Here is a 72,089-nt window from a genome sequence, read left to right as displayed (position 1 = left end):
TCCATTGCATGTCGTGGGCTCTAAGTGAGAAATGAAGGTTTCGTCCGGCTGCAAGACGTAAAAGAAAGCGCTACTTGGGAGGCAACCCAATACACTGAATAAAATAAAGTTGTCCATTGATCTCCGATTTGATTACAAAAAAAAAAAAAAAAAAAAAAAAAAAAAAAAAAAAAAAGAGAAAGATACTAAACATGGAGAAAGATGCAGCCTTCACAGAGGATGTTTACGTGAAGCCCCACTACGAGGTGCAGAAGCGGAAGGCATAGAAGCAGAAGGCATAGAAGCGGGAGGCATCGGAGCGGAAGGCATCGGAGCGGAAGGCATCGGAGCTAAAGCATTCCAGGCCTCAATACTTGGCCAAACGCTGGATGACCCAGGAAAAAGGTGCCTCTGGAGACAAGCCGCAAGCCTTTGACGGTCACTTTGGATTCGACCCTCAGATTCGTGCAGCTCATCAAGCTTCCTCTTCATGCCCGACGAATAGTTATTTGCAAGCACATGCAAACTTCTATTCTCGTACTTAAGCTGCTGGATCTCCTGCTTGAGACTTTCCACCTCTGCCATCAATGATTCCACCTGACGGGAGCGGGCAAGCAGGCGTTGGCCCATGTTGGACACAGAACTCGCACACTGAACACTAAGTGCGAGGGACTCTTGAACGGCCAACTCATCGGACCGTCCTGACAGCAACCTACTATCTTTTGGAGTGAGGAGGTTTCTAGGTACTATTGTAGCTGTTGTGGCGTCCTGCATCACGGAGTCTTCACCTGTAAGAAGACCATTAGAAGATAAGAAAGAAGGGCGCCATACGTTACCTTGACGCGGCGCGCCCGTATCACTGCTAAGGCTCAATTCCAAGCTAAGGTTCGATGAGTTTGCCATTTTTCAAAAGTGTTCAAAGAGAAGGGATGGAGTTAAATTTCAAAGGGCCGGAGTCGATTTTCAAGAATGGGAAATCTTCAGAGTGTGTTTGTTGTGGTGATCGATAGCTCAATAAAAAAGCCAAGGCGACGCGTCCACCAATTCAAAAAGCCGGAATTTCCGGCGTAATTTAGGCAACGCTTTCTCGGCTTTTCAGAAGACGCGTTCAACTTTGTCAAAAGATTTCTTCTTTTCAGACAACACGTGGAGGCCATCACCGCAACTACACATCTTTAGCCGACAAGCGCAAAGTTCGGCGATGCTTTCTCTGCTTTTCAGAAAACGCGTGCAGCTTTGTCAAAAGGAGCCGCATCCGCACTACTACGTGTCGTTCAGAAAGCAAAGGGGCGTCGTTCAGAAATCGAAGGGGCGCCTGCTCAGAAATCGAAGAGGCGTCGTTCAGATATCGAAGAGACATTTGTCGACAAGGGTAAAAGAACAATACCATCACTTGATATTATCTCTATATATGTCGACCTTCGTCTTTTATGGCAAGGCAAACCTGAAGAAAAATGCCCAACTCTCCCTCACCTCTGAGGGCGCACTCCCAGCAAAGCCTCTTGAAATACTCAATTTTTTCTCCCCCAAAGAAGATACCAGAAACCTGGAGTACAAATGAGGCAGAAGGAAACGGTCGATCGAAACATGTGGAGACAACCACAACAAATACATGTGCTGCTTCATTCGCCGTTTCTTCAAAAGCAAAGGTATCTCATATCATCAAGGTCTAAAGCAAAAGTATCTCATATCATGCTCTTTCCCTGTCTTTTTCTTTGTCCTTGTTCTTACTCGCATGGCAAAGTGAAAGAAGCAATCAGCCGGCACTTGGAGTCAGTCTTCCGAGTTGGAGCCAACTGCCTGGAATCTATTCCTGATTGCTTACCTAGCGTTGCTCTCGAGTAGTCATCTTCAACGGTTGATACACTTCCAGAGAAGGGACCACTTCTGCAAAGGGGAGCGAGTAAGGCAAGTGAAAATGATACATTGAAGCATGTGGAGACAAACATAGGCTGAGTTATCCTCCAACCCTTTTCAATATGAATTGGAAAGATTGAACAAAGAAACAGACCAAAGGAGTAAGCTCAGACCTTCGGGGGAGACCAAAAGAATCCTGCTGCCCAGTTCAAGAGTAGCACAAAGGAAAATCAATGATGGGCGGAAACCAGTTCAAGAGTAAGCCTGTGGAGTCACTATGATCAAAGCCTCAATGCAATTACCAAGGAGAAGAGGGAATTTACACTCCATAACCAGATTTGCGTCCCTAAACTCTTCTCTTTGTTAATTACATTATGCCATGTTTAGTATGTTTAAGTGTTTTTTGTGTATTTACTTATGCTTTGTGTGAATCTATGCTTAAAACATTGAGGACAATGTTTGATTTAAGTGTGGGGGGGGGGGGGGTAACTAGGTACATTTAATGCAAATTCGTGGGATTTTATCACCCATTACTTCAAATGTTGTTCCTTGCTGTTTTAAGGTGCTTTTAAGTTGTTTTAGAGTGTTTTAGTGTGTTTTGTTTTATAACTCCGAAAATCACATAAAAATTTGAAAAAACATGTTTTGAAAAGCCTAAAAAGAGTGTTTTGAGTTGTTTTTGTGTCTTAGGGTACCTTCCAACATAATAATGAGGATTTGGTTTGTAATCGCATGGCTGTTAAAGAGAGTTATAAACATAGAGAGAAGTTTGATTTACTCTTGGTATATGCTTGGTTATGGTTATAATGTATGACTTCACATGCAATCATAAAAGAAAAATTCGTTTTTGTAACATGCTTGAAGGAAGGAACTCAACCAAACGCTACAACCCTGTGAGACTCGAGCCATTACTTTCTTTGGAGAGTTATTTTTCTGTGATTCTTTGTTTTCTAAAGTTGTTGCATGATCTCATTATTCCTTGCTTGGTTACTACTTAGAATGCAATTGTATCATGATAGAACTAAATGCTAGAACTTATATCCGTTTCATTCAAAGCATGACATTGAATTGCATAACATATATCAAGATGAAGTTGTGTAGTTGCCACCATAGCCAAATAGCTTTACTTCCCATATTTCGTATATATTAGTTTTAACCCCGTTGAGCCTCGTTTAGCCTATTTTCTTTGCTAACCACATCACCCCTTACCTAGCCTAGTGTAGGACAGTCCACACCCTTGTTCTTAAATGATAGTGAGCATGACTTAAATGAATTCCTTTTGAGTACATTATGAAAGAAAATGAGTGTGGGGGAGAATGTTTTGTTCTTAAGCGTTTATGTATGTTTTGAGAGTCAAAAGAAAAGAAAAAAATTGTGAAAAACATATGAAAAAGAAAAACAGAAAAGAAAAGAAAGAAAGAAAGAAAAAAGAGCTTGTTCTCCCTTTTTGTTCAAAAGTTGAGTTTTCATTCAAAAGTGAATTCTAAGTTAATTCAAATTCTTTGCTCGCTATTTCTTTAAGAACCTTTGTTTTCCATATCCCTTCTTTGTTAGCCAAACACTTTTTAGCCCCGTTACACCCCTTTGACTTCTATCTTGATCGTTATGTGTTTAATAATGTGGAGTTTGGAATTGATATGAGCATATGGTGTCACTGGTTCTTGCATCTAAGTAGTAGCATTCCATTCATGAGATCATACCTAAACATGCTTATTAACTCCAGAAATTGCTTCCTTTGAAATACATATATGTGAGTGTTCATTTTTATGTTTACATCAATCTTCTCACATATACCTAGTGTAGGGTGTGTAGTCAGAAAATCTGTGTGAAAAACGAGAGTATATCTTGTAAGGATTTGAGCAAATTCTCTAAGGCATGTTACTACATTCGAAATGTGTTTTAAATGCTTAATTGAGAACTAGTATGTGGTGACTATGATTAAAAATGTACTTAAGTGTAGAGATGGCTAAAATCTGTGGGAATAATGATTTTTAACTTGTTATGTGCATTGGAAATCCGTGAGACGATTGTTGGAAGGTGTAGGTGGTGTTTTGTTCGTTTTGTCTAGTTTCGTGTTCTTTTGTTGTTTTGTTTTGCTCGAGGACTAGCAAAAGATAAGTGTGGGGGTATTTGATAGGAGCATATTTAGGCGACTTACTTTGCTTGTTCTCGTGCATTTACGTTGGGTTTCTTTAGTTATTTTAGTCCTTTATGCTTCTTTTGTGTGTTTTCAGGATAATAAGACGTGTTTGACGAAATGATGCATTGTGGAGTGTTTTGGAGCACTATTGGGCTAAGGATGGATAGCTTATACTTGGAGCCCAAGTGTTGGATGAAATTGAAGGCCTTGTATGCACTTGAAGACACAAAACAATGGCCCTAACCCAATCACATAACACCTTGCCATGGGCTTAACACAAACACCATTCCTTGCCATGCAAGGATGAGCAATTTGGGTCCATTTCATGTACTTAAACTCTAGCCCAATCCACAATCACTTCAAAGCCATGCAAAACCTTTCAACACCCTTTAATCATCCCCCTTTAAGTTATGATTTTATTTCCTAAACCTACATGCATTATTTATTAGCATCTTCACATGCATTCACACACACTTTACACATTCAAACACTAGCCAAAACCGTGAGCTCCCATTCCCTTATGCCATTTTCAGATTTCCACCCACTAACCTAGTCATCAACACATGCATTCCCTTCACATTCACCCACATGCACTCCCACTCTTTAATCATATGCACTCCCATCATAAATCCATCCCATTTTCAGCCATTACACTTCATCATTGCACCCACATTTCCAACCCACATGCACATTCAATCATTCACACTTGCACCCTTTATTCTTCATCATTTCAGCCATGTATAAGTAGTCTTGCATTTGCAGAAAATCCACTTCCTTTACACATGCATTCATCATCATCACTCTAGTTTTAATTCACATGCAAAACCATCAACACATGCACCCATCACCAAAACACTTATCTTTGCCGTGAGTTCCCTTGAAATTCCAGCTTTCCCATTCATCATTTCACCAACAATTCAGCCACATTCCACATGCATAACCAACCTAGTGTCACTCCCATTCATTCCCTTTAATTATTCAGCCACCATCATACATTTATTCTCTTCCCAAACACATACACAACCTGCCATCATTCCAGAAAACACACTCAATGCCGTGGGCTTTCAATGCAATTCCAGCTTTCACATGCTTTCCTAGCTGTTTGTTCATCATTAATTAGCCACTTGCATGCTTAAACAAACAGCCATTTACACCTTCATTCTCCTATAAAAGCCCTTGCATTCACTCCCCATTCCATCTCTCTATTCCATTCACAACACAAACACAATCCTTGTGCCGCAAATCCCCTTCCATTTCTGTGCAGTTTTTCTCCTCCATTGCAGCCACTATCCAACCACTTCCCATCCCTCCAAAACACTTCACATAATCCCCAAAGCTCACCATAGACCTTGTGCTACAACAACGAGGAAGAAAAGAGTGCCTAAACGTTCATACAATTCAAGTTTGAGTTGTTGGAATGTTTAGGTGTTTCTTTGATTTCAAAGTTTAAATTTAATTCTCTTTGTTTTGTACGTATGAGAATGGAAGAGAAGAGTGCCTAAACGTTCATACAATTCAAGTTTGAGTTGTTGGAATGTTTAGGGGTTTCTTTGATTTCAAAGTTATGAGGAACTAAACCCCCTTTAGCTAGGGGGTGATTCGAAACTATGTTTATATTTGCAATATGAATTGATTAACTTTCGTTGGAATTTCATAAGTTGTGGATTCAATTTGTTTAACCGTTTGATTGATAACTTATTTATGAATGTTTATTAAGAATGCGCGCTTAATTTTCATGCATGAATATGACGCTAGACTATAAGTGAATTTCACCTAATCATTATGAACTTATATTCACAAGTAGTGGAGGTTGCTTATAAACAATCGCGTTAAATGAATTCTTGGCACGAGTTTCATGCTCATCATAGTAACGAATGCCTCGTCAACACTTATAGTTTTCATAATGCTTAATGATCTTTGATTGTATCTTTATTGTGCTTTTCACGTAAAGGACTTTTGGAGAATGTGGTGAATTGCGTTGCGCTAACCCATCCAATTCATTAACTTAAGGAGAACTTGACGGTTAATTTAAGCGGACCTAATTAACCCGGAGTGTTGAGTTTCACAACTTATCGAAAGACCAACTGAGAATCAATATTGTATGCAAGTGTAACATGTGTGGAGAAGAACCCCTTGGCTATTCCATCATCCATATTTTCATCACATTCATATTTACGTTTTGCCTTTAATTACAATTTTTCCATTTAATTTAATCTCGTCCAAACACAATCCCCCCCATCTTTTGTTAAGTCTTAATCATTCGTATTTGTTTTATTTTTGTGTTTTCAAGAATTTGAAGTCTTGTGTACTTGTTTTGAGTTCTTGTTAAGTAAGTTAAGTGTTTTAAAAATTAGTTTTATTTATTTGAATCAAGTGTTTAGCACCCCTAGTTAATCCCTGGTTAGAACGATCCCTACTTACATCATTACTACAATTGTCACAAATAGGGTTTAGTTTGTGTGCGTATAATTCTCGCATCAATGATCTCATGAATGGAATGCCACTACTTAGACGCGAGAACCATGGATACCATATGCTCAAACCCACTTTAAACTCCACATATTGAAACACATAACAATCAAGATAGAAGTCAAAGGGTTGTAACGGGGCTAGGGTATTGGCTAACAACGAAAGGTAAAGGATAAACAAACATTCTTAAAGCAATAGTGAGCAAAGTATTGAATTAGGCACTTAGAATTCCCTTTAGAATGCAGAAGTCAACTTTGAATACCCAAGGGGAAGTCACACAAAACTTAGGGCCATATTCAACTTTTTGGACCCTTTCTTCAACAGTCTCACTTGTGAGTTCATTCTCACTTATTTTCATTCCTTTTCTTCTTTTTCACGATTTTTTTCTTTCTTTTTCTTTCGTTCTTTTTTTTTTCTTTTTTCTTTCTTTTTCTCTTGCCCCTTTTAAGACTTTGGCACACACACACTCACAAAATCCCTTCCCCCACACTTGTTTTCTGCACAAATGTCACTCAAAAGGAATTCCTCCTAAGTTATGCTCCACTATACTTCAAGAACAAGGGTATGGAAGGTCCTATTCTAGGCTAGGTAAGGATGATGTGGTTAACAAGAAAATAGGCTAAATAAGGCTCAAGGGGTTGAAACCTACAATACAAATGACAAGGGTGGATTCGGCTATTTGGTGGTGACTACTACACAACTTCATCTTGTTATTTGTTATGCTAATCAATTTCATGCTTTGAATGAAACGGGTATGAGTTCTAGTATTTGGAACTATAATGATGAAACGCATTCTAAGTAGCAACCAAGCAAAGAATAATGAGATCATGCAACGACTTTATTGAACAAGAATGCGCAGATTAATAACTCTCCTAATAAACGTTTAGGCTCAAGTCTCTCAGGGATGTAGCGTTTGTTTGAGTTCCTTCCTTCAAGCATGTTACAAAACTGATTTTATCCTTTATGATTACATGTGAATTCGTAAACTATAACTACAACCAAGCATAAACCAAAGAGCAATTCACACGTCCATCATTGTTTGTAACTTTCTTTAACAGTCATGCATTAAAAACCAAATCCTCATCATTGTGTTGGAAGGTACCCTAAGACACAAACAAACACACAAAAACAACTCTTTTTGGCTTTTTCAAAACACTTTTTTTCAATTTTTTTTTCAAATTTTCGGATTTTTACTTCAACACACACCAAAACAGCTTAAAATGCACTAAAACACTTAAAAACAGTGAGAAACAACATTAGAAGTGGTAGGTGATAGAATCCCACGAATTTTGCATAAAAACACTTGTTTACCCCCCCACACTTAAATCAAACATTGTCCTCAATGTTTCACACAAAGACTCACATAAAAGCAAACAAATAATAAACAACTAAGCATGATAAAATAAACAGCAAGGAGAAGGGTTTAGAAACGCAAATCTGGGTTTGGAATGGAAGTTCCATCTTCTCCTTGTTGAATACATGGGTTGCCTCCCAAGAAGCGCTTGCTTTAACGTTTTCCAGCCGGACGAATACGCCGAGTTAAGCTTCACTAGTAGTACCCACGGCATGGAGGGATCTGTCCTCCACGGCATGCTTCCCAAAGTGTTCATAGCATGGCTCAATGAATGGGAGGGGATAGTGATCCTCCCGGATTGTGGTGTTTTGGTTCCTAAAGTCGATGTAAATGCTCCCACCACCTTGAAATCGATTGGGTACCTGCACCAAAGAAGGTAACACCGTATTAGTTGAAATGGGAATTGGAATTGGGGTTGGAGACTTACAAACATATTGTGATGGAGGCTCAAAAGTGGCAGCCATATCAACAAAGTCACTATGGCTACTCTCGGCCAGATTGGATGGTTTTAGGGCAACCACTCCAATTCCCTCTTCAATGGTGGTTCTTGATGCATCCTTCTTGATAGGTGTGGATTGTTCCTGCCCTATATCCTTATGCACATCAATGGCAAAACAAGAACGAACATCATTAGGCTTCTTAATAGAGTCATAAACATTGAATTTAATTATATCACCACCAAACTCCATTGTTAATACTCCCTTGGCCACATCAATCTTTGTTTGAGCTGTTTTCATGAATGGTCTTCCAAGTAGGAGTGGCAAGGGTGGAGAATGAACCGAGTCTTCCATTTCAAGTACATAAAAATTAGCCGGAAAGATTAAATCATTAACCTGCACTAAAACATCTTCCAAAACACCCTTTGGATAGGCATTAGATCTATCAGCCAATTGAATAACCACACCATCATTTTTTAACTCACCTAGGTTCATAGATGCATAAATTGAGTAAGGCATAACATTAATAGATGCACCTAAGTCTAGCATGGCATGTTCAAAACGATTATTGCCAATAACACAAGGAATTGTAAAACTACCCGGATCTTTGCATTTAGGGGGCAATTTACGTTGCAAGATGGCTGAGACATTTTCACTTACCTTTACAACCTCTTTGTTCGAAATTTTCTTCCTAGTAGTGCAAAGTTCTTTTAAAAACTTAGCATACCTTGGAACTTGCTTAATTGCATCCAAAAGTGGTATATTGACTTGTACTTTCCTAAATGTCTCCAAGATGTCCTTTTCAGCTTCCTCCTTCTTTGTTTGCATGAATCTACGAGGAAAGGGTGCATTTGGAGGAATAACATTAGAAATAATCGAATTTGGAACCTCCTTACCCTTGGAAGCCAAATGGTGCAGGTTGGGTGGCTGCGGCATGGGTGGTGTTACCCTTGCCGTGGCTTGCTCTTGCTCCCCCTCCTCAAATTGCAACTTTTCGTCCTCCTTTGGGGCTGATTTAGAGGGTTGTGAGGCCGTTCCAACTTGTTTGCCACTTCTCAAGGTGATCGCCTTAGCGGTTTCAAAACCTCCTTTTGGATTGACGATGGTTGAGCTAGGCAACTTGCCTTGCTCTCTAAATTGGTCCATGAACTCAGCCATTTGTCCCACTTGTCTCTTCAATTCAGTCACCTCTCGAGCTTGATTTTGCACTTCATTGGCGTAATTGTGCATGTCCTGTGCTTGTTGTTCTTGCCCCTGCGCCAATGTAGTTAGCAATTGAATAACTTGAGAATTATCAAAAGACGAACCTGAGTTGTTTTGGGACAATGGTGGTTGGTTGGATTGGTATGGCCGTGGGAACCCAAGGGGGTTTTGTTGAAATCCCCTTTGTGGTGCAGATTGTTGGGACTCTCTCCACTTGAAATTAGGGTGATCTCTCCATCCGGGGTTGTAGTTGTTGGAGTACGGATCATATTTGGGTTGGTTTTGGCCTTGGAAACCAATGGCGTTGGCAGATTCCCATCCTCCATTCTCTATCAATTGAGGGCATGTCTCGGATGGATGCCCTTGCATTGAGCATACGCCACACACTTGGTTTTCTTGTGGTTTTGACCCCATGACAACCTGAGACACAAGAGAGGTAAGATTAGGCAATTGTGATTAAATGTCAGAAATTGCACTTACCTCATTGAAACTTTGTTGCTGCCGTGGCATGTCTCTTTGGCCAACTCCTTCGTATTGTTGAGCATTCAAAGCTCGGTTGGCAATGAGAGTCTTGGCGGCCATGGGTGTTTTGTCCACTAAAGCTCCACCCGCTGAGGCATCTAGCATTTGACGTTCAATTGGTAGAAGCCCTTCGTAGAAATATTGGAGAAGAAGCTCCTCCTTCATCTGGTGATGTGGACATGAAGCAACAAGGGTTTTAAAACGTTCATAATAAGTTGGAAATGATTCACCTTGATCTTGCTGAATGCCACTAATTCTTTTACGTAAAAGAATGACCCGCGAAGTTGGGAAAAACTTCTCCAAAAACGCCCTTTTCATACTCTCCCATGATGTGACAGTTCCGGGAGCTAGTTCATACAACCAATCTTTAGCCTTTTCCAAGAGAGAAAAGGGGAAAGCCTTCATCTTCAAAATGCTCCCATCAACATTCACCGGGGTCATACTTAAGCAAACAACCTCGAACTCCTTCAAGTGTTTATTAGGATCTTCCATAGACAAGCCATGGAACTTAGGAATATGATGCAATAAACTGGACTTGAGTTCGAACTCGTCAGTCTTGTCGGGGGCTGCCCTTGGATATTGAATGCATAGAGGCATGGCATTAACCAATCCCGAAGCGGAAAGCTCCTTGATTGTTCGGTTGTCGGCTGCCATAACTTGTTCTTCCTCAACAACCCTTGCCGTGGCCTCCTCCTCCACTTGTATTTCATCCTCTTCAAGGTCTGGTGCAGGTGGAGGTGGTTGAGGCTCTTGTTGATTCTTCTTTCTTCTCAAGGCTCGCTCAAAATCGTCGTCAAAGTCTAAGATATGCGCATGAACCGGTTGAGAACTCCGAGTCATAAACTAGTGCCTAAAACAAGGAAACAAATAGGTCAGAAACTAAAATAAATAACAAACTAATAACACACGAAAATAACTAAAAAGAAATAACAAGGGATTAGCGAAGTTGCTAATCCCCGGCAACGGCGCCAAAATTTGATGTGCAAATTTTGCTTAACACACAAATTAACCCTCTTTTGACAATTGTAGCATATAAATAAGTAGGGATCGTTCTAAACCGGGGATTAGGAGGGATTGCTAAATCACTTGGAAACTGACTCAAAAACGTAAAACAAAGGTTAAAACACTAAACTAGACTCAAAGAATGCAAAACTAAACAATAAAAACACTAAAACAAACCAAAAGACTCAAAACAGCCCCAAAACACTCAAAACTGCCTTAAAAACACTTTCTGGGCAGTTTTGAGCACTTTCACTAATTTGGACGAATTTGGGTAACAACTTGAATCAAAACACTCAAAAACACAATCTAAAACATATTCTAACTAATTAGACACTCTAAGACACTTGGGGATTTGGTTTTTGACGAAAATCAAACAAAAAAACAAATATGTAAAATAGGCAGATTCAGGCGAAATTGATAGAATTAAGTGGATGGTGAGATGGCTAGGAGGTTTTTCTCCACACATGGCATACTTGCACATAATACAATTTCCAGTTGCTTAATCAATGAATTCATGAACCTCAACACCCCAAATTAATTAGGTACGCTTAAATTAACTATCAGATTTCCCTTAGGTCATTGAATTGAATGGAATTAGCGCATTGCAATCAAATTATTCCTTAAAAGTTTTCTATATGAAAGCGCATAATAGAAAGACAATCAAAGATCATTAGGTTCTATGGAAATCATAGGTGTTGACGAGGCATTCGTAACTATGAAAGCGCATGATACTTATGCCAAGAATTTACTTAACATAATTGCGACCAACAATCTTAACTACTCATGGATATGAGTTCCCAACGATTAGGTGAAGTTCCCTCATATCCTAGCATCATGTTTATGCATGCAAATCAAGCGTGCACTCTCAATTCATATACATAAACTAGTTTTAATTAAAATAGATAAGTAAATTGAATTCATCATTCATGAAATCACAACTTAAAGTAATCAAATCATCATGCAAATATAACCATGGTTTCGAATTTCCCCCCTAGCCAAAGGGGGGATTAGTTCCTCATGCTTGCACAACAAAAAGTATTGAATTTAAACATTGAAATCATAAGAAAGAATACACCTATACGTTCAGCAATTCCAAGATGGATTTGATGCACAGATTGGCTCCTCTTCCTCCTCCTTGTTGCGGCACAAAGTGTGGGTGATGGAATTGGTGGTTTTGGATGGTGTTTTCTTGTTTGGAGGGATGGAGGATGGTTGATTATGGTGGGGAAGGGTGCGGCAGAGATGTATGGATGTGTAGGAAGGTCTATGGAGGTCAAGAATGGAGAATGGAGGTGCGGCACAAGGGTTTTCTGTCTAGCATCAGGGGTCTACGAATTTTTGGCTGAAATTATGTTTATATAGTCCTAGGGTTAAGTAGATTAGGGTTAGACTTAACAGGTTTGGTGAATTAGGGCCCTAGAATTCGGCCATGGTGATTCAAATCCACTTAGGAGAAGGTTTTGGCCCACATAGTTTTATAAACTGATTTGTATACCCAAATCCACATGGATTAGGCCTTGGAATTCAGAATCCCAAAGGGATTGGGCCTAGGAAGGTGCGACTAATTTAGGGGAGAGGGTTGCTTGGCTTGCAAGGCAAGCCAAAGCCTTCTAGAATGGATTTGGGCGCCACTTTTCTAGGGCTTATAGAAAGAATAGGTTTTGTGGCAGATTTGGGCCTTCTAGAATAGGATGCTTCTAGAAATAGGTTCTAGAATTATCCATTTAGGTCCCCATGCAATTAGGATTAAGACATGATAAGGTTTGGATAAGATAAGATGAGATAAGGTTTGGATAATGTTTTGGATAATTGGATAATGTTGGATAAGGTTGGATAATGTTTAGATAATGTTTTGGATAAGGTTTCCTCTTTTGAGCTCCTTCCTTATCCACTTTGTCCTTAGCTTAGTTCCTTCCTCTTCTTATCACATATCTAGCCTCTTGAAGTTCAAATTCGTCCATCCATGTTAGCCCATATGCAAGCTATCCCCATAGTGTCCAAAATAGCTCCAAAATGCACCAAAATGCACTTTCTTGATACTTTGACCCATAGGACCTACAAACACACGAAATTGAGTTGTAATACGACATTAACTAAGAAATAATAGCACAAATGCACAAGAATAAGGTAGTTAAGTCGCCTAAATATGCTCCTATCAGCAGAGATGGTGTGGGTGGTTTTTGGATGATTTTCTGGTTTAGGGATAGGTTTATGGTGATATGGTGGTGCGGCAAGGTGGTGGAGTGATGGAGGAAGGTTTGTATGGTGGCTGGAATAGTGGAGATGGCTGCGGCAAGGTTGGATAGTGGCTGCAATGGAGGGGAAAAAGTGCGGCTGATGGAGAATAAAGTGAATGATGGCTGCGGCTTGATAGGTTTTGTGGCTGATAGGTTAGGGTGACGGCTTAGGGAGAGAATTTATTCAATGGTTTTGTGGTGGCTGAATGATATAGAGTGAATGAGAGAAGAGAGTGCTAGGGTGAATATTAGGTGCGGCTGAGATGGATTGTTTGGGTAATTAGGGTGAAAATCAATGGGAACTTGCGGCTGAGATGGATTTTGGATCAATGAAAGGCTACGGATTCAAAGGAGTGTATAGAAGGGTGCGGCTAGGTTGTAAAATGTGTAGGGTTTCAGAAAATAAACCCTAGCTTATTAAAATTAAATTAAAGTTAATTCAAAGGCTGCTAGAATTAGGGAATTAAATCATAAATTAAAGGGGATGGCTTAATAGGTGCGGCTAGGGTTTAGGGTTAGGGTTTTTGTGCATAAAATGGGACCAAAGTGCCCCCCCTTGCACGGCAAGGGAAGGAAAGAAGGGGAAAGGCACGGCAAGGGCTGGAATTTGGGCTAGGGCCTTTGTTTTGTGTCCTAAAGTGCATACGAGGCCTATAAAGTGGCTAGAAAATATGGACGTTTAGATTAGGAAAGGTTACCAAAACGGGAAACCTAGGGTTAACTTTCCTACTTCAAGTAGGAAACCTTGTTTGAGTAGGAATCCTCGTTTGAGTAGGAATTCATCGTTTCTTCAAGTCTTCAACTCATTCATTCCTCTTTTGCTCCAAAAAGCTCCAATTTGCATCTTCTTGCACACTTTGGCCTTATAATCTGAAAATGCACAAAAGTGACTTTAAACACTAAAATAGCTAAGGAAACACAACATAAATGCACGAGAACAAGCTAATTAAGTCGCATGAATATGCTCCTATCACCTAGACATGTCCTAAATTGTGTCGTGAGTTACCTTCCTTTTTCTCTCCAAATTCATGGCTTTAAATCCTTTCTCTTTTCTTGCTGCACCTTACCTTCCCTTTATCTCTCAAAATCTGCAAGTTTTGCACTTTCCCTTTCTTTTCCTCCCTTGTGCCGCAAGACTTAGCCTTTTTCCCCTAATTCCTGATTTCAATTACCTATTCTAAAGGGATTTAACTTAATTCCTGATTCTTAGAATTGATTTAGGGAATTAAAACACTTACCTATTTCTTAAAATCCTTGCCGTGCACCTCCCTGGACATTCCCTCTTCCTTGCCGTGCAAGGGAGATGTTTCTTTCCTGTTTCCTTGCATTAAAACACATTCCTTTTGTGTTTTATTGCCTTGCAGCACCTATTCACTACTTTCCCTTAGATTTCTGATTTGATTTCCTATTTCAAAGAGCTTTTGACTTAATTTCTGATTACCTAAATAACCTAGGGTTTTATTTCCTAAAATCCTATTAATAAACCTCCTTGTTGCAGCCACAAAACATTCATTCATTCACCATTCACGCCAGAAATTCATCCTCTCCCTCTTACACATCCATACTTCACCATTCTTCATACTTTCTCCCAAAAACAACCCTTGCCGTCCCTTACATCCATCCCTATCCTAAACACATCATTCTATATCATCCATAATCCCCAAAACTCACCATAACCCCTTGTGCCGCAGCAACTAGGAGAGGAAGGAGGCCTAAAACAAGCAAACAAGCAATTACAAGGGATTGAAATCAGTCCCCGGCAACGGCGCCATTTTTGTTGATGTATATTTCCTTCCTAATGCTAGAATATATTTAGTATAATGGCACAAGCAAGGGTGTCGAATCCGCAGGGACTAATTGGACCTATGTAACTACTTGTTTTGCAAGAACTCTAAGAAATGAATCAAACTAAACAAACTAGGCAGATTTGGAAATGAATCAAACTAGTCTAAATAGACAGATTTGTTGTTGTAACTTGAAAGCATGAGAAAATGAAGTAAACACAAATAAATGAATCAACAACTAATGTAATAGGATAGTATCAATGGAAATGAAGCTAGGGATTCGGTTTCACCATTGCTCAACTAAGTCCATGTTTGTCAAGTTAGTTTGTACTCATTCATCTACCTTTTTCTTGAGTTTGTTTCACTTGGATATGATCAACCATATGATGTGTGGATTTGATCAAATGTCTCTAATCATGAACCTAATTGTGATGTGCAACTTTGGTTCATAATCAAGATTATGTAATGTACAAGAAACTTTCATAAAACCAAAGGGAATAACTCGGCAGGATGTGTGCTAAACACTCCCTTCATTCATTCACATATCTACCAAGATTATGCATGATGTGTGTTCTAATCTTGGCTACACAACTTTGTGGTTAATTCAAATGATGATCAAACATTAAAATCAACACACTAAGTCACCATTAAAATAGAAAATGAAACAAGAAATAGATGGACAAACTGAGCATTCTAACTTAATTACATGGCAAACTTTGCAAGGTTGTATCGAATCCCTGGAGGAAGATTAGTTACACTTCATGTTTACAAAGGTTTAACATAACAATAAATAACATGAGTGAACATAAGATTAAGAAGGAGAAACCCTTGAAGCAAAACTGATGTTGAAGTCCTTGAAGAGTTCCTTGGTGTTGCTTCTCCAAATGTGGTGCGGATGAAGGTAGAATGGCTTGGTTGAATGGTTTCTGCCCTTGGGACAGAAAATGGACAGAGAATGGAGTGAAATGGGAGAGGTTATGGGTGTGTAATGGACTGGTTGAAGAAGAAAACTTGCGAAACCCCCCTTGCATGAAGTGAGACTTGTTTTATAGAAAAGAATGTGTCTCCAACATTCAGATTGGATCTGGAATATGTTTAATTCAGATGGCAGTGCATAAGTCAGCTGGAATGATGGGTTTCTAAGGTAGTGGACGCATGGCATGGACAAGATCTGCAACAAGTGTTAATGTATTCAAAGAAGCATGTGCCCTTGCTGCAACAAGTGAGTGGAACCTGCAAAGGTGGATTGGAGCACCAGAAATTGTTTGTATAAATCTGGAAATGGGAATAAAGCACACGGCATGAACAAGGAATGAGTGATTTTCTGGAATAATGGGTGAATAACAAAAGGGAAATGTGCAAGCATGTGGATTTCTGCAAAGATGAAGTATGAGGAAGGTAATGGAATGCACGGAATGAATGTTAGCATGCATGTGACTGCATGCTTGGTGTTTAGAAGTGTATAATCTGACTTGCCATCATATGGGAGTGCACGGCCAGGTTGTGATCATGGTGAAAATGTGGCTGAGTAGATTAAGTAATGGAAGTGGATGGTTTTGGCGCACAAGAGAGATGGACAAGTAGTGGACTGCACGGCCAAGGTTGTGAACATGCATGTGAATGCATTGTTTGGTGTTGGAACCACATAGATGACTTCAATGTTTTTGCCTTGTTTAAAATCACCCAATCTGGCCGAATTGCATCTCTTAACACTTCACATCTTTTCTGGAATGTTTTTACTTCATTTGCTTTCCCTTTGATCCAAATTCACATTGGCTGCACACTAACACCAAATAATGTAAAATGCAACTAGTTTAATCCAAAATAATCACAAAAACGCCAATTAAGGAAGATATAAATGCATGCAAAATGATGACTTATCAAATACCCCCAAACCTGGTTTTTGCTAGTCCTCGAGCAAACTTAAAACTAAAACACACAAAACACAAACATCTAACTAAACCACTTTCGCTGGCCAAACGATTGCACTGAGCATGTGCAACAAGCCTTTGAACCCCTAGGTGTCCCTAGTTGGAGGAGTTGTGTCTCCTGAGGGTTTACAGTGATGACACCCACAAAAATTTACAAAATCTGCAAACAACTTGGTTAAAACATGCTTTAAACAAACTAATAAGAACCAATGAAGATTTTGTCATTCATTCAACTCAAAAGATTGCCACTTCAAAGAATCGTATCAATTGTAACGTATAAAGATATTTCTCCATGTCTTACAACTTCAAGGTCACCATACCCAAATGCTTCAGATAGAATTCGCCTCAACTCTACTCCTCACAGATTTCACTCAAATTTTTCACTCAGATCCTAAGGTTTAATCTCTCCACAACCATATATGAGTGAAATTATGTAAAGGGAATCAAAATTCTCACATATGAAATCTGGAATGGAAGCACAATTTCTGAGTAGATCTCATGAAATGAATCAAATGCTAAAAAATATAGATAACACACACACTTACCATCACCCATGAATACATCCTCAATGATCAGCTAGGTCTTTCTCAAGATTGTAATGTAAGGCTTAGGTTATAGGTTACGAGAGAAGTGATATGAAATACTAGAGCTTGGGGCATACCAAAGTGTTCTTGAGGATCATGCTCTTCACTTGCATTTGTCTTCTTTTTCTTTGTTTTTGGCGTCCAGGACCTATGCATTAAAATGAGGGGATTTGGAACTTGTATCCACGTTGACTCTTTATTTTTATTTTTTATTTTTTATTTAGAAACTTCTTCAACATAGGTGTCCTTGGTACACGCCACAATCTTGTTCTAAACTCAATTTACCCTTAGTCTTCATCACATTGGTATACCCCAAACTATAAGGTATGGCTTGTAATGGGCTAGAATGGTTAGATTATGGTGTGGGTGATGAAAGAGTTAGGCTACAGTGTTTGGCTGCAACGAGGGTGGATGGAGCACACAAATGGGTAGGATTTAAGCCTTTTAGTAGTTAAACATGCATAGCCTAACATCATCTCATTGAGTTCATTCATGAATGATACTAAATACATGGTATCTGCAAAGGAGAATGATTCTTAGCATCCAAACGAAATAGAAGTAATGAGATCATTTAAAGTGAAAATGAAAGAAAAAGATAGGAGTAGAAACACTTTAAACCCTCTCAAAGAAGCAATTAGGCTCAAAATAACTCACTAGGGTAGTCTCCACTATTCTTCTTCCAGAATTTGAGTATGGTACCTCTATCATCATAATTTCAAGAGTTATAGCTTTATAAATGACAATAAGATGCAACTCTTTTCCATAGCAACCCAATCGTTTGTTTTCAAACATAGTCCTCATATACATTCGTATTAGCATGCAAAAACACTCTTAACCAAAACTAACACCTCAAACACACACAACACAAAACAAAACACTCTTAACCAAAACTAACACCTCAAACACACATAAACACAAAACAAGCCATCCAAACCACCCCCAAACCTAATCTAAACATTGTCCTCGATGTTTAAAATTGTATGCAATGCAAGTAGGCAAAGAGTATGGAATGGTAACAAAATAAACACAACATAAAGAAAGAACACAAACCACACTAGGTTGCCTCCTAGTAAGCGCTTTATTTAATGTCTAGGCAAGACATGGTAGCTTGTTCATGGTGTTGTAAATTCAAGAACATCTACGACTTGATACACTTGCTCTTCCTCCACTCTATCCAAGTATGGTTTCAATCGCTGCCCGTTGACTTTAAAAGAGGTGCCATTCTTCATGTTCTCTATTTCCACAGCTCCGTGGGGAAATGTTTGCAGCACCTTAAATGGTCCCACCCACCTAGACTTCAATTTTCCTGGAAAAAGTCTCAAACGTGAGTCAAACAAAAGTACTTTCATACCTTGGTGAAACTCCTTCCTTAGGATGGCCTTGTCATGATAGTGCTTAGTCCGTTCCTTGTAGATTTTGGCATTCTCATATGCCTCATTTCTGAGTTCTTCCAACTCATTAAGTTGGAGCTTCCTTGCTACTCCAGCATCCTTGTAATCAAAGTTGAACTTCTTGATGGCCCAATATGCACGGTGTTCAAGCTCCATTGGCAAGTGACAAGCTTTCCCAAACACAAGGCGATAAGGACTCATGCCAATGGGGGTCTTGTATGCTGTTCTATATGCCCATAGTGCATCATTTAACCTCAATGACCAATCCTTCCTTGTAGGGCTCACAGTCTTCATCAAAATGTTCTTGATCTCCCTATTGCTAATCTCCACTTGTCCTGAGGTTTGAGGATGGTACGGGGTTGCCACTTTGTGGTTGATGTTGTACTTCTTCATCAAGGATTCAAAAGGTTTGTTGCAGAAATGGCTGCCACCATCACTAATAATAGCTCTTGGGGTTCCAAACCTACAAAAAATCACATCTTTAAGAAAATTCAACACAACCTTATGATCATTAGTGATAGGAGCATATTTATGCTACTTAGTTGTGTTGTTTCCTTACACTTAGTGAGTTAATTACTATGTATTTCAGTCTTTTAAAGTATTTTCGTGTGTTTTTAGGTCCTAATGGCAAAAGGAGCAAGAAAGTGCATTTTGAGGCTATTTGGAGCATTTTTGGGCATGGATTGGATAGCTTAATCATGTAGCAATGAGGATGGACGAAATTGAAGACTAGAAGAGCTAGGAAAGGCTACAAATCTGGTAGAAGAAGTTCTACTCCAATGAAGATAAGGAAGAAGCAAGAAACAAGGAACCTTATCCAACCTTATCCAACCTTATCTTATCCTATCCTAGAAACCCTATCCTATCCTATCTCTAACATTATCCTATTCTATCCTATCCAAATCAGATTGGGACCTAAACCTAGCTACTTAGGGAGAATCAATTACACATTTAAACACCTATTTCAGTTTCTAGAAGACTCATCCATACCATTGCCGCAAATCACCATTCCTTGTAGGTTTAGGAATCACAATCCTTTTCCTACTCCTATATCACATGTCCTAGGCCCTTTAGGATTAGGAAATCTGCCTTAAACACAGTTTCTAGAACACCTAATCCTATCCCTACATGTGTGCCGCACCTAGCCTTCTAGAACTCCCTAATTCCTAGCCGAAATTCCTATTCCCATTCCCATTTAATTTCTGCCTTGAGTTAACCTTTTTACAATGGGATTAGGCAATCCTTTTCCTACACTAAGTGTGCCAAAACTAGCCTATATAAACAGCCTTGCCGTGCCATTTAATCACCACCATCCCTTCACACAACATTCATACATCCCTTCAGAAATCAACCCTTGCCGTGACCTTGCAACCACCCATCCATCATTCCCCTACTTCCATACATCCATCCCAACCTCCATACACCACCATAACCCCTTGCCGCACCACCATATATACCTAAAACCATCCAAAATCCAGAAAATCGTCCACAAACTCACCATAGACCCTTGTGCCGTGACCTAGCAAGGAGGAGGAGAAGGAAGACCAAGCCTTGGGCGTTTGTACATTCAAGTTGGAGTGTTGGACGTGTCTAGGTGTAATCTATCTTTTATTTTCAATGTTTAAATCTATATTGCTTTGTTTTGTCATGAACATGAGAGGCTAAACTCGTTTTAGCCTAGGGATGCTTTGAAACCATGATTACAATTATAATATGATTTGATTAATTCCAGTTGTGATTTCATAAATTGCGAATGCAGTTTACTTAACCGTTTGATGGATAACTTATTCTTGTATGTTTATTAGGGAGGCCTACTTAATTTGCATGCTTGAATTTGGGGCTAGAATATAAGGGTGTTTCACATAATCGTCACAAACTTATATTCACAAGTAGTTAAGGTTGTTTTCACAATCATGTTAAGTAAATTCCTAGCATGCGTATCATGATGTCATAGTTACAAGTGCTTTGTCAATACTTATGGTTTCCATTGAACGTAATGATCTTTAACCGTATCTCTATTATGATGTCATGTAGGGGACTTTTTGAAGAATGCTTTGGGTTGTCGTATGATGTCATCCAATCCACTAACTTAAGGGAAATTTGAGGGTTAATTAGTGATGTCACGGTTAATCTGGGGTGTTGAGGTTCATGGTTTATCGGAAAAGCAACTGGAAATCAATTTATGTTAGAAAGTATCATGTGTGGAGAAGTATCCCTTGGCTATCCCATCATCCATTAGTTTTTCTTATTTTCGTCCAAAATCTGTTTTAAAGTTTTAAGTCACTTGTTTTCTTTTAAATTCGTCCAAAATCAAAACCCCCTTTCTTATTTGTTCCAAATCTGTCCAAAAGAGTCTTTTTGAGTCTTTAGAGTCAAAACCAAGTGTATTTTCGTCCAAATTAAGTCATAGAGTCTAAATTGAGTCTTTTTGGTTGTTTTTGGTTGTTTTGAGTCTTTAAAGTTTGTTTTGAGTCATATAAGTTAGTAAGAGTCTTGTGAGTCTATTTAAAGTGTTTTAAAACATATTTTCACATCTTTGAGTCAATTTTCATTAGATTAGCAATCCCTCCTAATCCCCGGCCTAGAACGATCCCTACTTATATCTATACTACAATTGTCGAAAAGAGGGTTTAATTTGTGTGCTTATATATTTCGCATCAAATTTTTGGCGCCGTTGCCGGGGATTAGCAACTTTGCTAATCCCCTGGATTGTTATTTTCGTTTTTCTTAATAGATCAGATTCTTATGTTATTTTGTTTCTTGTTTTAGGTACTTGTTTATGACTCGGAGTTCTAATCCGGTTCACGAACATATTTTAGACTTTGACGACGATTTTGAGCGTGAGTTGAGACGTAAGAGGAAGAACCCGGAACCTAGTGAATCAAGTGCAAGTTCTGAGTCCGTTTCTGAATTTGAAGAAGAAGTGGAAGACATGGCAGCGGACAACCGAACAATCAAGGAGCTTTCCGCTTCGGGATTGGCCAATGCCGCACCCTTGTGCATCCAATACCCAAGGGCGGCTCAAGACAAGACTGCCGAGTTCGAATTGAAGTCAAGCCTGTTACATCACATTCCGAAGTACCATGGGCTATCCATGGAAGATCCGAACAAGCATTTGAAGGAGTTTGAAGTCGTTTGCTCAAGCATGACTCCGGTGAACGTAGATGAGAGCATCTTGAAGATGAAGGCCTTTCCCTTTTCTCTCCAAGAGAAAGCGAAAGATTGGTTGTACGAGTTGGCTCCCGGAACTGTCACATCATGGGAGAGCATGAAACGAGCTTACTTGGAGAAGTTTTTCCCAACTTCTCGAGTCATCCTCCTACGAAAAAGGATAAGTGGAATTCAACAAGATGAAGGTGAATCATTTCCTACTTATTATGAACGTTTTAAATCTCTTGTTGGTTCATGTCCACAGCATCAAATGAAGGAGGAACTACTTCTACAATACTTTTACGAGGGACTTCTACCTATTGAACGTCAAATGCTAGATGCCTCAGCAGGAGGAGCATTGGTGGACAAGACCCCTACGGCTGCAAAGATGTTGATTGCTAATCGAGCATTGAACGCTCAACAATACGAAGGCGTTGGACAAAGGAGTACCCCACGGCAACACCAAGTCAATGAGGTAAGTACCATAACCGAACTTCAAAATCAAATGGCTAACCTCACTACTTTGCTTTCTCAGGTGATGGACGGTCCAAAAGTCCAAACCGTAGCTTCTTGTGGTGACCCCTTCTCCACTACCTACAATCCCGGTTGGCGTGATCATCCAAATTTCAAATGGCGGGAGCCTCAACAACCTTACCAACAAGGAGGCTTTAGGCAGCAACCCCCGGGATTTTACACTAAAACCCAAGGCCAAGAAGCATCACAATCCCAATCTGCCCAAAACCATCAAGGTATGTCTTTGGACAATGATACAATTCTTAAGTTACTTACCAATTTGTCTCAGGGGCTAGAGAATCAAAACAAAGCATTGTAAAACCAAGACAAAAGGGTGGACCACTTAGAGAAACAAATAGGGCAGATTGCGGAGTTTGTGGGACAATTCCGAGAGCAAGGTAGGTTGCCAAGTTCAACCGTGGTCAATCCGAAAGGTGGATTCGAATCTGCCAAAGCAATCACTTTGAGGAGTGGAAAAGAAGTTGGCACCACATCCACACCACCCAAAACAAGTCCTAATGAAGACGAGACGTTGCAACATGAAGAGGAGGCTGCAAGCAAGCCCACGGCACGGACACAATCCCCTTTGCCGCAAGCACCTAGAAACACTACTTCATCCAATGCATCCCAAACCACCAAGGTGAGTCCAAATTCGAATTTGTCTAGTTCTATTCCACTAAATGTGCCCTTTCCTAGCAGGTTTATGCAATCTAAGACAGAGGAGGATGAAAAAGACATCCTAGAGACGTTTAGGAAGGTGCATGTCAATATCCCGCTCCTTGATGCAATAAAGCAAATTCCAAAGTACGCTAAGTTTTTGAGGAAGATTTGTACAACAAGGAAACGGATTCGGGAGAAGGAGGTGGTACATGTAAGTGAGAATGTCTCTGCAATGTTACAAAGAAAGCTGCCACCTAAATGCAAAGATCCAGGTAGTTTCACTATCCCTTGTGTAATTGGTAATACAAGGTTCGAACATGCTATGCTAGATTTAGGTGCATCAATTAATGTCATGCCATACTCTGTTTATGCATCTATGAATCTAGGAGAGCTTAAAAATGATGGTGTTATTATTCAATTAGCCGATCGATCTAATGCATACCCGAGAGGAGTTTTGGAAGATGTTTTGGTGCAGGTAGACCACTTGATTTTTCCTGCAGATTTCTATGTGCTTGACATGGAGGATTCAACCCACTCTCCACCATCGCCACTCTTACTTGGACGACCTTTCATGAAAACAGCCCACACCAAGATTGACGTGGCCAGGGGAGCCTTAACTATGGAGTTTGGCGGTGATACGATTAACTTTAAAGTTTCTGAATCCATTGAGAATACAAATGATGTTCGTTCTTGTTTTGCCATTGGTACAACTAAAAATATAGGGCAGGAATGTTCAACACCAATCAAGAAGGATGCGTCTAGAACCACCATCAAGGGAGGAATTGGAGGGAAGCGCAAGAAGCACGCAATTGCCCTACAAACACCCAATCTGGCCGTACCTAAGGATACAATTGGCAAGATGGTGGCTACCCTAGGGACATTGCCACAACATCCTAGTAAGTCTCCAATCCCAATTCCAATTCCCATTTCAACTAATCGGTTGTTACCTTCTTTGGTGCAGGTTCCAAATCAATTTCAAGGTGGTGGGAGCATTTACATGGACTTCCGGAAAAAAAATACCACCATTAGGGAGGATCACTATCCCCTCCCATTCATAGAGCCATATTACGAAAGTGTTGAAGGGCAAGTTGTGGAGGACATTCCACTCCATGCCATGGGCTCCAAGTGAGGATAAGAAGAACGTTCGTCCGGCTGCACGACGTTAAAGCAAGCGCTTCTTGGGAGGCAACCCATGCATTCAACGAGAGAGGATGTGGGCAATTCACCAATTCAAGCTACAAAATCAGATTTGCGTTCCTCAATCTCTATCTCTTTATTATTTTTATTTTGTCATGTTAGTTCGTTTATATTGTTTGTTTGGATGTGAGTCTTTGTGTGAAACATTGAGGACAATGTTTGATTTAAGTGTGGGGGGGTAAACAAAGTGTTTTTCATGCAAATTCGTGGGATTTTATCACCCATCATTTCTAAAGATGTTTCACACTGTTTTTAAGTGTTTTTAGAGTGTTTTGAAGTGTTTTTATGTCTTTTGGTCAGAAAATCCGAAAATTTACAAAAAAATTACAAAATAGTTTTGAAAAACCCAAAAAGAGTTGTTTTTAAGTTGTTTTTGTGTGTTTGTTTGTGTCTTAGGTCACCTTCCAACACAATGATGAGAATTTGGTTTTTAATTGCATGACTATTAAAGAATGTTGTAAACATGGCTGGAAGTTGATTTATGCTTTGGTTTATGCTTGGTTATGGTTATAATTTATGAATTCACATGTAATTACAAAGATAAAATCAGTTTTTGTAACATGCTTGAAGGAAGAAACTCAAACTAACGCTACATCCTTGAGAGACTTGAGCCTATAACGTTCTTTGGAGAGTATAATCTATGATTTCTTGTTTTCTAAAGTCGTTGCATGATCTCATCATTCTTTGCTTGGTTGCTATTTAGAATGCATTTCATTATAGTTCCAAATACTAGAACTCATGCCCATTTCATTCAAAGCATGATATTGATTGCATAACATACAATAAGATGAAGTTGTTAGTCAAGCCAGAGCCAAAAAGCCTATCCCTTTTCATATGTATTGTAGGATTAACCCTCTTGAGCCTTTTCAAAACCTATTTTCGTTGTTAGCCACATTATCCTCACCTAGCCTAGAATAGGACTTTCCATACCTTGGTTTTTAAAGGATAGTGAAGCACGACTTAGAGTGAACTCCTTTAGTCAATTCATGGCAGAAAACAAGTGTGGGGGAAGATGATAGGGCACGAAAAAGAAAAAAGAAAGAAAAAAAAAGAAAAAAAAAAAAAAAAAAAAGAGAAAAAGAGAAGGAGAGAAGAGAAATTCGTAGAAAAATCAAAAGAAAATAGAAAAGTGTTCAAAAGAAAGAAAAGGAGTTGAAAAATAAGTGAGAATGAACTCACAAGTGTTGGTTGTTGAAGGAAGGGTCCAAAAGAGTGAATTTGACCCTAAATGTTGCATGAATCTTCCCTTGTGTTTAAAAGTTAGTTTTTTGCCATTAGAAGTGAGTTTAAGTGTCAATTTCATTACTTTGCTTACTATTGCTTTAAGAACGTTTGTTTATCCTTACCTTTCTTTGTTAGCCAATACCTTAGCCTCGTTACAACCCTCAACTTCTATCTTGATGTTATGTGTTCAATATGTGGAGTTTGAATTTGGTATGAGCATATGGAATCACTGGTTCTCGTTCTAAGTAGTAGCATTCCATTCATGAGATCATATTCATGTCATTGTCGTAAATCCAGAAAATGCTTTCTTTGATATAACATATGTGAGTATTAGTCTTCATATTTACATCAATCTTCTCACATATAACTAGTGTAGGGTGTGAAGTTAGAAAATCTGTGTGAAAATAGAGTGCATTCTAGTGAGGAATTGAGGGAATTCTCTAAGGCATGTTACTACATTCGAAACATTGTTTTAACTGATTATATGTGAACTAATAGGTAGTAACTATGATTAAGTGTTTATTGAAGTATAAAGAAAGCTAAAAACCGTGGGGATGATGTTCTCTAATGTGTCATGTTCGTTGGGAATCCCTGAGATACATGTTGGAAGGTTTAGAATGTGTTTTGTTTTGTTTTTGATTTATTTCGTTTTGCTTGAGGACTAGCAAAAGCTAAGTGTGGGGGAATTTGATAGGAGCATATTTATGCTACTTAGTTGTGTTGTTTCCTTACACTTAGTGAGTTAATTACTATGTATTTCAGTCTTTTAAAGTATTTTCGTGTGTTTTTAGGTCCTAATGGCAAAAGGAGCAAGAAAGTGCATTTTGAGGCTATTTGGAGCATTTTTGGGCATGGATTGGATAGCTTAATCATGTAGCAATGAGGATGGACGAAATTGAAGACTAGAAGAGCTAGGAAAGGCTACAAATCTGGTAGAAGAAGTTCTACTCCAATGAAGATAAGGAAGAAGCAAGAAACAAGGAACCTTATCCAACCTTATCCAACCTTATCTTATCCTATCCTAGAAACCCTATCCTATCCTATCTCTAACATTATCCTATTCTATCCTATCCAAATCAGATTGGGACCTAAACCTAGCTACTTAGGGAGAATCAATTACACATTTAAACACCTATTTCAGTTTCTAGAAGACTCATCCATACCATTGCCGCAAATCACCATTCCTTGTAGGTTTAGGAATCACAATCCTTTTCCTACTCCTATATCACATGTCCTAGGCCCTTTAGGATTAGGAAATCTGCCTTAAACACAGTTTCTAGAACACCTAATCCTATCCCTACATGTGTGCCGCACCTAGCCTTCTAGAACTCCCTAATTCCTAGCCGAAATTCCTATTCCCATTCCCATTTAATTTCTGCCTTGAGTTAACCTTTTTACAATGGGATTAGGCAATCCTTTTCCTACACTAAGTGTGCCAAAACTAGCCTATATAAACAGCCTTGCCGTGCCATTTAATCACCACCATCCCTTCACACAACATTCATACATCCCTTCAGAAATCAACCCTTGCCGTGACCTTGCAACCACCCATCCATCATTCCCTTACTTCCATACATCCATCCCAACCTCCATACACCACCATAACCCCTTGCCGCACCACCATATATACCTAAAACCATCCAAAATCCAGAAAATCGTCCACAAACTCACCATAGACCCTTGTGCCGTGACCTAGCAAGGAGGAGGAGAAGGAAGACCAAGCCTTGGGCGTTTGTACATTCAAGTTGGAGTGTTGGACGTGTCTAGGTGTAATCTATCTTTTATTTTCAATGTTTAAATCTATATTGCTTTGTTTTGTCATGAACATGAGAGGCTAAACTCGTTTTAGCCTAGGGATGCTTTGAAACCATGATTACAATTATAATATGATTTGATTAATTCCAGTTGTGATTTCATAAATTGCGAATGCAGTTTACTTAACCGTTTGATGGATAACTTATTCTTGTATGTTTATTAGGGAGGCCTACTTAATTTGCATGCTTGAATTTGGGGCTAGAATATAAGGGTGTTTCACATAATCGTCACAAACTTATATTCACAAGTAGTTAAGGTTGTTTTCACAATCATGTTAAGTAAATTCCTAGCATGCGTATCATGATGTCATAGTTACAAGTGCTTTGTCAATACTTATGGTTTCCATTGAACGTAATGATCTTTAACCGTATCTCTATTATGATGTCATGTAGGGGACTTTTTGAAGAATGCTTTGGGTTGTCGTATGATGTCATCCAATCCACTAACTTAAGGGAAATTTGAGGGTTAATTAGTGATGTCACGGTTAATCTGGGGTGTTGAGGTTCATGGTTTATCGGAAAAGCAACTGGAAATCAATTTATGTTAGAAAGTATCATGTGTGGAGAAGTATCCCTTGGCTATCCCATCATCCATTAGTTTTTCTTATTTTCGTCCAAAATCTGTTTTAAAGTTTTAAGTCACTTGTTTTCTTTTAAATTCGTCCAAAATCAAAACCCCCTTTCTTATTTGTTCCAAATCTGTCCAAAAGAGTCTTTTTGAGTCTTTAGAGTCAAAACCAAGTGTATTTTCGTCCAAATTAAGTCATAGAGTCTAAATTGAGTCTTTTTGGTTGTTTTTGGTTGTTTTGAGTCTTTAAAGTTTGTTTTGAGTCATATAAGTTAGTAAGAGTCTTGTGAGTCTATTTAAAGTGTTTTAAAACATATTTTCACATCTTTGAGTCAATTTTCATTAGATTAGCAATCCCTCCTAATCCCCGGCCTAGAACGATCCCTACTTATATCTATACTACAATTGTCGAAAAGAGGGTTTAATTTGTGTGCTTATATATTTCGCATCAATTAGTTCTTGTAGCAATGGCTTCAACCCATTTGGATACGTAATCCACTGCCACTAATATGTATAAGTAGCCAAAAGAGGATGGAAATGGTCCCATGAAATCGATTCCCCAAACATCAAAGAGTTCCACCACCAAAATGTTGTTCAATGGCATCTCATTTCTTCGGCTAATGTTCCCCATTTTCTGGCACCTATCACACTTAGAGCAAAAATCAAAAGCATCTTTGAATAAAGTAGGCCAAAAGAAACCAGATTGTAAAACCTTTAGAGATGTCTTTTTGGCACCAAAATGGCCTCCACATGCCAATGTGTGGCTAAATGTTAGGATGCTTTGTTGCTCACTCTCTGGGACACATCTCCTAATGATTTGATCAGGGCAATATTTAAACAAATATGGTTCGTCCCAAACGTAGTGCTTCGCCATGGCAAGGAACTTCTTTCTTTCCTGAAAAGAAAGGTCATTTCTCATTATACCACAGGCAAGATAATTCACAAAGTCCGCATACCATGGTTCTTTTTCTTGAACAACAAATAGTTGTTCATCTGGAAATGATTCATTTAGGGGCAAAGGTTGTCCCACTCCATGTTTTTCATTAAGCCTGGACAAATGGTCAGCCACAACATTATCACTGCCCTTCTTATCTCGAATTTCCAAGTCAAACTCTTGTAGTAAGAGTATCCATCTAATCAAGCGTGGTTTAGCATCCTTCTTTGTCATCAAATACCTAATGGCTGCATGATCAGAAAACACAATAACTTTAGATCCCACAAGATATGACCTAAACTTTTCTAAGGCAAAAACAACAGCAAGCAACTCCTTTTCAGTTGTGCAATAGTTAAGTTGAGCATCATGCAGAGTCCGGCTTGCATAGTAGATCACATGTGGAAGCTTGTTCACCCTTTGCCCTAAAACTGCACCAACAGCATAGTCAGAGGCATCACACATTAATTCAAAAGGTAACGACCAATCTGGTGCCATAATAATAGGGGCCGAGGTTAGTTCATTTTTCAAAGTATTGAATGCATCCATACAAGCCTTATCAAAATGAAATACAACATCTTTAGCTAACAGATTGCATAATGGACGAGTGATCATTGAAAAGTTCTTAATGAAACGACGATAAAAACCCGCATGGCCCAAAAAACTTCTTACTCCCTTCATAGTGGTGGGGGCTACCATATTGGTGATGACGTCAATTTTGGCTTTGTCCACCTCCATTCCTTTGCTAGAGATTACATGTCCCAACACAATTCCTTGTTTCACCATAAATTGGCACTTTTCCCAATTGAGAACCAAATTTGTTTCTTGACATCTTTGAAGTACTAAAGAGAGATGGTTAAGACATTCATCAAAAGAGGAACCAAACACTGAGAAGTCATCCATAAATACCTCAATGAACCTTTCTACCATGTCAGAGAAGATGGCCAACATACATCTTTGGAATGTTGCTGGAGCATTGCAGAGTCCAAAAGGCATTCTCCTATATGCAAATGTGCCAAAGGGGCAAGTAAAGGTTGTTTTCTCTTGATCCTCCGGAGCGATTGCAATTTGATTGTAACCTGAGTATCCATCAAGAAAACAATAGTGTGAGTAACCTGCCAATCTCTCAAGCATTTGATCTATGAAAGGCATAGGAAAGTAATCTTTTCTAGTGCTAGAATTCAACTTCCTGTAATCGGTGCAAACACGCCAACTGGCCGTGGGCTTTGTGGGCACAAGTTCATTGTTTTCATTCCTCATCACAGTGATTCCCACCTTCTTAGGCACCACTTGAATATCACTCACCCATTTGCTATCAGAGATGGGATATATGATCCCCACATCTAACAATTTCAACACCTCATTCCTAACAACTTCCTTCATGTGTGGGTTAAGTCTTCTTTGTGGCTCACGGGTTGACTTTGCCCCTTTCTCCAAGAGAATCCTATGCATGCACATGGTAGGGCTTATTCCCTTGATATCTGCAATAGACCAACCAAAAACTGATTTGAACTCTTTTAACACCCTAATTAGTTTATCTTCTTCAATTGGGGTGAGATCAGAAGCTATGATAATTGGAAGAGTTTCAAATTCAGCTAGATATGCATATTTTAGATGTGGTGGGAGTGGCTTAAGTTCAAGTTTTGGTGCCTTAACAGTGGAAGGAGTTAAATGTGACATTGATGATTCTAAAGGCTCTACAATAGGTGAAACATTCAAAGGATACAATGCCAATGCTTCCAAGGCAGCTACTTCTTCCATGAGTGCATCTTCTTCATCAAACTCATCTTGAGATTGACTCAAAACAGTTTGTAATGGTTCATTTGATTGTGCCTGCAAGAACTTAGAGAATACAAGTGAATCAAGCACATCAATGATGGTCTTGGCCGTGGCCATGAAGGGTCTCCCAAGCAATATAGGCAACTCACGATCATGTATAGGAGCTTCTTCCATATCCAACACTACAAAATCTGCAGGCAATATTAGTTTATCAACTTGAACTAGGATATCTTCTACTATACCTCTTGGATATTTAACTGATCTGTCTACAAGTTGTAATGAAATGGTGGTGGCTTTCAAATCTCCCAAACCTAGTTGAAGGTACACTGAATAAGGCATTAAGTTGATGCTAGCACCCAAATCAAGCATTGCCTTCTCTACTTTCTTGTCCCCTATGGTGATGTTGATAGAGAAACTGCCTGGATCCTTGAGCTTTGGTGGAAGTTTTCTTTGCAAAACTGCACTCACATTCTCAGACACCACCACCTTCTCATGTGGTCCATACTTCCTTTTGTAGCTGTTTAACTCCTTGAAGAACTTCCCATATGCCGACATGTTCCTAATGACATCAAGCAAAGGTAAGTTAACATTCACTTTGCTTAGTATATCAAAAATTTCTTTGAATGACTTATCCTGCTTGCTCTTGGCAAGTCTTCCAGGGAATGGTATTGGTGGAGTGTATGGTTTCTCGGCCTTGTGAAGATTTGGTGCTTCTAGTGAGGAAGTGGCATGGCTTGGTTCCTCAATTGATTTCTCATTGTCTCCTTGAGTGACACCTGCATTCACATGATCATATTCATTAGTAACTTCATTGCCAACTCTATTATCAATAACCTTACCACTTCTAAGTGTAGTGATTGCTTTGGCTTGCTCTTGGTTCCTTTGGAGTATCACAGGTTGGCTTGGAAACTTCCCAACCTCTCTTTGGTTCAAGGCATCTGCAATCTGCCCCAATTGTGTCTCCATTTTGGTTAGGGCTGCTGAATGTTGTTGGAGAGTGCTATTTGTGGAATGTTGGAATTGCAAGGTGTTTTGGGCTAACAATTTAACCGTATCCTCAAGGGTAGTGGCAGGTTTTGATTGGAAATTTTGGATTGGATTGTTGTTCTTCCATGAAAAGTTGGGATGATCTCTCCAACTCGGGTTATATGTATTGGAATACATATCATTCCTTGGTCTTTGATTGTAAGAATTCATGAGGTTCACTTGCTCTTGAACATACTCGGGATAAGCCTCCCTAGATGGACATTGATGAGTAGGGTGGTTTGGTAAGTTGCAAATGGCACACACTTCATTTGCTTTTGGCACCATGTTGAGCACGGATTCAAGCTTCCTTTCTAGGTTAGCTACCTGCAACAAAAGCTCATGATTAGAACTTGTTTCATAGACTCCAACTTTCTTACCCCTTAAATCTTTGTGTTGAGCATTAGACCCCAACATCTCATAAATGTTATATGACTCTTGAGCATTCTTTTTCTTCAATGCTCCACCTGCTGCATTATCAACAGTTGATTGACAAGTTTGGGTTAGTCCATCATAGAAAATTTGCATTTGTAAGTGAAAAGGTAACCCATGGTGTGGACATTGGATCAAGAGGCCTTTAAAACGCTCCCAACACTCATTGAAAGGTTCTCCATCATCTTGTTTGAAGTTGAAGATTTGTCCCCTTAATGTGGCTGTCTTTTGAGTGGAAAAGAACTTCTCCAAGAACTTCTTAGCCACGACATCCCATGTAGTGAGGGAACCTGGTGTTAGAGTCATCAACCAACTCTTGGCCTTATCTTTCAAGGTGTAAGGGAACACCCTCATCCTCAAATTTGCTTCACTTACTCCCTGCAAAGGTAAACCACTCACAACATTGTAAAACTCTTTAATATGAGCTAAAGGGTCTTCATTAGGTAAGCCATAAAATGAAGGAAACATATGGAAATGTGAAGATTTGAGATCATAGTTTCTAGCTTCTGTGGGCAGCAAGATGCATGAAGGTGAATTTGGTATGATTGGTTGAGCAAAGTCCTCCAAAGCTCGAAGTTCATCTTCGTTGCCCGCCATCTCTTCCTCTCTTTCCCAATCAAATTTCTCAAATCCTTTACTTGTTGAACTAGGTGAAGTCCCTTCCTCTTCCTCACGGCTAAAGGATGAACTTGATGGCACAAAATTGATGTGAAAATTAACTTGACACACAAATTAAACCCTCTTTTCGTCAAATTGTAGTATATGTATAAGTAGGGATCGTTCTAGACCGGGGATTAGGAGGGATTGTTAACCACTTGGATTTGACTCAAAAACGTAAAATAACAATATGAAACACTATACTAGACTCAAAGAATGCAAAGCTAAACTTTAAAACACTAAGACAAACCAAAAGACTCAAAACAACACAAACACACTCAAATCTGCCTAAAAACCACTTTCTGGGCAGATTTGAGCACAAACACAAATTTGGACGAAATTAAGTAATAACTTGACTCAAGAACGTAAAAACACAATATAAAACACTAAACTAACTCAAAGAATGTAAAACTAAACACTTAAAACATTAAAACAAACCAAAAGACTCAAACATCACCCAAAACACTCAAAACTGCCTTAAAATCACTTTCTGGGCAGTTTTGAGCACTTTGGTGAATCTGGACGAAATTGGGAAATAAAATGAATCAAAACACTTAAAAGCACAAACTAAATTGATTTCTAACTAAATTGGACATTAAAGTAAAGGGGGATTTAAATTTATACGAAAATTGAAATAACAAAACAAGTTAATAAACTAAACAGATTGTAAAACGAATTTGATGGAATGGAATGAATGGATGATAGAATGGCTAAGGGGTTCATCTCCATACATGTTATACTTGCATAATAAAATGATTTCCAATTGCATTTCAATAAACTATGATACTCAACACCCCAAGTTAACCGTGATGCACTAATTAACCTTCAAATCTTCCTAACGTTATTGAATTGGATGATGCATGCGACAATTCAAAACATTCCCCACAAGTCCTCAACATGAATGCATAGAAGAGGTACAAGCAAGAATCATTACGCTCTATGAAAATTATAAGTGTTGACGAGGCATTCGTTACTATGGATTGCATGAAACTTATGCCAAGAATTCATTTAACGCGATTGTTTATAAGCAACCTCCACTACTTGTGAATATAAGTTCATAACGATTAGGTGAAACTCACTTATATTCTAGCGTCATATTCATGCATGAAAATTAAGTGTGCACTCTCAATGAACATACATAAATAAGTTATCAATCAAACAGTTAAACGAATTGAATCCACAACTTATGAAACGCAATTAGAAGTATTCAAATCAAAATGCAAGCATAAACATATATTCGAATCACCCCCTAACCAAGGGGGGTTTAGTTCCTCATGGTACAAAACAAAGAGAATCAAAGAAACACCTAAACATTCCAACAACTCAAACTTGAATTGTATGAACGTTTAGGCCCTCTTATCATCCATTCCTCATTCGTACAAAACAAAGAGCATTGAAATTAAACATTGAAATCAAAGAAACACCTAAACATTCCAACAACTCAAACTTGAATTGTATGAACGTTTAGGCACTCTTCTCTTCCTCTTCGTTGTGGCACAAGGTCTAAGGTGAGTTTGATGGTGTGAATGGTTTGGGGAGTGGTGGAGATATGGAAGAGGAGTGGTGGAAATGGAAGGATGGTGTTTGGATTCTAAGGGAGAGCACGGCACAAGGGAGTTTGATGGTCTACATTTCTGCAATGGATGAGTGTTTATGAATGGAATGGATGGACTTTGTGAAAGGCACGGCCCCAAGGGACCAATTTCTGTTGTGAAATGAATGTCTATGAATGAGTGTGAATGAATGAGTATTTATAGGTGAAATGGGGGGAACATGACAGCTAGGTTGCATGTGCTAATGCTGGAATGGTATGGTGAGTGAATGTGCATGGCAATGAGTGTTGTTGGTGCTGAAAATGCATGTGTGTGCATGTGAAATCTGCCAAGATGCATGTGAAAATGAATGTGCACGGCATGGGATGTTTGTGGAGTGGATTGTGCATGTGGGTTGCTGGAACAAAGATGGAATGCATGTGATTAAAGGGTGGAATGAATGGAATGCAATCTGAAATGCATGTGAATTAAAACTAGAGTGATGATGATGAATGCATGTGCAAAGGAAGTGGATTTTCTGAAAATGCAAGGTGAATGTGCATGGCTGAAAATGCATGTGAAAGCATGTGAATTAAATAGATGTGGGTGGAAATGTGGCTGCAATGATGAAGTGAATGCATGTGGAATGGATGGAAAGGGAATTAGGCTAGGCAATGATGGTGTTTTTCTGTGGTGAATGGTAATGCAATGTGTTTGCATGTGAATTAAAGCTATGTGAATGATTAGGTTGAGTGTGCATGTGCTTTGACAGCTAGGATATATTGATGAATGCATGTGACTTGTTTGTGGTGAGTGATGGCAGATTGTGTGGGTGAGTGATTAGGTTGGAAATGCATGTGGAGTGCATGGTTGTGTTGAATTAAAGAATGGGAATGCAATCTGAAATGCATGTGAATTATGTTGGAAAGAAGGGGAATTGGGATGGGTAGCCACGGCAATGAGAGGTTTGTGCATGTGGAGTTCTTGATTGAATGAGTAAATGCATGTGTTGGCTGATTAGAACTAGGGTGAATGGTGTGTTGGAAGTGCATGTTTTGCACGGCAAAGGGGAATGGGTGATGTGTGATTGAATGATTAAAGTGCATGTGGGTTGTTTTAAAAGATGTGGAAGATTGCATGTGGATTAAAGGGGGTGGAAATGATGAATGAAATGCATGTGAATGACAGCTAGATATGTTGATGAATGCATGTGACTTGTTTGTGGTGAGTGAATGCATGTGCAAAGCTGGAAATGCAATGGGAACTCACGGCATGGATGTGTTTTGGGTGCATGTGTGTGTTGAATGGTGTCCTTTAATTATGCACGGGTTAGGGCTGTTAAGGGGAGAGAAATGGGAATGAATGTGGCTTAATGATAAAGGGGGAAAAGTGGATGAATGATTAGGGTCTTGTAAGGGTGGAAATGCATGTGGAGTGCATGGTTGAATGATTATGGGAAGTCACGGCACAAAGGTGAATGGGTGATGTGTGAATGTGTTGATGGTTTATGGAGATGCATGTGCAATGGATAAAGGAAAGGTTTAAATGTCCTAGAACTAAAGGGAACAAAGTTCCAACACTTTGGTCTTCAATTTCGTCCAACATTTTGGCACCAAGCATAAGCTATCCATCCTTAGCCCAAAAGTGCTCCAAAAGTCTCCAAAATGCATCTTTTTGCTCCTTTAGCCTTTTGGACCTACAAACACACGAAAATAGCTTAAAGTACTAAAATTACTAAGTACTAGCAACATAAATGCAAGGAAACAAGCAAACTAAGGCGCATAAATATGCTCCTATCACTTATCCTGCTTGCTCTTGGCAAGTCTTCCAGGGAATGGTATTGGTGGAGTGTATGGTTTCTCGGCCTTGTGAAGATTTGGTGCTTCTAGTGAGGAAGTGGCATGGCTTGGTTCCTCAATTGATTTCTCATTGTCTCCTTGAGTGACACCTGCATTCACATGATCATATTCATTAGTAACTTCATTGCCAACTCTATTATCAATAACCTTACCACTTCTAAGTGTAGTGATTGCTTTGGCTTGCTCTTGGTTCCTTTGGAGTATCACAGGTTGGCTTGGAAACTTCCCAACCTCTCTTTGGTTCAAGGCATCTGCAATCTGCCCCAATTGTGTCTCCATTTTGGTTAGGGCTGCTGAATGTTGTTGGAGAGTGCTATTTGTGGAATGTTGGAATTGCAAGGTGTTTTGGGCTAACAATTTAACCGTATCCTCAAGGGTAGTGGCAGGTTTTGATTGGAAATTTTGGTTTGGATTGTTGTTCTTCCATGAAAAGTTGGGATGATCTCTCCAACTCGGGTTATATGTATTGGAATACATATCATTCCTTGGTCTTTGATTGTAAGAATTCATGAGGTTCACTTGCTCTTGAACATACTCGGGATAAGCCTCCCTAGATGGACATTGATGAGTAGGGTGGTTTGGTAAGTTGCAAATGGCACACACTTCATTTGCTTTTGGCACCATGTTGAGCACGGATTCAAGCTTCCTTTCTAGGTTAGCTACCTGCAACAAAAGCTCATGATTAGAACTTGTTTCATAGACTCCAACTTTCTTACCCCTTAAATCTTTGTGTTGAGCATTAGACCCCCAACATCTCATAAATGTTATATGACTCTTGAGCATTCTTTTTCTTCAATGCTCCACCTGCTGCATTATCAACAGTTGATTGACAAGTTTGGGTTAGTCCATCATAGAAAATTTGCATTTGTAAGTGAAAAGGTAACCCATGGTGTGGACATTGGATCAAGAGGCCTTTAAAACGCTCCCAACACTCATTGAAAGGTTCTCCATCATCTTGTTTGAAGTTGAAGATTTGTCCCCTTAATGTGGCTGTCTTTTGAGTGGAAAAGAACTTCTCCAAGAACTTCTTAGCCACGACATCCCATGTAGTGAGGGAACCTGGTGTTAGAGTCATCAACCAACTCTTGGCCGTATCTTTCAAGGTGTAAGGGAACACCCTCATCCTCAAATTTGCTTCACTTACTCCCTGCAAAGGTAAACCACTCACAACATTGTAAAACTCTTTAATATGAGCTAAAGGGTCTTCATTAGGTAAGCCATAAAATGAAGGAAACATATGGAAATGTGAAGATTTGAGATCATAGTTTCTAGCTTCTGTGGGCAGCAAGATGCATGAAGGTGAATTTGGTATGATTGGTTGAGCAAAGTCCTCCAAAGCTCGAAGTTCATCTTCGTTGCCCGCCATCTCTTCCTCTCTTTCCCAATCAAATTTCTCAGATCCTTTACTTGTTGAACTAGGTGAAGTCCCTTCCTCTTCCTCACGGCTAAAGGGTGAACTTGATGGCACAAAATTGTCCAAAGTGTGGCCCTTCAGCCGTTCAATTCTTTGGCCTAACTCAACAAGTCTATTTGACATATACTACCTGAAATAAAATACACAAGTGTGAATGAAAATCAACTAGCAAACAACAATGAAATGAATAAAAATAAACTTAAAAACGTTTGAAAGGACTCAAGGGACTCAAAACAGATTCATAAGACTCAAAACAAGCTAAAAACTCTCAAAACTGCCTAATAACACAAACTGGGCAGTTTTGACACTAAACTCAATTTTGGACGAAAATTAGGTTTGAGCTTGACTCAAAATGCTTCAAAACACAAGATAAGACAGATTCTAAGCCTAAAACTTAACAAAATATGGGGAGAAATTGTATTTGGACGAAATGCAATTAAATGGACAGATTATAACGAAAGCAGATTGTAAAGCAAATTGATGTAAACCAATGGATAATGGAATGGCTAAGGGATTCTTTTCCACACATGAAATGTATGCAACTTAAATCAACTTCCAGTTATCAATTTGACAAGTTATGAACCTTGACACTAATCAAAATAGCAAACAAGCAAACAAGCAATTACAAGGGACTGAAATCAGTCCCCGGCAACGGCGCCATTTTTGTTGATGTATATTTCCTTCCTAATGCTAGAATATATTTAGTATAATGGCACAAGCAAGGGTGTCGAATCCGCAGGGACTAATTGGGCCTATGTAACTACTTGTTTTGCAAGAACTCTAAGAAATGAATCAAACTAAACAAACTAGGCAGATTTGGAAATGAATCAAACTAGTCTAAATAGACAGATTTGTTGTTGTAACTTGAAAGCATGAGAAAATGAAGTAAACACAAATAAATGAATCAACAACTAATGTAATAGGATAGTATCAATGGAAATGAAGCTAGGGATTCGGTTTCACCATTGCTCAACTAAGTCCATGTTTGTCAAGTTAGTTTGTACTCATTCATCTACCTATTTCTTGAGTTTGTTTCACTTGGATATGATCAACCATATGATGTGTGGATTTGATCAAATGTCTCTAATCATGAACCTAATTGTGATGTGCAACTTTGGTTCATAATCAAGATTATGTAATGTACAAGAAACTTTCATAAAACCAAAGGGAATAACTCGGCAGGATGTGTGCTAAACACTCCCTTCATTCATTCACATATCTACCAAGATTATGCATGATGTGTGTTCTAATCTTGGCTACACAACTTTGTGGTTAATTCAAATGATGATCAAACATTAAAATCAACACACTAAGTCACCATTAAAACAGAAAATGAAACAAGAAATAGATGGACAAACTGAGCATTCTAACTTAATTACATGGCAAACTTTGCAAGGTTACATCGAATCCCTAGAGGAAGATTAGTTACACTTCATGTTTACAAAGGTTTAACATAACAATAAATAACATGAGTGAACATAAGATTAAGAAGGAGAAACCCTTGAAGCAAAACTGATGTTGAAGTCCTTGAAGAGTTCCTTGGTGTTGCTTCTCCAAATGTGGTGCGGATGAAGGTAGAATGGCTTGGTTGAATGGTTTCTGCCCTTGGGACAGAAAATGGACAGAGAATGGAGTGAAATGAGAGAGGTTATGGGTGTGTAATGGACTGGTTGAAGAAGAAAACTTGCGGAACCCCCCTTGCATGAAGTGAGACTTGTTTTATAGAAAAGAATGTGTCTCCAACATTCAGATTGGATCTGGAATATGTTTAATTCAGATGGCAGTGCATAAGTCAGCTGGAATGATGGGTTTCTGAGGTAGTGGACGCATGGCATGGACAAGATCTGCAACAAGTGTTAATGTATTCAAAGAAGCATGTGCCCTTGCTGCAACAAGTGAGTGGAACCTGCAAAGGTGGATTGGAGCACCAGAAATTGTTTGTACAAATCTGGAAATGGGAATAAAGCACACGGCATGAACAAGGAATGAGTGATTTTCTGGAATAATGGGTGAATAACAAAAGGGAAATGTGCAAGCATGTGGATTTCTGCAAAGATGAAGTATGAGGAAGGTAATGGAATGCACGGAATGAATGTTAGCATGCATGTGACTGCATGCTTGGTGTTTAGAAGTGTATAATCTGACTTGCCATCATATGGGAGTGCACGGCCAGGTTGTGATCATGGTGAAAATGTGGCTGAGTAGATTAAGTAATGGAAGTGGATGGTTTTGGCGCACAAGAGAGATGGACAAGTAGTGGACTGCACGGCCAAGGTTGTGAACATGCATGTGAATGCATGTTTTGGTGTTGGAACCACATAGATGACTTCAATGTTTTTGCCTTGTTTAAAATCACCCAATCTGGCCGAATTGCATCTCTTAACACTTCACATCTTTTCTGGAATGTTTTTACTTCATTTGCTTTCCCTTTGATCCAAATTCACATTGGCTGCACACTAACACCAAATAATGTAAAATGCAACTAGTTTAATCCAAAATAATCACAAAAACGCCAATTAAGGAAGATATAAATGCATGCAAAATGATGACTTATCAGGACCGTTGGAGAATGATTTGAATTGTCGCATGCATCATCCAATTCAATAACATAAGGAAATCTGATGGTTAATTAGTGCATCACGATTAACTTGGGGTGTTGAGCATCATAGTTAGAGAAAAGCATTTGGAAAGTCGATTCATATACAAATATGTCATTTGTGGAGAATGGACCTCTAACTAATCCATCCATCATCTTGTTTTCAAAATTCGTTTTACAATCTGCCTAGTTCTATACTTTGTTTTGTTATTTCAATTTTCGTCAAATCAAAACCCTCGTTTACTTTCTTGTTCTATATTGTTTAGAATCTGTTTAATTTGTGTTTTAAAGTGTTTTGAATCAAACCATAACCTTAAATTCGTCCAAAATTGTGTTAAGGTCAGAAACTGCCTATTTAGTGTTTTTAGGCAGTTTTGAGTCTTTTGAACCTGTTTTGAGTCCTTTGAGTCTTTGTGAACATTTTTAACTTTGTTTTTATGTTTTTGAGTCAGTTTAGAGGTTTTAGCAAGCCCTCCTAATTCCCGGTCTAGAACGATCCCTACTTGCATCCTTACTACAATTTGACAACAAGAGGGTTAATTTGTGTGCTTAACTATTTTCGCATCAAATTTTGGCGCCGTTGCCGGGGATTAGCAACTTTGCTAATCCCTCGTTATTTCTTTTTATTTTATTTTTCGTTTGTTTTCTATGTTGGTTACTGATTTGTTTATTTCATTGTTTTTAGGTACTAGTGTATGACTCGAAGTTCCCAACCTGTTCATAAGAATATTTTGGACTTTGACGACGATTTTGAGCGGACCTTGAGGAAGCAAAAGACTCAACAAAACCCTAACCCACCGGCTTCTAGCTCTACATCCGAGTTTGACGAAGGAGGTGAGGAAGGAGAGGCTACGGCACAGTTTGTGGAGGAAGTACAAACCATGGCCGTGGAAAATCAAACCATCAAAGAGCTCTCTGCCTCAGGTATGGATAATGCCGTTCCTTTATGCATACAATACCCCACGGCAGCTCAAGGTAAGACGGACGAATTTGAACTTAAGTCTAGTTTATTACATCATATTCCTAAATTCCATGGGCTGTCCATGGAAGATCCTAACAAACATCTTAAGGAATTTGAAGTAGTTTGCTCAAGTATGACACCCATTAACGTGGATGGGAGTATTATGAAGATGAAGGCCTTTCCATTCTCCCTTGTGGACAAGGCCAAAGATTGGTTGTTTGAATTGGCCCCCGGAACTGTCAATTCTTGGGAAAGTATGAAACGTGCATTCTTAGAGAAATTCTTTCCCACTGCAAAGATCATTCTCTTGAGGAAACGAATTAGTGGCATCCAACAAAATCAAGGTGAGTCGTTTCCTTCTTATTATGAACGTTTTAAATCACTTGTTGCTTCATGTCCACAGCATCAAATGAAGGAGGAGCTGCTCATTCAATATTTCTACGAGGGACTCCTTCCCATGGAACGTCAAATGCTAGATGCCTCGGCGGGTGGTGCATTAGTGGACAAGACTCCGGTGGATGCCAAAATTCTAATTGCAAACCGAGCACACAATGCTCAACAATATGAAGGTGTTGGACAAAGAGAAGGGCCACGGCAACAAAGTGTAAATCAGGTAAGTGCAATTTCTGACATTCAATCACAATTGGCTAATCTTACTTCTCTTGTGTCTCAGGTTGTCAAGGGGTCAAAACCACAAGAAAACCAAGTGTGTGGAGTGTGTTCAATGCAAAGGCATCCATCCGAGACATGCCCTCAGTTGATAGAGAATGGAGGATGGGAATCTGCCAATTCCATTAGTTTCCAAGGCCAAAACCAACCCAAATATGATCCGTACTCCAACACCTACAACCCCGGGTAGAGAGATCACCCTAATTTTAAGTGGAGAGAGCCCCAACAATCTGCACAACAAAGGGGATTTCAAAAAAATCCCCCTGGGTTTCCACGGCCATACCAATCCAACCAACCATCATCGTCCCAAAACAACTCAGGTTCGTCTTTTGATAATTCTCAAGTTATTCAATTGCTAACTACATTGGCGCAGGGGTAAGAAAAACAAGCAAAGGACATGCACAATTACGCCAATGAGGTGCAAAATCAAGCTCGAGAGGTGACGGAGTTGAAGAGACAAGTGGGAAAAATGGCTGAATTCATGGGGCAATTTAGTAGAGAACAAGGTAAGTTACCAAGTTCAACGCAGGTGAATCCGAAAGGTGGATTCGAATCTGTAAAAGCCATAAGTTTGCGAAGTGGGAAGCAAGTTGGATCTGACCACGGACCATCCAAACCACGTTCCAATGAGGAGGAAGAGTTGAGAATCGAAGAAGAGGAACAAAGCCTACCCACGGCAAAGGTAGAAACACCTTTGCCGCAGGCCTTGAATGATTTTAGGACCTCAAATCGGTCCATTAAAGGTAAAAACGTGTCAAGTTCAGTTCCCACTAATGTTTTTCCTCCAAATGTGCCTTTTCCTAGCAGGTTCATGCAAACAAAGAAAGAGGAAGCAGAAAAGGACATTCTCGAGACGTTTCGGAAAGTTCAAGTCAATATCCCTCTTTTGGATGCAATCAAGCAAGTCCCGAGGTACGCCAAGTTCTTGAAGGAACTTTGCACTAATAAGAGGAAGATTTCAACCAAGGAGGTTGTAAAAGTAGGTGAAAACGTCTCAGCCATCTTGCAAAGGAAACTGCCCCCTAAATGCAAGGATCCGGGTAGTTTTACAATTCCATGTGTCATTGGTAACACTCGTTTTGAATCTGCCATGTTAGATTTAGGTGCATCAATAAACGTCATGCCATATTCAATTTATGCATCTATGAATCTAGGAGCATTGAAAAACGATGGTGTTATTATATAATTGGCCGATAGATCTAATGTTTATCCCAAGGGAGTCCTTGAGGATGTTTTAGTGCAGGTCAATCATCTCATCTTCCCTACAGATTTTTATGTCTTAGACATGGAGGATTCGAGCCATGCTCCCTCATTGCCAATCTTGCTAGGCCGTCCGTTCATGAAAACAGCCCAAACAAAGATTGATGTGGTCAAGGGAGCACTAACAATGGAGTTTGGTGGTGATATAATTAAATTCAATGTTTATGACTCTATTAAGAATCCTAACGATAGTCATTCTTGTTTTGTCATAGATGTGCATAAGGACATAGGGCCGAAATGATCCACACTTATCACGAATGATGTATTAAGAACCACCATTGGAGAAGAACTTGGAGTGATTGCCCTACAACCACCCAATATGGCCGAAAGTAGCCATGGTGACATTGTTGAGAGGGCTGCCGATTTTGAGCCTTCACCACAATATGTTTGTAAGTCTTCAATCCCAATTTCAATTCCCATTTCAATTAATAGGTTGTTACCTTCTTTGGTGCAGGTGCCCAACCGATTTCAAGGTGGTGGGAACATTTACATGGACTTTCGGAACCAAAACACCACCATTAGGGAGGATCACTACCCCCTCCCATTCATTGAGCCATATTATGAAAGTGTTGAAGGGCATGTTGTGGAAGAGATTCCCTTGCATGCCGTGGGTTCCAACTTGGAGTGAAAGTGTTCTTTGTCCGGCTGTACGACGTTAAAGCAAGCGCTACGTGGGAGGCAACCCATCCATTCAACAAAGGAAGCCCTAGGAATCTCCCAAATTCCATATTTGCGTTCCTCAAACCCTTCTCTTTGTTGATTGTTTCTAATCTGCCATGTTATGTTGTTTAGTTGCTGTTTGCATATTTACTTGTGTTTTGTGTGAATTTATGTTTAAAACATTGAGGACAATGTTTGATTTAAGTGTAGGGGGGTAACTAAGTATATTTGATGCAAATTCGTGGGATTTTATCACCCATAACTTCAAGTGTTGTTCCTTGCTGTTTTAAAGTGTTTTTAAGCTGTTTTGGAGTGTTTTAGTGTGTTTTGTTTTATAGCTCCGAAAATCACATAAAAATTTGAAAAACATGTTTTGAAAAACCTACAAAGAGTGTTTTGAGTTGTTTTTGTGTTTGTGTCTTAGGGTACCTTCCAACACAATGATGAGGATTTGGTTTGTAATTGCATGACTGTTAAAAAGAGTTATAAACATGGAGAAAAGTTTGATTTACTCTTGGTATATGCTTGGTTATGGTTATAATGTATGACTTCACATGCAATCATAAAAGAAAAATACGTTTTTGTAACATGCTTGAAGGAAGGAACTCGAACAAACGCTACAACCTTGTGAGACTTGAGCCTAAACGTTATTTGGAGAGTTAAAATCTGTGCATTATTTTTTTCTAAAGTCGTTGCATGGTCTCATTATTCTTTACTTGGTTACTACTTAGAAGGCGTTTCATCATATAGTTCCAAATGCTAGAACTCATGCCCATTTCATTCGAAGCATGTTATTGATTTGCATAACACATATTCAAGAAGAAGTTGTGTAGTGACCACCACCAAAGCCAAATTGCCGTGTATCCTACCTCATTATATGTTTAAGTTAACCCTGTTGAGCCTTGTTTAGCCTTTATTCTTTGTTAACCCACATTATCCTCACCTAGCCTAGTTTAGGACAGTCCACACCCTTGTTCTTAAAAAGATAGTGAGCATGACTTAAATGGATTCCTTTTGAGTTACATTATGCAAGAAAACGAGTGTGGGGGAGAGAATGTTTGTTCTTAAAGTTTATATGTATGTTTTGAGATTCAAAAGAAAAGAAAAAGTTGTGAAAAACGTATGAAAAAGAAAAACAGAAAAGAAAAGAAAGAAAGAAAGGAAAAAGAGCTTGAAAAGATGTAAGAATGAGTGATTAAGTGTTGAATGTTGAAGAAAGGGTCCAAACCACCAAATTTGGCCCTAAATTGTCTAAATTTCCCCTGTTTGTTAAAAAAGATGAGTTTTCATTCAAAAGTGAATTCTAAGTTGATTCAAATGCTTTGCTCACTATTTCTTTAAGAACCTTTGTTTTCCATATCCCTTCTTTGTTAGCCAAACACCCCAAGCCCCATTACAACCCTTGACTTCAATCTTGAGTGTTATGTGTTTCAATTTGTGGAGTTTGAACTTGGTATGAGCATATGGTGTCATTGGTTCTCGCATCTAAGTAGTAGCATTCCATTCATGAGATCATATCTAAACATGCTTATTAACTCCAAAAATTGCTTTCTTTGTGATACATATATGTGAGTGTTCGTTGTCATGTTTACATCAATCTTCTCACATATAACTAGATTAGGGTGTGTAGTTAGAAAATCTGAGTGAAAATTGAGTGCATATCTGTAAGGAATTGAGCAAATTCTCTAACGCATGTTACTACATTCAAAACATGGTTTTAAATGCTTAATTGTGAACTAGTATGTGGTGACTATGATTAAGAATGTGCTCAAGTGTAAAGAGGACCAAAATATGTGGGGATAATGAATTTTAACATGTCATGTGCATTGGAAATCCCTGAGGCAAATGTTGGAAGGTTTAGGTTGTGTTTTGTTCGTTTTGTTTAGTTTCGTGTTCTTTTGTTGTTTTGTCTTGCTCGAGGACTAGCAAAAGCTAAGTGTGGGGGAATGTGATAGGAGCATATTTAGGCGACTTAGTTGGCTTGTTCTTGTGCATTTACGTTGTTATTTCTTAGTTCTTTAAGTCTTTTAAGCCATTTTCGTATGTTTTCAGGTTCTAAGGGCTAAAGGAGCAAAGAAGTGCATTTTGGAGCCTTTTGGAGCATTTTTGGGCTAAGGATGGATAGCTTGTGCTTGGAGCCAATGTGTTGGACGAAATTGAAGACCAAGTGAGCCTAGAATCAAATGAAGAAGGAGGAATCAAGATTTGGAAACCAGTTTCCATTATGGGGAGTTTCTATTCTTGAAAGGTTTCCAATTGTGCAAGTTTTCAAATAATGTTGGTTGCCTAAATCACATGTTCTAAAAGCCCTAGACATGTCCTAAATTGTGCTGTGAATTACCTTCCTTTTTCTCTCCAAATTCATGGCTTTAAATCCTTTCTCTTTTCTTGCTGCACCTTACCTTCCCTTTATCTCTCAAAATCTGCAAGTTTTGCACTTTCCCTTTCTTTTCCTCCCTTGTGCCGCAAGACTTAGCCTTTTTCCCCTAATTCCTGATTTCAATTACCTATTCTAAAGGGATTTAACTTAATTCCTGATTCTTAGAATTGATTTAGGGAATTAAAACACTTACCTATTTCTTAAAAGCCTTGCCGTGCACCTCCCTGGACGTTCCCTCTTCCTTGCCGTGCAAGGGAGATGTTTCTTTCCTGTTTCCTTGCATTAAAACACTTTCCTTTTGTGTTTTATTGCCTTGCCGCACCTATTCACTACTTTCCCTTAGATTTCTGATTTGATTTCCTATTTCAAAGAGCTTTTGACTTAATTTCTGATTACCTAAATAACCTAGGGTTTTATTTCCTAAAATCCTATTAATAAACCTCCTTGTTACAGCCACAAAACATTCATTCATTCACCATTCACGCCAGAAATTCATCCTCTCCCTCTTACACATCCATACTTCACCATTCTTCATACTTTCTGCCCAAAAACAACCCTTGCCGTCCCCTACATCCATCCCTATCCTAAACACATCATTCTATATCATCCATAATCCCCAAAACTCACCATAACCCCTTGTGCCGCAGCAACTAGGAGAGGAAGGAGGCCTAAAACGTTTCATGCTTGCAGATTGGAGTGTTTTAGGTGTACTTCGTTCTTGTTTTCAATGTTTACTTTGCTATTACTTTCTAAGTTTGCTGTAATCATGAGTGGCTAAACCCCTAATTAGTTAGGGGAAAGTTTGAAGCCATGAACATGTTTGAAATATGAATTGATTTCTTCCAATTGTGATTTGTTAAGTTGTGATTGCAATTCAATTATCTGTTTATTAAAAACTTATTTTTGTATGTTGATTAGGGATGCATACTTAGTCTTCATGCATAAACTCGATGCTAGTTTATAAACGAGTTTCACCTAATCGTCACAAGTTTATAAACATGAGTAGTGAAGGTTGCTAGTCACAACCGCGTTAATTGAATTCTTGACAAGAGTATCATGCATTCATAGTTACAATTGCCTCGTCAACACTTACGATTTTCATAGAGCATAATGATCTCTCACTGTATCTCTTCTATGCATTCATGTTGAGGACCGTTGGAGAATGATTTGAATTGTCGCATGCATCATCCAATTCAATAACATAAGGAAATCTGATGGTTAATTAGTGCATCACGATTAACTTGGGGTGTTGAGCATCATAGTTAGTGAAAAGCAATTGGAAAGTCGATTCATATACAAATATGTCATGTGTGGAGAATGGACCTCTAACTAATCCATCCATCATCTTGTTTTCAAAATTCGTTTTACAATCTGCCTAGTTCTATACTTTGTTTTGTTATTTCAATTTTCGTCAAATCAAAACCCTCTTTTACTTTCTTGTTCTATATTGTTTAGAATCTGTTTAATTTGTGTTTTAAAGTGTTTTGAATCAAACCATAACCTTAAATTCGTCCAAAATTGTGTTAAGGTCAGAAACTGCCTGATAAGTCATCATTTTGCATGCATTTATATCTTCCTGAATTGGCGTTTTTGTGATTATTTTGGATTAAACTAGTTGCATTTTACATTATTTGGTGTTAGTGTGCAGCCAATGTGAATTTGGATCAAAGGGAAAGCAAATGAAGTAAAAACATTCCAGAAAAGATGTGAAGTGTTAAGAGATGCAATTCGGCCATATTGGGTGATTTTAAACAAAGCAAAAACATTGAAGTCATCTATGTGGTTCCAACACCAAAACATGCATTCACATGCATGTTCACAACCTTGGCCGTGCATTCCAGTACTTGTCCATCTCTCTTGTGCGCCAAAACCATCCACTTCCATTACTTAATCTACTCAGCCACATTTTCACCATGATCACAACCTGGCCGTGCACTCCCATATGATTGCAAGTCAGATTATACACTTCTAAACACCAAGCATGCAGTCACATGCATGCTAACATTCATTCCGTGCATTCCATTACCTTCCTCATACTTCATCTTTGCAGAAATCCACATGCTTGCACATTTCCCTTTTGTTATTCACCCATTATTCCAGAAAATCACTCATTCCTTGTTCATGCCGTGTGCTTTATTCCCATTTCCAGATTTGTACAAACAATTTCTGGTGCTCCAATCCACCTTTGCAGGTTCCACTCACTTGTTGCAGCAAGGGCACATGCTTCTTTGAATACATTAACACTTGTTGCAGATCTTGTCCATGCCATGCGTCCACTACCTCAGAAACCCATCACTCCAGCTGACTTATGCACTGCCATCTGAATTAAACATATTCCAGATCCAATCTGAATGTTGGAGACACATTCTTTTCTATAAAACAAGTCTCACTTCATGCAAGGGGGGTTCCGCAAGTTTTCTTCTTCAACCAGTCCATTACACACCCATAACCTCTCCCATTTCACTCCATTCTCTGTCCATTTTTCTGTCCCAAGGGCAGAAACCATTCAACCAAGCCATTCTACCTTCATCTGCACCACATTTGGAGAAGCAACACCAAGGAACTCTTCAAGGACTTCAACATCAGTTTTGCTTCAAGGGTTTCTCCTTCTTAATCTTATGTTCACTCATGTTATTTATTTTTATGTTAAACCTTTGTAAACATGAAGTGTAACTAATCCTCCTCTAGGGATTCGATGTAACCTTGCAAAGTTTGCCATGTAATTAAGTTAGAATGCTCAGTTTGTCCATCTATTTCTTGTTTCATTTTCTGTTTTAATGGTGACTTAGTGTGTTGATTTTAATGTTTGATCATCATTTGAATTAATCACAAAGTTGTGTAGCCAAGATTAGAACACACATCAATCATAATCTTGGTAGATATGTGAATGAATGAAGGGAGTGTTTAGCACACATCCTGCCGAGTTATTCCCTTTGGTTTTATGAAAGTTTCTTGTACATTACATAATCTTGATTATGAACCAAAGTTGCACATCACAATTAGGTTCATGATTAGAGACATTTGATCAAATCCACACATCATATGGTTGATCATATCCAAGTGAAACAAACTCAAGAAAAAGGTAGATGAATGAGTACAAACTAACTTGACAAACATGGACTTAGTTAAGCAATGGTGAAACCGAATCCCTAGCTTCATTTCCATTGATACTATCCTATTACATTAGTTGTTGATTCATTTATTTGTGTTTACTTCATTTTCTCATGCTTTCAAGTTACAACAACAAATCTGTCTATTTAGACTAGTTTGATTCATTTCCAAATCTGCCTAGTTTGTTTAGTTTGATTCATTTCTTAGAGTTCTTGCAAAACAAGTAGTTACATAGGTCCAATTAGTCCCTGCGGATTCGACACCCTTGCTTGTGCCATTATACTAAATATATTCTAGCATTAGGAAGGAATTATACATCAACAAAAATGGCGCCGTTGCCGGGGACTGATTTCAGTCCCTTGTAATTGCTTGTTTGCTTGTTTGCTATTTTGATTAGTGTCAAGGTTCATAACTTGTCGAATTGATAACTGGAAGTTGGTTTAAGTTGCATATATTTCGTGAGTAGAGAGGAATCCCTTAGCCATTCCATTATCCATTGGTTTACATCAATTTGCTTTACAATCTGTTTTCTTTGCAATATGTCCATTTAATTAAATTTCGTCCAAATACAAATTCCCCCCCCCCATATTTTGTTAAGTCTTAAGCTTAGAATCTGTCTTATCTTGTGTTTTGAAGCATTTTGAGTCAAGCCTAAACCTAATTTTCGTCCAAAATTGAGTTTAGTGTCAAAACTGCCCAGTTTGTATTTTTAGGCAATTTTGAGAGTTTTTAGCTTGTTTTGAGTCTTGTGAATCTGTTTTGAGTCCCTTGGGTCCTTTCAAACGTTTTTAAGTTTATTTTTATTCATTTCATTGTTGTTTGCTAGTTGATTTTCATTCACACTTGTGTATTTTATTTCAGGTAGTATATGTCAAATAAACTTGTTGAGTTAGGCCAAAGAATTGAACGGTTGAAGGGCCACACTTTGGACAATTTTGTGCCATCAAGTTCATCCTTTAGCCGTGAGGAAGAGGAAGGGAATTCACCTAGTTCAACAAGTAAAGAATCTGAGCAATTTAATTGGGAAAGAGAAGAAGAGATGGCGGGCAACGAAGATGAACTTCGAGCTTTGGAGGACTTTGCTCAACCAATCATACCAAATTCACCTTCATGCATCTTGCTGCCCACAGAAGCTAGAAACTATGATCTCAAATCTTCACATTTTCATATGTTTCCCTCATTTTATGGCTTACCTAATGAAGACCCTTTAGCTCATATTAAAGAATTTTACAATGTTGTGAGTGGTTTACCTTTGCAGGGAGTGAGTGAAGCGAATTTGAGGATGAGAGTGTTTCCTTACACCTTGAAAGATAAGGCCAAGAGTTGGTTGATGACTCTAACACCAGGTTCCCTCACCACATGGGATGCCGTGGCTAAGAAGTTCTTGGAGAAGTTCTTTTCCACTCAAAAGACAGCCACATTAAGGGGACAAATCTTCAACTTCAAACAAGATGATGGAGAACCTTTCAACGAGTGTTGGGAGCGTTTTAAAGGCCTCTTGATCCAATGTCCACACCATGGGTTACCTTTTCACTTACAAATGCAAATTTTCTATGATGGACTAACCCAAACTTGTCAATCAACTGTTGATAATGCAGCAGGTGGAGCATTGAAGAAAAAGAATGCTCAAGAGTCATATAACATTTATGAGATGTTGGGGTCTAATGCTCAACACAAAGATTTAAGGGGTAAGAAAGTTGGAGTCTATGAAACAAGTTCTAATCATGAGCTTTTGTTGCAGGTAGCTAACCTAGAAAGGAAGCTTGAATCCGTGCTCAACATGGTGCCAAAAGCAAATGAAGTGTGTGCCATTTGCAACTTACCAAACCACCCTACTCATCAATGTCCATCTAGGGAGGCTTATCCCGAGTATGTTCAAGAGCAAGTGAACCTCATGAATTCTTACAATCAAAGACCAAGGAATGATATGTATTCCAATACATATAACCCGAGTTGGACAGATCATCCCAACTTTTCATGGAAGAACAACAATCCAATCCAAAATTTCCAATCAAAACCTGCCACTACCCTTGAGGATACGGTTAAATTGTTAGCCCAAAACACCTTGCAATTCCAACATTCCACAAATAGCACTCTCCAACAACATTCAGCAGCCCTAACCAAAATGGAGACACAATTGGGGCAGATTGCAGATGCCTTGAACCAAAGAGAGGTGGGGAAGTTTCCAAGCCAACACGTGATACTCCAAAGGAACCAAGAGCAAGCCAAAGCAATCACTACACTTAGAAGTGGTAAGGCTATTGATAATAGAGTTGGCAATGAAGTTACTAATGAATATGATCATGTGAATGCAGGTGTTACTCAAGGAGACAATGAGAAACCAAATGAGGAACCAAGCCATGCTACTTCCTCATTTGAAGCACCAAATCTTCACAAGGCCGAGAAACCATACACTCCACCAATACCATTCCCTGGAAGACTTGCCAAGAGCAAGCAGGATAAGTCATTTAAAGAGATTTTTGATATACTAAGCAAAGTGAATGTGATAGGAGCATATTTAGGCGACTTAACTAGCTTATTCTTGTGCATTTGTGCTATTATTTCTTAGTTAATGTCGTATTACAACTCAAGTTCGTGTGTTTGTAGGTCCTATGGGTTAAAGTATCAAGAAAGTGCATTTTGGTGCATTTTGGAGCTATTTTGGACACTAGGTGGTGAGCTTGCATGTGGGCTAACATGGATGGACGAATTTGGACTTCAAGAAGGTGGAAATGTGATAAGAAGAGGAAGGAACTAAGCTAAGGACAAAGTGGATAAGGAAAGTGCAAGAAAAGAGGAAACATTATCTAAAACCTTATCCAACCTTATCCAACATTATCCAAAACCTTATCTAACATTATCCAATTATCCAAAACATTATCCAAACCTTATCTCATCTTATCCTAATCCAAACCTTATCATGTCTTACTCCTAATTACATGGGGACCTAAATGGATCATTCTAGAACCTATTTCTAGAAGCATCCTAGTCTAGAAGGCCCAAATCTGCCACAAAACCTATTCTTTCTAGAAACCCTAGAAAAGTGGCGCCCAAACCTTTCTAGAAGGCTTTACCTTGCCTTGCAAGGCAAGCTACCCTCCCCCCTAAATCAGCCGCACCTTCCTAGGCCCAATCCCTTTGGGATTCTGAATTCCAAGGCCTAATCCTTGTGGATTTGGGTATACAAATCAGTTTATAGAACTATGTGGGCCAAAACCTTCTCCTAAGTGGATTTGAATCACTATGGCCGAATTCTAGGGCCCTAATCCACCAAATCTGCTAAGTAAACCCTAATCTAATAAACCCTAGGACTATATAAACATATTTTCAGCCACAAATTCGTACCACCCCCTTATGCTATTCAGAAACCCTTGTGCCGCACCTCCATTCTCCATTCTAAGCCTCCATAGACCTCCCTACACATCCATACATCTCTGCCGCACCCTTCCCACCATAATCAACCATCCTCCATCCCTCCAAACTAGAAAACACCATCCAAAACCACCAATTCCATCACCCTAATTTTGTGCCGCAGCAAGGAGGAGGAAGAGGAGCCAATCTGTGCATCGAATCCATCTTGGAATTGCTGAGCATTTAGGTGTATTCTTTCTTATGATTTCCATGTTTAAATTCAATACTTTTTGTTGTGCAAGCATGAGGAACTAATCCCCCCTTTGGCTAGGGGGGAATTTCGAAACCATGGTTATATTTGCATGATGATTTGATTACTTTCAGTTGTGATTTCATGAATGATGAATTCAATTTACTTATCTATTTTAATTAAAACTTGCTTATGTATATGAATTGAGAGTGCACGCTTGATTTGCATGCATAAACATGATGCTAGGATATGAGGGAACTTCACCTAATCGTTGGGAACTCACATCCATGAGTAGTTAAGATTGTTGGTCGCAATTATGTTAAGTAAATTCTTGGTATAAGTATCATGTGCTTTCATAGTTACGAATGCCTCGTCAACACCTATGATTTCCATAGAACCTAATGATCTTTGATTGTCTTTCTATCATGCGCTTTCATATAGAAAACTTTTAAGGAATAATTTGATTGCAATGCGCTAATTCCATTCAATTCAATGACCTAAGGGAAATCTGAGAGTTAATTTAAGCGTACCTAATTAACTTGGGGTGTTGAGGTTCATAAATTCATCGAATAAGCAACTGGAGATTATTTTGTATGCAAGTATGCCATGTGTGGAGAAAAACCTCCTAGCCATCTCACCATCCACTTAATTTCACCAATTTCGTCAGAATCTGCCTATTTTACATATTTGTTTTGTTTGTTTGATTTTCGTCAAAAACCAAATCCCCAAGTGTCTTAGAGTGTCTAATTAGTTAGAATATGTTTTAGATTGTGTTTTTGAGTGTTTTGATTCAAGTTGTTACCCAAATTCGTCCAAATTAGTGAAAGTGCTCAAAACTGCCCAGAAAGTGTTTTTAAGGCAGTTTTGAGTGTTTTGGGGCTGTTTTGAGTCTTTGGGTTTGTTTTAGTGTTTTTATTGTTTAGCTTTGCATTCTTTGAGTCTAGTTTAGTGTTTTAACCTTTGTTTTACGTTTTTGAGTCAGTTTCCAAGTGATTTAGCAATCCCTCCTAATCCCCGGTTTAGAACGATCCCTACTTATTTATATGCTACAATTGTCAAAAGAGGGTTAATTTGTGTGTTAAGTTAATTTTCGCATCAAATTTTGGCGCCGTTGCCGGGGATTAGCAACTTTGCTAATCCCTTGGATTGTTATTTTCGTTTTTTCTTATTAGATCAGATTCTTATGTTATTTTGTTTCTTGTTTTAGGTACTTGTTTATGACTCGGAGTTCTAATCCGGTTCACGAACATATTTTAGACTTTGACGACGATTTTGAGCGTGAGTTGAGACGTAAGAGGAAGAACCCGGAACCTAGTGAATCAAGTGCAAGTTCCGAGTCCGTTTCTGAATTTGAAGAAGAAGTGGAAGACATGGCAGCGGACAACCGAACAATCAAGGAGCTTTCCGCTTCGGGATTGGCCAATGCCGCACCCTTGTGCATCCAATACCCAAGGGCGGCTCAAGACAAGACTGCCGAGTTCGAATTGAAGTCAAGCCTGTTACATCACATTCCGAAGTACCATGGGCTATCCATGGAAGATCCGAACAAGCATTTGAAGGAGTTTGAAGTCGTTTGCTCAAGCATGACTCCGGTGAACGTGGATGAGAGCATCTTGAAGATGAAGGCCTTTCCCTTTTCTCTCCAAGAGAAAGCGAAAGATTGGTTGTACGAGTTGGCTCCCGGAACGGTCACATCATGGAAGAGCATGAAACGAGCTTACTTGGAGAAGTTTTTCCCAACTTCTCGAGTTATCCTCCTACGAAAAAGGATAAGTGGAATCCAACAAGATGAAGGTGAATCATTTCCTACTTATTATGAACGTTTTAAATCTCTTGTTGCTTCATGTCCACAACATCAAATGAAGGAGGAACTACTTCTACAATACTTTTATGAGGGACTTCTACCTATTGAACGTCAAATGCTAGATGCCTCAGCGGGAGGAGCATTGGTGGACAAGACCCCCACGGCTGCAAAGTCCTTGATTGCTAATCGAGCATTGAACGCTCAACAATACGAAGGCGTTGGACAGAGGAGTACCCCACGGCAACACCAAGTCAATGAGGTAAGTGCCATAACCGAACTTCAAAATCAAATGGCTAACCTTACTATGTTGCTTTCTCAGGTGGTGGAAGGTCCAAAAGTCAAAACCGTAGCTTCTTGTGGCGTATGCTCCATGCAAGAACACCCTACAGACAAGTGCCCACAATTAATCGAAAATGGAGGGTGGGAGACACTCAATGCCGTGGGATATGGCAACCAATACCGATCACGTGGTGATCCGTTCTCTAATACTTACAATCCCGGTTGGCGTGATCATCCGAATTTCAAATGGCGAGACCCCCAACAAGGTCAACAACAAAGAGGATTTAGGCAACAACCCCCGGGTTTCTATCAAAAGCCGTTGGCACCACCACAAGCCCAAGCACAACCTGCCCAAAGCAATGTAGGTAATTCAAGTGAAAATGATAAGATTTTTCAATTACTTACTACTTTGACGCAGGAAGTCCAAACTCAAAACAAAGAGAGGCAAATCCAAGACAAGAGGGTGGACAACTTGGAGAAGCAAGTGGGACAGATTGCCGAATTCATGGGGCAATTTAGTGAGCAAGGAAGGTTGCCTAGCTCAACAGTGGTCAACCCGAAAGGAGGATTCGAATCTGCGAAAGCAATCATGTTGCGAAGTGGAAAACAAGTTGGAACGGCTTCACAACCCTCTAATTCAGCCCCAATGGAGGACGAAAAGTTGCAATTTGAAGAGGGGGAGCATGAGCAAGCCACGGCAAGGGTGGGAGACACCATGCCGCAGCCACCCAAAGTACACCATTCGGCTTCTAAGGGTAAGGATGTTCCAAATTTGGTTATTTCTAATGTTATTCCTCCAAATGTACCTTTTCCTCGTAGATTCATGCAAACAAAGAAGGAGGAGGCTGAAAAGGATATTTTAGAGACGTTTAGAAAAGTACAAGTCAATATACCACTTTTGGATGCAATTAAACAAGTTCCGAGGTATGCTAAGTTTTTAAAAGAACTTTGTACTACTAGGAAGAGAATTTCAAACAAAGAGGTTGTAAAGGTAAGTGAGAATGTCTCAGCCATCTTGCAACGTAAATTGCCCCCTAAATGCAAAGATCCGGGTAGTTTTACGATTCCTTGTGTTATTGGCAATAATCGGTTTGAACATGCTATGCTAGACTTAGGTGCATCTATTAATGTTATGCCTTACTCCATTTATGCATCTATGAACCTAGGTGAGTTAAAAAATGATGGTGTGATTATTCAATTGGCCGATAGATCTAATGCCTATCCAAAGGGTGTTTTGGAAGATGTTTTAGTGCAGGTTAATCATCTAATCTTTCCGGCGGATTTCTACGTGTTGGAAATGGAAGAATCAAACCATGCCCCGTCATTGCCAATTCTTCTTGGCCGCCCATTTATGAAAACAGCCCGCACGAAGATTGATGTGTTTAATGGGACTTTGACAATGGAATTTGATGGGGAAGTTATTAATTTCAATCTTTCTGAATCTATTAAGTACCCTCTTGATGATCATTCATGTTTTGCTATTGATGTAATTGATTCGTTGGCGCAGGACCATTTTGAACAATTGAACGAAGATGCACTTGAATTGGTCATTACAAGAGGAATGGAACTTAAAGACAAGGAAGTAGGGCAATTGCATACCCACGGCATGCATGGTGAGCACCATGCCGTGCCCCCTAGTGTTGACATGGTTGAGATAGTGGCTGCCCTTGAGTCATTGCCACTACAATCTGGTAAGTCTTCGGACCTAATTTCAATTCCAATTTCGACTAATAAGCCCATTCCTTCAGTTGTGCAGCCACCTTCCCTTGAACTTAAACCATTGCCAAGCCATTTGAAGTATGTTTTCTTGGGAGACCAAGAGACCTTGCCCGTCATCATATCCTCCTCACTCACGGCACAAGAAGAAGGTAAGTTAGTGAGGGTGTTAAAGGAGTACAAAACTGCGATTGGTTGGACGTTGGCCGACATCAAGGGAATAAGCCCAACCACGTGCATGCATCGTATACTTTTGGAGGAGGGGACTAAAGCATCTCGAGAGGCTCAACGCCGACTCAACCCTCCAATGATGGAAGTTGTGAAGAAGGAGATAATCAAGCTCTTGGATTGTGGAGTGATCTATCCAATTTCAGATAGTCGGTGGGTGTCTCCGGTGCAATGTGTTCCAAAGAAATCCGGAGTAACTGTGGTGACAAATGCCGAAAATGAGCTTGTTCCTACGCGAATCCAAACAGGTTGGAGGGTTTGTATTGACTATAGGAAGCTCAATGCCACGACAAGGAAAGATCATTTTCCCTTGCCATTCATTGATCAAATGCTTGAAAGGTTAGCGGGTTATGCGTTTTATTGTTTTCTTGATGGGTATTCAGGTTATAATCAAATTGTGATAGCCCCAGAAGATCAAGAAAAAACCACTTTCACATGCCCTTTTGGTACATTTGCTTATCGTCGTATGCCATTTGGTTTATGTAATGCACCTGCCACATTTCAAAGATGCATGATGAGCATATTTTCAGATTACGTTGAGAAAATTATTGAAGTTTTTATGGATGATTTCAGCGTTTTTGGTGATTCATTTGATGGTTGTTTGAATAATCTTGGTTTGATTTTAAAACGATGCATTGAAACTAACCTTGTGTTAAATTGGGAGAAATGTCATTTCATGGTTAAACAAGGCATAGTTTTAGGTCATATTATTTCTGAAAAAGGTATTGAGGTAGATAAATCAAAAATAGATCTTGTGCGTCACTTACCCTCTCCTACTTCGGTTAGAGAGGTTCGTTCGTTCCTTGGACATGCAGGTTTTTATAGGAGGTTCATCAAGGATTTCTCGAAGATCTCCCAACCTTTATGCCGCCTCCTACAAAAAGATGCACCTTTCGACTTCACCAAGGAATGCACGGCAGCTTTCCAACTCCTCAAGGACATGCTAACCACGGCACCCATCATTGTGCCACCAGATTGGAGTCTTCCGTTCGAGCTAATGTGTGATGCATCCGACTATGCGTTAGGGGCTGTTTTAGGCCAAAGGAAGGACAAGAAGCCGCATGTCATCTACTACGCATCTCGGACGTTGAATGACGCTCAATTGAACTATTCAACTACTGAAAAAGAACTTCTTGCCATTGTCTTTGCTTTAGATAAATTTCGATCGTATTTACTTGGTACTAAGGTTATTATTTTCACTGATCATGCAGCTTTAAAGTACTTGTTCACGAAGAAGGAAGCCAAACCACGGCTAATTCGATGGATGCTACTTCTTCAAGAGTTTGACATCGAAATCAAGGACAAAAAGGGAAGTGAAAATGTGGTGGCTGACCACCTAAGGCGCATGATACATGAGGAGGAGCCGTACCCTATTGTAGAAACATTCCCCGACGAGCAATTGTTATCCATTAAGGTAAGTGAGCCTTGGTATGCGGATTTGGTAAATTATTTGGTGACTAAACAAGTTCCTAACACTTTAAATAGAAACCAACGGGATAAATTGAAAAAAGACGCTAGGTTTTATGTTTGGGATGATCCATACTTGTGGAAATATTGCTCGGATCAGATTATACGTAAGTGTGTGCATGACATGGAATTCACTTCTATTTTAACATTTTGTCACACTTATGCATGTGGGGGACACTTTGGGACACAACGCACAGCCCTTAAGGTTTTAGAATGTGGATTCTATTGGCCAACTTTATTTAAGGATGCTAGAAACTTTTGTATGTCTTGTGATCGTTGCCAAAGAATGGGCAACATTAGTGCAAAGGATCAAATGCCGCAAAATGTTATTCTCCCGGTTGAAATTTTTGATGTTTGGGGTATTGATTTTATGGGTCCTTTTCCTTCCTCACATGGTTTCTTGTATATCTTACTTGCTGTGGATTATGTATCGAAATGGGTGGAAGCAAAAGCCACCCGAACTAATGATTCTCGAGTGGTTGCAGATTTCATTAGAACTAACCTATTTGCAAGGTTTGGAATGCCACGAGTGATCATAAGTGATGGAGGATCTCACTTTTGCAATCGAACCATTGAGGCTTTGCTCAAGAAGTACAACGTCACGCATAAGGTTTCAACACCTTATCATCCTCAGACCAATGGGCAAGCTGAGGTTTCAAATAGGGAGATTAAGCAGATTCTAGAAAAAACCGTGGGCCCTACAAGGAAGGATTGGAGTGTACGATTGGAGGATGCGTTATGGGCATATCGCACGGCTTACAAGACCCCCCTGGGCATGTCCCCATTTCGGCTCATTTATGGCAAACCATGCCATCTTCCCGTGGAATTGGAGCACAAGGCGCATTGGGCCATCAAGACATTCAACATGGACATTGATGCGGCTGGACTTCACAGGAAGCTCCAATTGAATGAATTAGAAGAGATTAGGAACGAGGCGTATGACAACGCTCGAATTTACAAGGAAAAGACAAAGGCTTTTCATGATAAGATGATTCGAGGCAAATCATTCTCCATTGGGCAGAAAGTGCTACTCTTTAATTCCCGCCTTCGCTTGTTTCCTGGTAAGTTGCGTTCTAAGTGGGTTGGCCCGTTTGTTATTACTAATGTTTTTCCTTATGGTGCAGTCCAAGTTCAAAGCTTGAAAACAGGACAAGAGTTCACGGTGAATGGCCATCGATTAAAGCCCTACTACGAGAACTTCGAGGAGCATGTGGTGGATGATGTACCCCTCCATGCCGTGGGTACTACTAGTGAAGCTTAGCATGGCGTATTCGTCCGGCTGGAAGACGTTAAAGCAAGCGCTTCTTGGGAGGCAACCCATGTATTCGACAAGGAGAAGATGGAACTTCCATTCCAAACCCAGATTTGCGTTTCTAAACCCTTCTCCTTGCTGTTTATTTTATCATGCTTAGTTGCTTATTATTTGTTTGCTTTTATGTGAGTCTTTGTGTGAAACATTGAGGACAATGTTTGATTTAAGTGTGGGGGGGTAAACAAGTGTTTTTATGCAAAATTATGCAAAATTCGTGGGATTCTATCACCTATCACTTCTAATGTTGTTTATCACTGTTTTTAGGTGTTTTTAATGCATTTTGAGCTATTTTGGTGTGTGTTGAAGTAAAAATCCGAAAATTTGAAAAAAAATTGAAAAAAGTGTTTTGAAAAAGCCAAAAAGAGTTGTTTTTGTGTGTTTGTTTGTGTCTTAGGGTACCTTCCAACACAATGATGAGGATTTGGTTTTTAATGCATGACTGTTAAAGAGAGTTACAAACAATGATGGACGTGTGATTTGCTCTTTGGTTTATGCTTGGTTGTAGTTATAGTTTACGAATTCACATGTAATCATGAAGGATAAAATCAGTTTTGTAACATGCTTGAAGGAAGGAACTCAAACAAACGCTACATCCCTGAGAGACTTGAGCCTAAACGTTTATTTGGAGAGTTATTAATCTGTGCATTCTTGTTTTCTAAAAGTCGTTGCATGATCTCATTATTCTTTGCTTGGTTGCTACTTAGAATGCGTTTTATCACTATAGTTCCAAATACTAGAACTCATACCCGTTTTATTCAAAGCATGAAATTGATTAGCATAACAAATAACAAGATGAAGTTGTGTAGTAGTCACCACCATAGCCAAACAGCCGAATCCACCCTTGTCACTTGTATTGTAGGTTTAAACCCCTTTGAGCCTTATTTAGCCTATTTTCTTGTTAACCACATCATCCTTACCTAGCTTAGAATAGGACTTTCCATACCTTTGTTCTTAAAGTATAGTGGAGCATAACTGAGAAGGAATTCCTATTGAGTGACATTTGTGCAGAAAACAAGTATGGGGGGAAGGATTTTGTGAGTGTGTGTGTGCCAAAGTCTTAAAAGGGGCACGGGAAAAAGAAAGAAAAAAGAAAAAAAAAGAACGAAAGAATAAGAAAGAAAAAAAATCGTGAAAAAGAAGAAAATAAAGAAACGAAGTGAGAAAGAACTCACAAGTGTTGATTGTTGAAGAAAGGGTCCAAAAAGTTTGAATATGGCCCTAAGTTTTGTGTGACTTCCCCTTGGGTATTCAAAGTTGACTTCTGCAATCTAAAGGGAATTCTAAGTGCCTAATTCATTACTTTGCTCACTATTGCTTTAAGAATGTTTGTTATCCTTTACCTTTCGTTGTTAGCCAATACCCTAGCCTCGTTACAACCCTTTGACTTCTATCTTGATTGTTATGTGTTTCAATATGTGGAGTTTAAAATTGGTTTGAGCATATGGTATCCCTGGTTCTCGCGTCTAAGTAGTAGCGTTCCATTCATGAGATCATATACATGTCATTGTTAATAATTCTAGAAAATGCTTTCCTTGTTATAACATATGTGAGTGTTCGTCTACATGTTTACATCAATCTTCTCACATATACCTAGTGTAGGGAGTGTAGTTAGAAAATCTGTGTGAAAATTGAGAGTACACCTAGTAAGGAATTGAGGGAATTCTCTAAGGCATGTTACTACATTCAAAATGTTGTTTTAATTGATTAAATGCGAGCTAGTGAATGGTGACTATGATTAAGTATGCTCGAGGGTAAGGATTGCTTAAATCTATGTGAGTAGTGATCTTTAACATGTTATGTTTCATTGGAAATCCCTGAGGCAACGTTGGAAGGTTTAGAGTTATGTTTTGTTTCTTTTGTTTATTTGTTTTGCTCGAGGACTAGCAAAAGATAAGTGTGGGGGAATTTGATAGGAGCATATTTAGGCGACTTAACTAGCTTATTCTTGTGCATTTGTGCTATTATTTCTTAGTTAATGTCGTATTACAACTCAAGTTCGTGTGTTTGTAGGTCCTATGGGTTAAAGTATCAAGAAAGTGCATTTTGGTGCATTTTGGAGCTATTTTGGACACTAGGTGGTGAGCTTGCATGTGGGCTAACATGGATGGACGAATTTGGACTTCAAGAAGGTGGAAATGTGATAAGAAGAGGAAGGAACTAAGCTAAGGACAAAGTGGATAAGGAAAGTGCAAGAAAAGAGGAAACATTATCTAAAACCTTATCCAACCTTATCCAACATTATCCAAAACCTTATCTAACATTATCCAATTATCCAAAACATTATCCAAACCTTATCTCATCTTATCCTAATCCAAACCTTATCATGTCTTACTCCTAATTACATGGGGACCTAAATGGATCATTCTAGAACCTATTTCTAGAAGCATCCTAGTCTAGAAGGCCCAAATCTGCCACAAAACCTATTCTTTCTAGAAACCCTAGAAAAGTGGCGCCCAAACCTTTCTAGAAGGCTTTACCTTGCCTTGCAAGGCAAGCTACCCTCCCCCCTAAATCAGCCGCACCTTCCTAGGCCCAATCCCTTTGGGATTCTGAATTCCAAGGCCTAATCCTTGTGGATTTGGGTATACAAATCAGTTTATAGAACTATGTGGGCCAAAACCTTCTCCTAAGTGGATTTGAATCACTATGGCCGAATTCTAGGGCCCTAATCCACCAAATCTGCTAAGTAAACCCTAATCTAATAAACCCTAGGACTATATAAACATATTTTCAGCCACAAATTCGTACCACCCCCTTATGCTATTCAGAAACCCTTGTGCCGCACCTCCATTCTCCATTCTAAGCCTCCATAGACCTCCCTACACATCCATACATCTCTGCCGCACCCTTCCCACCATAATCAACCATCCTCCATCCCTCCAAACTAGAAAACACCATCCAAAACCACCAATTCCATCACCCTAATTTTGTGCCGCAGCAAGGAGGAGGAAGAGGAGCCAATCTGTGCATCGAATCCATCTTGGAATTGCTGAGCATTTAGGTGTATTCTTTCTTATGATTTCCATGTTTAAATTCAATACTTTTTGTTGTGCAAGCATGAGGAACTAATCCCCCCTTTGGCTAGGGGGGAATTTCGAAACCATGGTTATATTTGCATGATGATTTGATTACTTTCAGTTGTGATTTCATGAATGATGAATTCAATTTACTTATCTATTTTAATTAAAACTTGCTTATGTATATGAATTGAGAGTGCACGCTTGATTTGCATGCATAAACATGATGCTAGGATATGAGGGAACTTCACCTAATCGTTGGGAACTCACATCCATGAGTAGTTAAGATTGTTGGTCGCAATTATGTTAAGTAAATTCTTGGTATAAGTATCATGCGCTTTCATAGTTACGAATGCCTCGTCAACACCTATGATTTCCATAGAACCTAATGATCTTTGATTGTCTTTCTATCATGCGCTTTCATATAGAAAACTTTTAAGGAATAATTTGATTGCAATGCGCTAATTCCATTCAATTCAATGACCTAAGGGAAATCTGAGAGTTAATTTAAGCGTACCTAATTAACTTGGGGTGTTGAGGTTCATAAATTCATCGAATAAGCAACTGGAGATTATTTTGTATGCAAGTATGCCATGTGTGGAGAAAAACCTCCTAGCCATCTCACCATCCACTTAATTTCACCAATTTCGTCAGAATCTGCCTATTTTACATATTTGTTTTGTTTGTTTGATTTTCGTCAAAAACCAAATCCCCAAGTGTCTTAGAGTGTCTAATTAGTTAGAATATGTTTTAGATTGTGTTTTTGAGTGTTTTGATTCAAGTTGTTACCCAAATTCGTCCAAATTAGTGAAAGTGCTCAAAACTGCCCAGAAAGTGTTTTTAAGGCAGTTTTGAGTGTTTTGGGGCTGTTTTGAGTCTTTGGGTTTGTTTTAGTGTTTTTATTGTTTAGCTTTGCATTCTTTGAGTCTAGTTTAGTGTTTTAACCTTTGTTTTACGTTTTTGAGTCAGTTTCCAAGTGATTTAGCAATCCCTCCTAATCCCCGGTTTAGAACGATCCCTACTTATTTATATGCTACAATTGTCAAAAGAGGGTTAATTTGTGTGTTAAGTTAATTTTCGCATCAGAATGTTAACTTACCTTTGCTTGATGTCATTAGGAACATGCCGGCATATGGGAAGTTCTTTAAGGAGTTAAACAGCTACAAAAGGAAGTATGGACCACATGAGAAGGTAGTGGTGTCTGAGAATGTGAGTGCAGTTTTGCAAAGAAAACTTCCACCAAAACTCAAGGATCCAGGCAGTTTCTCTATCAACATCACCATAGGGGACAAGAAAGTAGAGAAGGCAATGCTTGATTTGGCTGCTAGCATCAACTTAATGCCTTATTCAGTGTACCTTCAACTAGGTTTGGGAGATTTGAAAGCCACCACCATTTCATTACAACTTGCAGACAGATCCGTGAAATATCCAAGAGGTATAGTAGAAGATATTCTAGTTCAAGTTGATAAACTAATCTTGCCTGCAGATTTTGTAGTGTTGGACATGGAAGAAGCTCCTATACATGATCGTGAGTTGCCTATATTACTTGGGAGACCTTTCATGGCCACGGCCAAGACCATCATTGATGTGCAAAATGGACTCCTCACTATGACAGTGTTAGGAGAGACAGTTCAATTCAAAGTGTTTGAATCTCTTGCTCATCCTTCTTCATCTCTTGATTGTTATGCCATTGATGTGCTTGATTCACTTGTATTCTCTAAGTTCTTGCAGGCACAATCGAATGAACCATTACAAACTGTTTTGAGTCAATCTCAAGATGAGTTTGATGAAGAAGATGCACTCATGGAAGAAGTAGCTGCCTTGGAAGCATTGGCATTGTATCCTTTGAATGTTTCACCTATTGTAGAGCCTTTAGAATCATCAATGTCACATTTAACTCCTTCCACTGTTAAGGCACCAAAACTTGAACTTAAGCCACTCCCACCACATCTAAAATATGCATATCTAGCTGAATTTGAAACTCTTCCAATTATCATAGCTTCTGATCTCACCCCAATTGAAGAAGATAAACTAATTAGGGTGTTAAAAGAGTTCAAATCAGTTTTTGGTTGGTCTATTGCAGATATCAAGGGAATAAGCCCTACCATGTGCATGCATAGGATTCTCTTGGAGGAAGGGGCAAAGTCAACCCATGAGCCACAAAGAAGACTTAACCCACACATGAAGGAAGTTGTTAGGGATGAGGTGTTGAAATTGTTAGATGTGGGGATCATATATCCCATCTCTGATAGCAAATGGGTGAGTGCCATTCAAGTGGTGCCTAAGAAGGTGAGAATCACTGTGATGAGGAATGAAAACAATGAACTTGTGCCCACAAAGCCCACGGCCAGTTGGCGTGTTTGCACCGATTACAGGAAGTTGAATTCTAGCACTAGAAAAGATTACTTTCCTATGCCTTTCATAGATCAAATGCTTGAGAGATTGGCAGGTTACTCACATTATTGTTTTCTGGATGGATACTCAGGTTACAATCAAATTGCAATCGCTCCGGAGGATCAAGAGAAAACAACCTTTACTTGCCCCTTTGGCACATTTGCATACAGGAGAATGCCGTTTGGACTTTGCAATGCTCCAGCAACATTCCAAAGATGCATGTTGGCCATCTTTTCTGACATGGTAGAAAGATTCATTGAGGTATTTATGGATGATTTCTCAGTGTTTGGTTCTTCTTTTGATGAATGTCTTAACCATCTATCATTAGTACTTCAAAGATGTCAGGAAACAAATTTGGTTCTCAATTGGGAAAAGTGCCAATTTATGGTGAAACAAGGAATTGTGTTGGGGCATGTAATCTCTAGCAAAGGAATGGAGGTAGACAAAGCAAAAATTGACGTCATCACCAATATGGTAGCCCCCACCACTGTGAAGGGAGTAAGAAGTTTTTTGGGCCATGCGGGTTTTTATCGTCGTTTCATTAAGAACTTTTCAATGATCACTCGTCCATTATGCAGTCTGTTAGCTAAAGATGTTGTATTTCATTTTGATAAGGCTTGTATGGATGCATTCAATACTTTGAAAAATGAACTAACCTCGGCCCCTATTATTATGGCACCAGATTGGTCGTTACCTTTTGAATTAATGTGTGATGCCTCTGACTATGCTGTTGGTGCAGTTTTAGGGCAAAGGGTGAACAAGCTTCCACATGTGATCTACTATGCAAGTCGGACTCTGCATGATGCTCAACTTAACTATTCCACAACTGAAGAGGAGTTGCTTGCTGTTGTTTTTGCCTTAGAAAAGTTTAGGTCATATCTTGTGGGATCTAAAGTTATTGTGTTTTCTGATCATGCAGCCATTAGGTATTTGATGACAAAGAAGGATGCTAAACCACGCTTGATTAGATGGATACTCTTACTGCAAGAGTTTGACTTGGAAATTCGAGATAAGAAGGGCAGTGATAATGTTGTGGCTGACCATTTGTCCAGGCTTAATGAAAACCATGGAGTGGGACAACCTTTGCCCCTAAATGAATCATTTCCAGATGAACAACTCTTTGTTGTTCAAGAAAAAGAACCATGGTATGCGGACTTTGTGAATTATCTTGCCTGTGGTATAATGAGAAATGACCTTTCTTTTCAGGAAAGAAAGAAGTTCCTTGCCATGGCGAAGCACTACGTTTGGGACGAACCATATTTGTTTAAATATTGCCCTGATCAAATCATTAGGAGATGTGTCCCAGAGAGTGAGCAACAAAGCATCCTAACATTTAGCCACACATTGGCATGTGGAGGCCATTTTGGTGCCAAAAAGACATCTCTAAAGGTTTTACAATCTGGTTTCTTTTGGCCTACTTTATTCAAAGATGCTTTTGATTTTTGCTCTAAGTGTGATAGGTGCCAGAAAATGGGGAACATTAGCCGAAGAAATGAGATGCCATTGAACAACATTTTGGTGGTGGAACTCTTTGATGTTTGGGGAATCGATTTCATGGGACCATTTCCATCCTCTTTTGGCTACTTATACATATTAGTGGCAGTGGATTACGTATCCAAATGGGTTGAAGCCATTGCTACAAGAACTAATGATCATAAGGTTGTGTTGAATTTTCTTAAAGATGTGATTTTTTGTAGGTTTGGAACCCCAAGAGCTATTATTAGTGATGGTGGCAGCCATTTCTGCAACAAACCTTTTGAATCCTTGATGAAGAAGTACAACATTGATAGGAACATATTCATGCGACTTAAATGGCTTGTTCTCGTACATTTACGTTATGTTTCTTTAGTTAGTTTAGTCCTGTATGCTTCTGTTGTGTGTTTTCAGGATAATAAGACGTGTTTGACGAAAGGATGCATTGTGGAGTGTTTTGGAGCACTATTGGGCTAAGGATGGATAGCTTATGCTTGGAGCCCAAGTGTTGGATGAAATTGAAGGCCTTGTAAGCACTTGAGGACATAAAACAATGGCCCTAACCCAATTACATTCACCTTGCCTTGGGCTTAACACAAACACCATTCCTTGCCATGCAAGGGGGAGCAATTTGGGTCCATTTCATGTACTTAAACCCTAGCCCAATCCTCAATCACTTCAAAGCCATGCAAAACCTTTCAACACCCTTTAATCATTCCCCTTTAAGTTATGATTTTATTTCCTAACCCTACATGCATTATTTATTAGCATCTTCACATGCATTCACACCTCTTTAATCCACATGCATTCATCATCATTCACTCTAGTTTTAATTCACATGCATTCCATCCTTTAATTCACCCACATGCCCCTTTAAATCATTCAATCACACCATCACACATTCATCCTCCAACATTGCACATGCACTTTGCCTTTCATCATTGCACAACAATCATAAGAGCCACATGCACTCTTAAACAATCAACAACATATTCTCCCATTCCCCCTATAAAAACCCATGCATTCATTGAGAAATTCATTCACTCCCCACTCCATCTCTCCATTTCTCACACCACAACTAACACAAACACTTCCCCTTAGAATCCAAAACCGTGAGTCCCCCTTCCACCATTCCTCATCCATTTCCATAATTCCCCAAACCTCACCTTAGACCTTGTGCTACAACAACGAGGAAGATAAGAGGGCCTAAACGTTCATACAATTCAAGTTTGAGTTGTTGGAATGTTTAGGTGTTTCTTTGATTTCAAAGTTTAAATTCAATTCTCTTTGTTTTGTACGTATGAGTAATGGAAGAAAAGAGTGCCTAAACGTTCATACAATTCAAGTTTGAGTTGTTGGAATGTTTAGGTGTTTCTTTGATTTCAAAGTTATGAGGAACTAAACCCCCTTTAGCTAGGGGGTAATTCGAAATAAATGTTTATGCTTGCATTTTGATTTGATTACTTCTAATTGCGTTTCATAAGTTGTGGATTCAATTTGTTTAACTATTTGATTGATAACTTATTTATGTATGTTTATTAAGAGTGCACACTTAATTTTCATGCATGAATATGACGCTAGAATATAAGTGAGTTTCACCTAATAGTTACGAACTTATATTCACAAGTAGTGGAGGTTGCTTATAAACAATCGCGTTAAATGAATTCTTGGCAAGAGTATCATGCATTCATAGTTACAATTGCCTCGTCAATACTTATAATTTTCATAGAGCGTAATGATTCTTGCTTGTATCTCTATTATGCAATCATGTAGGGGACTTGTGGGGAATGTTTTGAATTGTTGTATGCGCTAACCCATCCAATTCAATAACGTTAGGAAGATTTGAAGGTTAATTAGTGCATCACGGTTAACTTGGGGTGTTGAGTATCATAGTTTATTGAAATGCAATTGGAAATCTTTTTATTATGCAAGTGTAACATATGTGGAGATGACCCCCTTAGCTAGCATTCATCCATTCTATTTCATCAATTTCATATTTACATTCTGTTTTAATTTGTTCATTTAATTTAATTTCGTATAAACTTAAATCCCCCTTTACTTTAATGTCAATTTAGTTAGAAATCATTTTAGTTTGTGTTTTTAAAAGCATTTTGAGTCTTTGGTTTGTCTTAGTGTTTTAAAGTTTAGTTTTACATTCTTTGAGTCTAGTTTAGTGTTTTATATTACGTTTTTATGTTTTTGAGTCAAATCCAAGTGATTAACAATCCCTCCTAATCCCCGGTCCAGAACGATCCCTACTTATACATTTACTACAACTTGACGAAAAGAGGGTTTAATTTGTGCGCGTATAAATCTCGCATCAAATTTTGGCGCCGTTGCCGGGGATTAGAAAATTTGCTAATCCCTTGGATTGTTTGTTTCTGTATTGTCTTTTAGATTTAGTTTTTTTTTTATTATTTTTTTATTTGTGTTTTGTTTGTTAAGAACAAGATGGCACTTGATAATGCTTCTCTTTTGTCACAACTCATGGAAAGGTCCCAAATGCAAAGAGTTGATATATTTAATCTTCAATCAAGGAATAACGTGTTTTCCAATACTTACAATTCGGATTGGAGTGATCATTCAAACTCTATGCGGTGGGAACCTCAAAATGCTCAACAAGGAGGATATTGGCAGCCACCACAACCTCATATTCAATATGCCCAACCAAACTCAAGTTCGTCAATAGATTATAATCAAAAGCTTAATGAATTAATTTGTTTGGTGCAGGGCTCACAAATTCAAGACAATGAGGCTCAACAAGAAGGATATTGGCAGCCATATGAGGAGTTCTATTCTACGCCTATGCAGCCACCACAAAGGTTGGACCACTTGGATAAGCAAATTGGGCAGATCGCGGAGTTCGTAGGACAGTTTCGAGACCAAGGCGAACTCCCTAGTTCAACCATTGCAAATCCGAAGGGAGAATTTGAAACTGCCAAGGAAATCATGTTGAGAAGTGACAAGGAGGTTGGAACGGACCCTCAACCATCAAAATCAAATCACAAGGAAGAGGAATACACCCAACCCACGGCAAGGGTGGAAACACATTTACCGGAGGCACCTATTGCTCCTATGCCATCTAATACAGGTGTGGTTGTTCGAAATTTCATTATTTTTAACCCTGTTCCAAGATTCATGACTTCCAAGGAAGAAGAAGGTGAAAAAGACATCTTGGAAGCCCTTCCAAAGGTGACAAGTAGGGAATGTCATGAATTCATCAAAGAGGACGTTCTTGAAACCACAAAATCCAAAGAAGTTAAATTTGATGACATTGGACAAGTAATAACCATCACTTGCAATCTGGCCAAGTCCAATATCCCTGAAACTTTCAAAGGAGTGGTATTTGTCATTGAGTTCTTGTCGGACAAAACAAGTAAGTATTTTTTTCCAAATTCCATTAGATTTTATACTAACTTGCTATTTTTTTTGAATCAGGCACCTACACTAGAATTCAAACCAATGCCGGTTCACTTCAAGTATCACCTTCCATTCAAGGACCAATTCCATGCCGTTTGATTTTATTTATGTTAATAAAAAAAAAATATATAAAAAAAAATAAAAATAAAAAAAAAATAAAAAAAAAATAAAAAAAAGAAAGATACTAAACATGGAGAAAGGTGGAGCTTCACAAAGGTTGTTTGCGTGAAGCCCCACTACGAGGCGCAGAAGCGGAAGGCGCAGAAGCGGGAGGCATAGAAGCGGGAGGCATCGGAGCGGAAGCCATCGGAGCGGGAGGCATCGGAGCTAGAGCATTCCAGGCCTCAATACTTGGCCAAGCGCTGGATGACCCAGGAAAAAGGTGCCTCTGGAGATAAGACGCAAGCCTTTGACGGTCATTGTGAATTCGACCCTCAGATTCTTGCAGCTCATCAAGCTTCCTCTTCATGCCCGCCGAATAGTTATTTGCAAGCACATGCAAACTTCTATTCTCGTACTTAAGCTGTTTGATTTCCTGCTTAAGACTTTCCACCTCTGCCATCAACGATTCCACTTGGCGGGACCGAGCAAGCAGGCGTAGGCCCATGTTGGACACAGAGCTCGCACACTGAACACTAAGTGCGAGGGACTCTTGAACGGCCAACTCATCGGACCGTCCTGACAGCAGCCTACTATCTTTTGGAGTGAGGAGGTTCCTAGCTACTATTGTAGCTGTTGTGGCGTCCTGCATCACAGAGTGATAGGAGCATATTTAGGCGACTTAACTAGCTTATTCTTGTGCATTTGTGCTATTATTTCTTAGTTAATGTCGTATTACAACTCAATTTCGTGTGTTTGTAGGTCCTATGGGTTAAAGTATCAAGAAAGTGCATTTTGGTGCATTTTGGAGCTATTTTGGACACTAGGTGGTGAGCTTGCATGTGGGCTAACATGGATGGACGAATTTGGACTTCAAGAAGGTGGAAATGTGATAAGAAGAGGAAGGAACTAAGCTAAGGACAAAGTGGATAAGGAAAGTGCAAGAAAAGAGGAAACCTTATCCAAAACATTATCTAAACATTATCCAACCTTATCCAACATTATCCAATTATACAAAACATTATCCAAACCTTATCTCATCTTATCCTATCCAAACCTTATCATGTCTTACTCCTAATTACATGGGGACTTAAATGGATCATTCTAGAACCTATTTCTAGAATCATTCTATTCTAGAAGGCCCAAATCTGCCACAAAACCTACTCTTTCTAGAAACCCTAGAAAAGTGGCGCCCCAAACCTTTCTAGAAGGCTTTACCTTGCCTTGCAAGCCAAGCTACCCTCTCCCCTAAATCAGCCGCACCTTCCTAGGCCCAATCCCTTTGGGATTCTGAATTCCAAGGCCTAATCCTTGTGGATTTGGGTATACAAATCAGTTTATAGAACTATGTGGGCCAAAACCTTCTCCTAAGTGGATTTGAATCACCATGGGCGAATTCTAGGGCCCTAATCCACCAAATCAGCTAAGTAAACCCTAATCTAATAAACCCTAGGACTATATAAACATATTTTCAGCCACAAATTCGTACCACCCCCTTATGCTATTCAGAAACCCTTGTGCCGCACCTCCATTCTCCATTCTACACATCCATAGACCTCCCTACACATCCATACATCTCTGCCGCACCCTTCCCCACCATAATCAACCATCCTCCAACCCTCCAAACAAGAAAACACCATCCAAAACCACCAATTCCATCACCCACACTTTGTGCCGCAACAAGGAGGAGGAAGAGGAGCCAATCTGTGCATCGAATCCATCTTGGAATTGCTGAGCATTTAGGTGTATTCTTTCTTATGATTTCAATGTTTAAATTCAATACTTTTTGTTGTGCAAGCATGAGGAACTAATCCTCCCTTTGGCTAGGGGGGGAATTTCGAAACCATGGTTATATTTGCATGATGATTTGATTACTTTCAGTTGTGATTTCATGAATGATGAATTCAATTTACTTATCTATTTTAATTAAAACTTGATTATGTATATGAATTGAGAGTGCACGCTTGATTTGCATGCATAAACATGATGCTAGGATATG

General features: G+C 39.1%; 3 non-coding genes across 3 annotated transcripts; 2 read left to right on the top strand and 1 right to left on the bottom strand.

The window, feature by feature from the left end:
- The first annotated feature begins 32,293 nt into the window (after window positions 1-32,293).
- On the top strand, window positions 32,294-32,404 carry LOC148695069 (small nucleolar RNA R71). The gene has a single exon (XR_015966102.1). It is a non-coding gene; the product is annotated as a small nucleolar RNA R71 (small nucleolar RNA).
- Window positions 32,405-37,110: 4,706 nt separating this feature from the next.
- On the top strand, window positions 37,111-37,221 carry LOC148695068 (small nucleolar RNA R71). Its single transcript, XR_015966101.1, has one exon. It is a non-coding gene; the product is annotated as a small nucleolar RNA R71 (small nucleolar RNA).
- A 13,472-nt stretch (window positions 37,222-50,693) lies between these two features.
- Window positions 50,694-50,804, bottom strand: LOC148695067 (small nucleolar RNA R71). Its single transcript, XR_015966107.1, has one exon. It is a non-coding gene; the product is annotated as a small nucleolar RNA R71 (small nucleolar RNA).
- Between the last annotated feature and the right edge of the window lie 21,285 nt (window positions 50,805-72,089).

The sequence above is a fragment of the Pyrus communis genome, chromosome 8, assembly GCF_041283825.1.
Source record: "Pyrus communis isolate YQ-2024b chromosome 8, ASM4128382v1, whole genome shotgun sequence".
In the NCBI taxonomy this organism is placed as follows: domain Eukaryota; kingdom Viridiplantae; phylum Streptophyta; class Magnoliopsida; order Rosales; family Rosaceae; genus Pyrus; species Pyrus communis.
Note: the sequence above shows the minus strand (reverse complement) of the source record. Positions and strands in the feature narration are given on the sequence as shown.